Raw genomic sequence first — 53,491 nt, 5'->3', positions numbered from 1 at the left:
AACTGTCGACTAGCAAACAAGCTAGCTCGGCTAGCTTTCTCCTAAGAAATGTAATAAATTTAATGATTCTGCGAACACAATGTTAAGAGAGAGGAAATGGCACAGTACAGAGAAAATAAACAGAAGAAGACTAACTAAGGCTAGCATGTTATCAACTTGCTAGTGTGTTAGCCAGATACATTTTGCTTTGCCATTTTCTGGTGTAATAGGTCTTATAATAGACTTCAGTCCAGCTTGGATCCCCAATATTAATCCAAACAAAATCAATGTGACTCCAGCACATCTGTCTTGGACCTAGGGATGCACCGAATCCAGGATTCGGGTTCGGATTCAGCCGAATATTGAGCTTTTTGACGCGTTTCGATTTCTGCCGAACCTTAGAATTTTTTTCCACCGAACCGAACCCTACACTTGCACTACGTGCGCTGATTACGGGAAGGTGTTTACGTAGGTGGACCGTTCAATGCAGTAGGCTGTGACAAAGTGAAAATGGAACTTCAAGTCAAGCTACATGTTCAATTTGCAATGCAGATTTGTCTCGTGGTGGCAAGGACCCTAAACAATACACAACATCGTCGCTGTTAAAACATTTGCGTATGAAACATCCAAAAGAATACGACTTGTGCATGAAGGAATCTACAGACAGCAGCCAAAATGCAGCAACTTCAGGTACGGCAAAGGAAGGTCAGTCACAGCTAAAAACTTGTGTCAGCCAGACAGTGCCTCTCCCGGGCTGTCAGCCATTCTCTCGGAAATGAGTCTCCCTACAGTGGGAGCGGAGTGACCGAATGGCCGGCTGCTGCTCGTTAGCTAACGTTAGCTTTCTAATTTCACCCACCCAACATGCCTTCATCATACACTGGTTAGTGAAAATTTGCCAAACAAAATTGTCACTCATCTGGCGATAGTGATGTGCTTTTCTACGATGTGAAAAGAGCGTGTGAATTAACATTAAGTTGTTACATTTAACTATTTTAGAGGCTGTGGACGTTGTTTACTTACTGTGTTTACTGTGTTAATGGACTGAGGATGGGAGTAGGATTCAGTATTCGGTTTCGGATTCGGCAGGATCTTAACCCGTGGATTTGGTATTTGGCCGAACCCCAAAAGTCTGGATTCGGTGCATCCCTACTTGGAACACAAAAATATTAATATACCTGTTTGAACAGGCATTCTGTCTGTACAAAACATTAAAACAGACAGCTGTCATCCTTAAGAGAGAACGTGATATTGTGTAGGAAGATCACAGCGCTTCAAACATCACTCCAACACAGTGCATTGAAGTCATTTTCCGTGGACTTCCTCTGATCTTTGCATCCCTTCATGACCTACTGTGCCACAGAGAAGACGTGTAAAAGATGTGAGGCGAGGAGAAATCTTTATTAAATGGAATGCATGTATTGATCTGAAAATCTCATGGGACGGTACCAGAAAAATCAAGGCTTGAGAGTGGATGTGAAGTTGAACTTTAAATTTGATGTTATCATCTGACGGCCGTTTTATATGCCACCTCTTAGTTTGGTTTTGTTATTTCCTTTATTTTGGTTTCTTTATTTTATTTGAAAAAATAAAATAAAAATAAAGTATGAAAACAAATAAAAAACCAACCTACCCTTGGTCCTACCCTTTTTCAAATGTCCTACCCTTATCAAAGTGTTTTCAATAAGTTGCAACATACAAAATGAAAAACAATATAGTGTTATTAACAATATGTGCAATATATCCGAAAAGGAGCGTGACGAAGCAGAAGCTTGTTATTTTTCCCACCCTTTATTCAACTCTTAATAGTTCCTGCATATATTTATAATTATATATTTATTTTGTAGGGAGTTGGGTTGGGAACTGGAGGGTTGCTGGCTCAAGTCCCCCATACGGACCGAAGTATAGTGGTGGACTGGTAGCTGGAGAGATGCCAGTTCACCTCCTGTGCACTACCAAGGTGCTCTTGAGCAAGGCACCAAACCCCCAACTGCTTGGAGGGCCTGTCCATCGACAGCTGCATCCCCCTCACTCTGACATCTCTCCATTGGTGCATGTGTAGGTCAGGCCTGTGTGTAATGTAATGTGTATTCTAACAACAAAGTGAAAACATTGTAATTTATATTATTATTATTGATTTTATTATTATTATTATTATTATTAATCATATTATGTACTCATAGCAAGATAACAAATATACAGTCATTTTATACAGCTTCATCACAAAACAACATCATGATGGGATTGCATGCTCAGGGATAGAAGCAATAAATACAATATGCATAATACAGTATATATTAAGAGATGTATGCATTAGTCACACATGCAATATGAGACTCCTATTTGACTGAAAGAAAATGATCAAAATAAAACAATAGTTTAAAATTGAATAGTTTAAAGTCGAAAAAGTCATTTCTGTGTACACTGTTTTCAGTGCTGCTGACCAATAAAGTATTATTCTCCTTAAAGACTTTCCTTGGTCAAAAACATACTCCTGAAAACAACAACACGTTTGCAAACTGAAAACAAATGGTGGATGGTAATGCTTGTCCTCTTGTGTCTAACTCAGTGTTGCAACAGTAGCCAAGCATACATACGAATAAATTATCCCTCTATCCATGTTGTGAAAGGCTGCTATGAATTGATTTACTGGTTTTGTCACATCCATGATGCATCACATGCAAGGTCCTGTTTAGAGTGTCTATGAAATCTGAGGAAATGTGTACTTAATTTATGACTCAATTACAAGGGACCTCTATTCATATTGGCTATTTTGATATATTGCTTGCAGATGATTGCATTGGCTACAATGGGATTACACCGTGCCAAATAAAGCATGAACACACACTGTCATGATGACAAAAAGCAGAATGCCAGTGACAAAATTAGTTTTTCTTCCCTTATGGTAAGCCCAATTAGACCAAAGTTAGACAAGTAATTGATAAATAAGAGCTCATTTCCAAGTTGCCATGAAAACTACTACCCCCTTGTCATCTCTTTGGGAATTAATGAAGAACAGTGTTTTTTTATGCAAAAAAAGAAAAGAAATAAGCACAGAAAATGAAATTTACGTCTGCAAAAATTAGGAAAAGCAAAGAAAATAATTGATTTGGAGAGGAACAATGTGATTGGAGCAGAAATTGGAGCACTAAGAAAGGGAACAAAAAGGACAGGAGAATGAGGAAATGAGCTGGCTGGGTATCTCACTCTCCAGCTGCATGCTCAGGAAACTCTTTGGAACACCAAGGTAGGGTTGTGGATGGTGCATAGCCTGAGGAAGTGTTACACCCAAATGCATCCCAGTTGCCAAATTAATTATTCCAGCCCCACTGTTTGCGCAGGCTTTGGAAAACAACAAAAAGACTTAAAGCAGGTTTGAAAGATGAGTGGATGAGTACTTGGATATAGGGTGTAGGGAAAATGAACTACACAACAAGTCCAGGCGGTTGCAAACACAAAGAACAGCCCTCAGTCATTGAAATGAAGGGCAGAGGAAAAGGGAGAAACCTGCTATCCCAATATCCCAAGTTATTTATTTTTTCATTGGCTTATGACTGATGCAACACAGAGAATAGAAAAACACCAAACGTGCAGATGAGGTAAATAATTCTAAAGGGACTGCAAACTTGTGACAGTGGAGACAAAAAGGAATAGCATCCATATGGTACAAACTACAGACTTTAGTGTGTTACATAATAGCTTTGGGTCATAAAGCTTCTTCAGGCAAACACAAGACCTGACAACCATTTGGGTATTGTACTTTTATGGGTTATCGGGAGTACAAACATGGAAGCTAAGGGATGCAATGTATGAGACAAAGAACCAGGGAACACATTTTCAGGTAACAACCACTGAAATAAAAGATGCAATTTATAATCTTCCTATTCAATATCTTCCACGTTTGCAGTCCATACATGCTGAACTGACCGTGCGTTCATGGACATCGGAAAATCGTTTTTCCGAGTGAAAACGTCACCATTCACGTAACGTCCTGTGGGAATCAGAGGTGGGAAACTCGGGCTGGATTTTGATAACCGAGTTCCCCAGTTGGTGACGCGTTGTTGACAACTGACGTTTGATGGAGGCGACTTTGGTTCACTGAACATATTTTAATGACAATAAACTGTTTATTTTCGACAAATGCCTCTGCCAAGAAACATACACAGACATAATATGTTTCAAATTATTCATAAATAGGCCTATGTATAAAAAAATAACACATTATCCGTGTCTTTTCCCGTTCGTTGTCCTGCAGATAACACAAACAAACACCAGAGGCCTGTACTACAAAGCAAGAACAACATCTCCTGGATTTCTTTCAGTAATCCGGCTTCACCAAACCTAACAACCGCGGTCCCGCATAACCTGTACTACGACACTGGTTATCAACTAGTTCAGTCAACCCAGGGTTTCCCAATCCAGCGGCGCGCGCGTTCACATAAAAGAGGCGGTGTTTGCACACCACGACCAATCGCAAACATCTACCAGAGCAGCATATTTTAAACAAGAAGAACAAACTATAATTCTACATAAATATGAAGAACACAGACACGGTTTTACAGGCATAACGCGATACAGTCGCTGCTTCCTAAAACAGGAAGGAAAGCTGGCAAAAAAAAATAAAAAATAGCCGACGCTGTAGATGTTTAAATCACAACGCTTATTAATATCACTTCCTCTTCAGTCAGGACCAAGATCTGACCATAATTACACTTGTGCTTTCCATAAACTGTCGTTGCTTTAGCCTTTTATTTCAGTTGCAACCCTGGCAGTGGGAAGCGACCGTGAGAGCAAATAAAAAACATAAAAACATAATTCAAACCGATGTGCGCATTGGCGACACATGGCTCAAGAAGCCGATATGTAATTCCCTCCCATTAAAATATATATATTTCATACAAATACCAATCAGGGAATGTTAACAGAGTTGTCGATCTCTAAATGTTTTAACTTTTATGAGCGCACCTCTCTCTCTCTCTCTCTCTCTGCACCGAGCTCTGCCTGATCTTCTTTAAGAATGGTGACGCCGTTATCAATCGAGTATTGATTGGTCAGTAGGCGGTGCTTTTACACCGGTTGATCTCTGATCTCCAACTTAACCTGCTCCCGACCAGGTTAGGTGTTCAGCATGAGTTACCATGGCGATTGAACCCGATAACAACTGATCCACCTTCGTAGTACAGAAAATCCTGGGTTGAGCCTTAAGTTAGCTCGTTAACGCCAAATCCTTCTTCGTAGTACAGGCCTCTGGTTAGGTGTTCAGCATGAGTTACCACGGCGATTGAACCCGATAACAACTAATCCACCTTCGTAGTACAGAAAATCCTGGGTTGAGCCTGAAGTTAGCTTGTTAACGCCAAATCCTGCTTCGTAGTACAGGCCTCTGGCGATGTGCTGTTTGGATGCTCGTATAAGAAAACAGCAGCAAATCTGTTGTTATTGTGGCCTCCATGTTTTCACACACCTGATGCTGGCCGTTGGTGGCAGTCGTGCAAAAAGTTGTTATGCCAAACGCCAATATAACAGAAGAAGAAGAACACGCATCCCGACCATGTGAACGCTGCCAGTTGGAAAAACAACGTAACCAGGGGGTTGGTGCCTGTTATTCCGAGGTGGCATGAACGCAGCATGAGTTTCCTGTGTCTGTGATACACAGGTGCATTGCATTGAGACCATTAATCACCAACAGGGCGACCGATTTTTTTTAATTTAGAGTTAGAGATTTGGAGTGACATATTAAAATGATTTCAGATTTGAAATGGTCATATAGTCAGCACCATCTTCAACAGGATTACAATAAATATTTCAGCAACCCTCCTGAAGGTAAACGTTTATTTATTTAACTCGTGAATTTAAAAGTAAGGACATTTTCACCATTCAAAATGTGTCACAATATCATTTGAGCTGAATTTCCCTGTACAGTAATGTACAGTTATACTACTTCAAATCATATGTGGTCACATGAAACATTTTGAGCAGAAATCCTTAGACGCACAGTAAAATCCAAGCAGCAACTGGCTTGACCGCTGTGTTTTACGCTGCTGCTGTGCTGCTCTGTCTTGTTTGTCAGTGTGCTGTCAGTGTCCTCCATTTTTGGATCCTATAATCAGGAATAAAGGCTGCAATCATAACATTTTGGAATACCAAGTACTGAACTTACCTTTTGTATTACTGTAACAAATAAAAACTCTGCATGAATGTCTTTCATCTGTAGGTTACTGTATGTAGTAAGAGATCATTTCACGTGGTGAGAACTGAATGAGATGTCAGGACTACGCTTTGTTGAGCAATTCAGTCAAAGTCCGGCAAAAGACCATCTGATACAACTTCATCCAAGTTTGACAAGTCAGGGCATTCCCCTCAAACAACACGAGAGATTTTAACTACAGTCACACACGTCCATCAGAAAGAACTCCAACTGCTAACAAGCAATCATCTGTGCTTATGACTATGCCTAATTGCACTTTTAATTTACTTGATCAGCAGGCTCAGAGAGAAATGCGTTTATAATTGTTAGATTCTCAGTCAAATTATCTTTCCTCTTCGTGCCATCTTTTGATGTTTTAAAGCATCTAACCAAAATTGCACTACTTGTGTGAGTCATATCCCAGGGAGGCTATTATTTAACACCATTAAGAGCTTCTTCTTTTTTTTAGTCAGCTATTAACACAAAAGACTGTGAAGATGCAAGCCCTAAAAACCTGTCAGGTCAGAGGATTTATTAGTTTTCCACTGAGACATATTTTTTAAAAGTGCTGTATCGAGAGATCAATCAACCCTTACCTGCATCGTTGGTTCAAAAGATTTTACAATGATCAAACGCCTATGACTCAAACTTTCTTTCAAGTGAGCTCATCAACTAAACATTAAAGCCATCGTGTAAATAAATCACAGAAAGTAAAAAAACAGGAGAAACGTGATGCTGCAAATGATCTATGCTATCTGTTCAAAAAGGCTCCAGGAGCCAAGAGACATGATGACATTAGCCCTATTTGATCTTCTTTGTACTGGCTGGCTGTAAACTCAGGAATCAAGTAGAGGGTTGTATTGGCCTTTCATTTCCCTATGAGCCAGACTGTTCTCTCCTTACAAAATGTACAAGACAGTGTCAAACTGGAAGAATGCTTGGAAAGCTACCACTGTTTCTTTTCAACATATCATAATAAAATTCTAGGTTGCTGGTAAAAAAATAAATAAAAAAAAATAAATCCTCTCTCAACCTCAGTTCTTTTGCAGGTACATAGGACTGTGCCTCATGTTAACTCCCCTTGATGTGTCTTCTCAGGCAGAGCAGATACTCCAAGGCTATGTATCACCCTTAACAACCGCCACCAAACATCACAGCTTCTTCTTATTTATTTATTTCACATGTCGTGTGCTGCTGTAGCAGGTCGCGTGCTGCACTCTCAAACATCACCAGTGGCATTTTAAACGCCGAAAAAGCTTTGGATCGTATAAAGTGACACAACGTACGAGGGTTAAATGATCGATAAGGCACAGTCAGGCACTGCAAAGGGAGAATACTAACATCAGCATGCTAACATGCTCACAATGACAACATTCTGATGTTAACAGGTATAATGTTTAAAATGTTCACCGTCTTAGTTTAGTGTGTTAGCATTTGCTAATGAATTAGCTAATGATTGAGGCTGATAGGAATGTCCTTTGCAGTTATTTGCTCATAAATTAAGTTATTGGATACATTGAAATTTGGACCTGTTAAGGTTGCAATGATTACAAATCATCGTGAGGGCGATATGAACATCTGTACCAAATATCTTAGCCAGTGTAGAATAGTCATAGACTATCTACTGTATGAACTTATTTATCTTATGTATGTTGTCATTTCTATGTTGTTGTCTTTTCTCTATTGTGTTTTGTTTGTTTTAATGCCATACTGTACAAGCACTTTGAGCTGCAAATAATGTATGACAGGTGCTATACAAATAAAGTTATTTATATTAAAGTGCTCATATTATGCTTTTTAGCTTTTTCCCTTTCATTTATCGTGTAATATATCTTTTTTTTGTTCATGTGATAGGTTTACAAAGTGAAAAAGCCCAAAGTCCACCCCAAAGGGACTTACCATCTCCAACAGAAAACACCAAAAAACAAACTGCTCCAAACAGCTCTATTGTAGTCCAGCCTTTACTTCTGTGACGAACGAGCGTTACTTTGTAACACACGTTATAATGCTCGCCTAGCTGCTAGCGTGGCACTCCCTCATACTTGTCCTTACCTAGCTACTGCAAATGTGCGACTCCAAACAAAGATTGAACAGAAGTGAGATGCCTCACTCTGTAGCTTAAACGGAGAGCTCAACACAGTGCAGTACAACAAAATATGGTGTTTTTTGAAAATTAAACCATGTAAACCTATTCTGGTACAACCCCCCAAAAAACAAATATGAACCTGAAAATGAGCTTAATATGAGCACTTAAAGTTATTATTATCACTACCAGTGAAAGTCTTCTATCCAATAGGTGTCATGACATTTCACCCAAACCAAAAATATAAACCTTATGGGGGCAATAAAAGAAACATCAGAGGATCACCAAAGTCATTAAGATTCATCCTCTGATAATCATTAATGTAAGTACTATGTTTAATAGCAATCCATCCAATAGTTGTTGAGATATTTGAGTCTGGGCCAAAGCGGTGGACCAAAAGACTGACAGACATTGCCATCTGCCAAACTGCTAGCATGGCTAATCATAAAATCATTTAAAAATGTAAAATGTGATCATTCTTGATATATTTTTCATTATTTCCACTGCTAAGGAGTCACCTGGCTGTTTTGACAAGGTGAGAACTAGACTCGATCACTACGAAATGAGATGGCGGAGGTGCAGGGTGACAGTAGGGAGGTGAGATCTGTAACTTTCGTGTGATCGAAAAACTCAGGCCGAATGCCATGGGGGTGCAAACACCAGGTTTTTAAAATTGATATAACCAGCTCAAGGCAACCAGTGGAGGAAGTGAGAGAGCAGTTGGGAAGATTTTAAGTTCCATGAATTTTGAGAGGCTTAAAGGTATTTTGGGAGCCCATCTAAGTGGAGGGAAGTGCAGATGGGAAATGACAAGAAGTTAGACGAAGTGCCCAAGGATGTCCCTGATCCCTCAGGGGATGTCCTGCAACACAGGCCATGTTCAAAATGTGGTTGTTTACGATTAAATAGTCTTGATGTCTGGGTATGAGTCACAGCAGAGTTGTCACTGTTAACACAAGCAGTCTTTAAGTAAGAGAGAAACTAAGAGCACAGTCACAGGGATATCTTGTGAATTAAATATTGATTTTCATACTGAAGACAGGTCTAGAAGCAAGGCTGAGGAGAAACGAGCAGTGCTAATTCTAGTATGGAATGATGGGTATCCTCAAAGCACACTCGCTTTGATTGATTTGAGATTATTTGGTGGTGTACCGGTAAATATAAAAGAGATGACAGAATTTACTGTGTAAAAAGTTCAGTTGAACTGCGGCAGCTGAAATGTCAGGCAGCGTTTTGCGTTTCTTGGGAAGCAGAGATTTCAAACACTAGCAAGCAATAAAGCAATTAGGTTATTACAAAGTTGTGTGTCTGTCTAAGGTTTTCTCTTCAAGATCACAAACCTGTCAAAAAAGATCAAGGAAGCAATCAAACGACATGATAGACTACACCACATTACTTGATCTCAGTTATGTTCAGCGTAAATCGTTATTTGGCTCATTCAAAGATCAATGCGAAATAATTGTATGATGTTTTGTCATTTGTCCTTCAGGCTGTGAAATGACTATATGGTGGTTTATTGGCACAAGTCAACACATTCTCACTCCCATCGTGTTAAATACGGATGTTTGGGCATGTGTCTTTGGCGTTGTTATTGACGCTAAAAGTCTCCTTTAGCATCATATACTATAAACATGCAACGGGACAGTTAGGTTTAGGAAAAGATGGTGCGGGCTTATAAAAGTTACGTCTCTGTGACACGCGGGACAACAGTGGGACAGTTGGGTTTAGGAAAAGAAGAACGGGACAATTGGGTTTAAGAAAAGAAGAACGAGACGGTTGGGTTTGGAAAAGATTGTGGGTGGGCTTATAAAAGCTACATTTCCGTGACAGCCGCGACAACAACGGGACAGTTGGGTTTAGGAAAAGATCGTGGGTGGGGTTATAAAATGAACGTTTCAGTGACACGCGGGACAAGAACAGGACACGAACCTGGTCTCCTGGGTGAAGGTCCTGTTCTTTGACCCATCCACCATGTAATACTACATCATTTTAAAGCGCCCCGGAGCTGCTGTTCTGCCTGGTGCGTTCCATTCACACGCTGAAGGATGCTTTTTACGTAGTGTCTGACGCTGAGAGCCACTGCCCAAGCATCCGTATTTTACAAGTTGGGAGTGAGAACGGGTTGCAACACTATATAAACAAACACCAGTTGTCACGAGATTGTTTCATAATGCAAAGTAGTGTTTTTGCAATGCTCTCTGCTTAGCGTTGGGTTTAATCCCCTGGTTTCCTGAATGCCATGCAGGAGCAGGATAAAATGACATGGCTGTCTGGCGAGAAGACAGCTTCCAGACACGTCTCATGTCAGTTTGTCACAGCTTGTTTGATGGCGCTTCAGGTGACAGGTAGGCTATGGGAGGAGTGAGAACTGCTTCTTTTAAAATGTGGTTTTGCAGCCATGGTGACAAGCTGAGCTGATCTTTCTAGCTTTAAATCTTCACACTTCTTTATCTTCTCACCTTTGGATCAAAGACTGCTGGATTTCATTGACCTCCCCGCTAATTATTTGTCCATTTAGAACTATTAAGTTTGTTCTTAGAACAACTCTAGTTTTATACATTTTGCCAACTTTGACATAAAATAACATTAACATGACATTAAATAAAATGGAACCTTTATTCATCTATTTTACTGTGAACATAAAATATAGAGATAAGATTAAATATAAAATTTAACCTTTATTTGTCTGTCTATCTATTTGCACAGAACAACTCTCATTTTTTCTCTTTTCTTTTTCAGGAACACCCTGTTGTGCAAGCTGTCCAGTACAGCAACAGCCTGATCTGTGTGCCACTGAGCGGTGGTTGGGGGTTTATTAGTCTCGCTTTGCCAGACTGTCCACACGCTGCAGGGGGGAGGAGGGTCTGGCTAGGCCACACAGCATTCTGGGATGGGAGAAAAATGTGCTGTGGTTTATTGGCATTTCTTTAAACCAATCACAATAGTCATGGACGGCGCTAAGATCCGCATGGAGCCACTGCAAAACAGCCTCGGGAAGGAACTTGTTTTGGTGGAACATGTACGTTCAAAAGTTGTTTTAGTCGTGCGAGAGAAAACTCAGATTGGACAGATAGTCTAGCTAGCTGTCTCAATTTACCCTGCAGAGATCTGAGGAGCAGTCAACAATAGTTCTTAAAAATCCGCTGGAGTTTAAAATTAAAACACAAAGAAAGGGGAAGGAAACGGACATCAGCGAAAAGAATTTCCTGCAGCACCGGAGCAATCCCGGAAGTGGAACGTCGAGGATATAGACTAGGGGTTTATGGCCTTGCTCAAAGACACCGCAGTGTTTGCTAGTGCAGCTCCTTTCCCTGTTCAGGGAATAAATCTGCCGTGCACTGGCCTACAGTCACACGCCTTCTTCTCTAACCTTCCTCTAACCCCCCGTATGTGAGAGCATACAGTCATAAAAATGTTTTCTTTTTGAACAGTGAGCAGTAAGATACTCCACAGTTAGAATTTGCATACATAGTATAACAACACCCAATTCAACAATTCAACTTCCTAAAATCACAAGGCAAATTAAGTTGTGGTTTTGTTTTACCAAAAACTATAGCAAAGAAAGGAACTACATAATTTCATCTCTTTGCAGCTCAGAAATATCATTTTTGTATGTGCATCTTAGCTAATTAAATTGGACTGTGATTGGAGTAATTTAATCTCTCTTTCAGTAGTTGGACAAGGGCAAAGGCACTGGATCCCTGATGCACATATGTGGGACAAATGATATGATTCAAAATTTTGATATACAGCCTGACTCATAAGTTTTAAGGGATACTATTCCCACATGCACACACACTGCTGTGCAGTGGCACACATGAGGTTAACAGGTAGAGTATTTTCAAGGCTAATTGCACTGAGAAATGACTGCACATAAACAAGCTTTTCTCCACTCATTTTCCAAAACATGTCATCGCACTCGTCTTTGTTGTGGGAATACGATTTCAGTGGGTAGCTACCTTGCAAATGTATTTTGTGGGGGAAAGCCTCATGAGGACCAAATAACCTTGCCATCTCTGCTTTAGCCAGCAGAGTTAAAATTTTGCTCCCCCAAAAGAAAACATGTTCAGAGGTGAAGAAGTGCTTCTTTAAGTGAGCAAATTATTTTACACATATACCAGGCCATGCATAGCACACATAGACATTTTGTTAGGCTTCTGTGAGATTATTGGATGAAAACAAGCAGATTCAGTGAGCTATCACTGATTGACATGGTAATGATTTTCAGAGGTGAGAAATCATTAAAGTTTATTCCAGAAACCGAAGCCTTGTTTGCCAAAGCTGATTATTCTTTGTCTGAAAGACAATGGTATAAACAGAGCCCCAGAGACAGCCCCCTGTTTTTTCATTACAGCGGGGTCACTAGTTCAGTCACAACACGCTCATCAGGATATTAACCATTTGGGTATGAATTTGCAAACCAGTCAGCTGGATAAACCCAAAAGTTAGCCATGAAGTGGAGCAGTTATTGCATAAATTCAGACAAATAAATAAATTAACTGAAGTTCATAGTAATGGATCTACTGTATCTGTCATTGAAAGAGCCAATGGTATACAACAATGTATTGACATAATGCTAGATAAATAGCTTTGATGAAATGAATGAACATGTGATTATTCATTGGCTGCAGTCTATGGAGCTAAATCGGGGCCAAATGTTTTGTTAATTTGATAAAAATATATATAGTTGAAAAACTAAAGCTTGAAATTGAAAATTTAAGTTTTGGTCTAAACTTGGAAAAAATAAAACCATGTATTAAAACTAAAAATAAGTGTGGAATTATTTTGAATAAATTATAAATTTTCATTTTTCACTTTTATATTTCTTTTCAGTTTCACATTTCATGTTTTCAGATTCAAAACTTATTTTTTTTACGGCTTCAAATCTTTTTTTTCGGTTTCAAATCTTTTTTTTTCGGTTTCAGATCTGTTTTTCACTTTCAGATCATTTTTTTTCGGTTTCAGACTTTTGGCCCTGATTTTGCGTAGGGGGCGTGGCTTCAACTCAGAGGGGCGTGGCATTATGAGTGACAGCCTAACAAAGAAGGCAGAAGACTCCTGTCATGTTGCCTTCAGGAAATGGTGTTACTGTGAGAACTATGACTGAATGCTTTCTATCCACTATATATATGTGCTTTTTACTTAACAAACTGATACCAGTGACAAAGTTCCATTTAAAAAATTGTTTTGGACAACACATGGTACCAATTACACTATAAGAGCAATAAACTGTGCCAGATTGTGCAGTTCAGCAGGAACAATGACTTCTCCCACTTCCATGTACGACTTATAGCACCACAGTATTCACTGGCACCAGCCCACAGGTAAGACATGTGAAAGATATTAGCATTTTTGAATAGATACTTTGCGACATTATCTCCGCAGTGGCATTTTTTTTGTGATTAACACATAAAGGGAAAATAGGTGGACAGCTGGACAAAGCTGGCATTCAAGCATCGCTAGCACTAAAGTTAGCATTAACTAACGTTAGCTTCACACTAGCTGGGGTTTTACACTAATTTCAGTGTCCAGCTGAAAGCAAGTTTTTTACTTTAAACGTGTAGTGGTCTTTGTGAACCTCTGTTTGTCAGAATGACCATAACTTCGACAGTGGCTACAGTGAAGAAGGTCTCTTTTACAGAGTAGACAAATATGACTTTACATTAATGCTCTGGCCTGATAAAGTACGTTTTACACACATAACATTACATGTAACAGCATGACAGTTATGCCTTACAAAATATGCCAAGTGGGCAAACTTTGAAGGCTTCTACCACAGCCTAACTGTATCAGAATACACTAACTTGTCTTTTTGTATTTGTAGGTCACGGTCTGTTTTCTGGACCGTGTTTGTCCGATATAAAGCTTTGATTGATTGATTAACAAAGCAGACCAGGATGCTGTTTAAACTAACCATGAAAAGGTAACACTATTAACGCTGTAGTTATCTTATAATGTTTTACATTTATAAGGCTCTGTACGGCTGCAGGCAGCCACTGTCGAGTTATGGTCATTCTGACAAACAGAGGTTAACAAAGAGCACTACACGTTAAAGTCAAAAAACTTGAGCTGGACACTGAAATTAGTGTAAAAACATCAGCTAGTGTGAAGCTAACGTTAGTTAATGCTAACTTTAGTGCTAGTGATCCTTCATTTCCAGCTGTCCACCTATTTTCCCTTTATGTGTTAATGACAAAAAAATGCCACTGCGGGGATAATGTCCCAAAGTATCTATTCAAAAAGGTTAATATCTTTCACATGTCCTACCTGTACGTAAGCAGGTTGCCTTGGCGGAGAAGACGCTATGCTGACTGCCGAGTGAATACTGTGGTGCTATAAGTCGTACATGGAAGTGGGAGAAGTCATTGTTCCTGCTGAACTGCACAATCTGGCACAGTTTATTGCTCTTATAGTGTAATTGGTACCATGTGTTGTCCAAAACAATTTTTTAAATGGAACTTTGTCACTGGTATCAGTTTGTTAAGTAAAAAGCACATGTATATAGTGGATAGAAAGCATTCAGTCATAGTTCTCACAGTAACACCATTTCCTGAAGGCAACATGACAGAGGAGTCTTCTGCCTTCTTTGTTAGGCTGTCACTCATAATGCCACGCCCCTCTGAGTTGAAGCCACACCCCCTACGCAAAATCAGGGCCAAAAGTCTGAAACCGAAAAAAAATGATCTGAAAGTGAAAAACAGATCTGAAACCGAAAAAAAAAAGATTTGAAACTGAAAAAAAAGATTTGAAGCCGTAAAAAAAATAAGTTTTGAATCTGAAAACATGAAATGTGGAACTGAAAACAAAATTTTAATTTATAATTTATTCAAAATAATTCCAGAATTGAATCTAAATTTTATTCAAACTGAAAGAAAAATTGGTACACTTATTTTTAGTTTGAATACATGGTTTTATTTTTTCCAAGTTTTGACCAAAACTTAAATTTTCAATTTCAAGCTTTAGTTTTTCAACTATATATATTTTTTTCAAATTAACAAAACATTTGGCCCTGATTTAGCTCCATAGCAGTCTGACTGTGATTGGAGGGTATACTCTGAGACTTTGAAATGACTCAAATCCAACAACAAAAAATGGTCATGGCAGCAACAAACAACCAATTGTGTTGTTTGTGTTTCAGGACACAATGAGGAATCTTGAATGTCATCATCTTCTAACTCTGCCTTTGAAGGTAATATTTGGATTTCTAGCAACACTATATGGCTTGAAAGAGACAGCAATGTCCGTTGGAACGTGTTTTTTTTTTTCTGTACTGAAATATTTGAATAAACATTGGATGTATTGTCATGCCAACATTCATTGTCCCCAGAGAATTCCGCTAATGTTGGTGATCTCTGAATTTTTTCTCTAGTGCTACTAAAAAAGGTTGACATTTTTGGATTTGAGTGAACTGTCTCAACAAGTATTGGATGGATTGCCATGACAGTAAGAATGAGTTTCTCTGTATATTGATGCATTCATATTAGTTCTTATTTCAACCAGACCCTTGGTCCAAGACCCTCCCAGCAAGCTTTGTAAAGGCCATTTTATGCTTCTGCGTCGAATTGACGGCGTACCCCTACAGATCCCTCTGCGTCTACGCCGGACCCTACGTTGTAGCCTGACGTGCACCTCTCGAAACATTTAACTACACGGTGCAGTTACACACGTCGCTCAGCCAAGGCTTGGTAGCATTGCATTTCCCCCGACTCATTTCCTGGTTCTCCTTCTCCATAAACAACATGAAATCAAGGAGAGGGTTAACTTTTCCTGCTAAAGATTTCCAACCTTGGTCAGAAAACACAGGGGAGACACTTTGCTTCTCTCACTATGACTCTAGAGTCGGTACTCGCTCCAAAGCTAATCGCCGTCACTCTCTCACTTCTCCCTCGCTCTACGCTCCCCACCCACACACACACACACACACACACACATGCCGGCTCGTATAGTATAAACATCAGGCCACTTACGTAGGCTACGGCGAAAGCTCTGCGTGGAGCCTCCGCAGAACCATAAAACGGCCTTTAGATGAAAATGAGTAGCAAATAGGGTCAGATACATGATTCTCCCCTCAGACCACTTTATCTCATTTTGCTGTCAATTATAGGTGAGGCTCATTGTTTTTCTTTTTGTTTTCACAGAAAAGTAACCACCACATTTAACCCTTGTGTTGTCTTCCTGTCGACCATGCAACTTGTAACCCTTTTTTAGATGCTGTTTTAGAGGGTTATTTTTAAGGTTTCTTTCTTAGGCTACTTATTACCACTAGTTTTACACATTTTATTCATGGTCAATAAAACTCATTTATATGAAATTATTCCTTGTTTGTGAGTTTAAAAAAAGCTGAAATTATGAATTATTTCGACAAATAGTTACGATTGAGTGGATAACCACAAACTGTCAAAGTTTAGTCAGGTTACTGTTTAGAAACCATTTCATTGTTTTTTTTCAAATGCTATAACACTTAATAAAGCACCCCAAATTCCATGAAAGTAGTTGTGACAGGATTCAGAGAATTGGCGGACCCAAATGCAGAGACAGCAGGGCAGTGGTGAACTTGATGATTTAATAAAACAAAAATCAATACAACAAAAGGAGTCCTGAAGACAGCAGGCAAAACATTTCCAAAACGTCAAGGAAGCCAAAAAGACCAGGAATAACAAAAAACAGGAACAGCGAGACAAAGGGGTAGACTCCACACACTAACACAATACAACACAATGATCTGACAGCGGTCAAAGACAACACAGAGACTAACGCTACGTTTACACGTGGCTATTTTCATAAACGGACATTTCAACCTCTCAGTTTTCAGAAAAGTGTTCGTTTATATGTACCCATGTATATATGCCGTCAAGAGCACGCCAAACTTGTAGGTGGCAGTGTAACGAGAAGCTCAAGCCCACGTTAGCCAATCAGAATCCCGACAATAGCAACAACAGCAACCAATCACGTCCTCTTTCTCTCTCTCGGCTGCCTAAACCTCCGTTTGTCTCAGTTTACATGCAAACGTGCAAACGAAGTTTTCCAAAATCTCCACTTTGGCCGGAGTTTTTAGAAATAATCGTTTTCTGTGATAAAAACTGGGTTTTCGTGTAAATGAGAGGCCAAACCGCAGGAAAATATCTGCGTCTTCCCTTCGTGTAAACGGGGCTTCAATACACAAGGTAACAAGGTGAAACAAGGGACAGGTGACACGAGGGCTCAGGAACAGGTGAAAGACATCAGGGTGAGGCAGACGATCACAAAGGCGGGAAAACACAAGGCAGGAAGTAAAACAAGACATGACAAGTCAATGACTGCAATAGTCATATGACTCCCTGAGGTTTCTTGTCAGGAAATCAAAAGCATTTAAACAAATTGACAGACGCTATAAATATTTCTGCATATGCTTAATCTACACACAGAGTCAGTGTTTTGGTTTTTTTTATCATTGGAAACATTACAAATATATTGAGTTTGAACCACTTATTGCAAATTGTCATTTCAAACTTTCAAAACTTTCAGTTTAACAAATTGTGACTTGCGGTGTTACCCCATGGATGTGTGCTGCCATTTGTTGGTGTCCATTCTGTGTGGCACTAATATCATTTATTAACACTGGTGTGTATATTGAAGTATGGGTGGCAGGTCTAGTATTTACTGCACGTCTATGAGATTACTCTCATTAAAGACAAAATGCTGACCTTGGTGAGACACAAATGGATCTTTAAGAGACAGGCTCTTCCATCACAGTGAAATGGAGTGCTCCCCATCTCACAATACTGCTATTAAGTTTCATCATGGCTCATTACATGCTGAATCTATGTCATCTCCTGTGCACTATGAAATCCCTCCCTGCAAACACAATACCACAACTGGTATATTATCAGACATATTGTTGTTGGTAGGTGCCTCTTACAAGAGAAATTCATTCTTTTGAGGTTTCTGATAGATAAATGTACATGGCAATAGCCTCTATCAGGGTGTATGACCATTGGAATTGTGCATGAATGCTGTTCAAGGTGTCATCAGAAATGCATGTATTACAAACACAATATTTCATGGTGAACAACTACATTGTTCATAACACAATGCAATAATCACAAGGCAATGTGAAGCTTTAATCTCTGATTGTTCATAATCAAATGTGAGCCAAAATGCATCAAGTTGTATCCCATTCACTGTCTGATTGATGCCAAAACTGAATTATATTCATCGGCTTTTACATCCGAGGTAAAATAACAGAGCAGCACACCAGAGACGGAATCAGAGAAACTGAAATTGAGAGAGAGGGCAATTGAGAGAGACAGGCAGGATGGTGGGCAGACATAGCAGCATGCTTATATGATCTTGACCCAGCAGTCGATAGGAAAGGGCGGTGGAAACCTGATTACAGACAGCCCACATCCCAGCTGGCTGATTTCATTTCCCTCTCTCTGCTCAGCCGGGTAAAAGACAGAGGTGTGAAGTTCTGCACCAGTACACTGCACTGGCTTGATTACATTTTAAGTTTTTTTTTTTTACTCAGGTGTGATGTTACCTGTGATGTACACATCTGTTTTACTGTTGGTTACTACATTTCCATTTCACATTAATGAAACAAAAAGGGCACCCTTTTGTTCCTTTTTTTAATCCCTTACTTTACACTTGCTTTCCCTATTAAAAGAATAGAATGTGCTGCATATTTTGCACTGAAAAGTAAATATTGCATCTTTAGTGGCTTAGTAGATACACTTAAGGATTCTTCTTACTTCGCAGCACTTGGCTTCATTCACTTGAATGGACTTGAACAAGGTCATAAAACAAGTGGAAGTCAAACAGCATGCAAAGACGGTTGTCCATCCAACTGCCTAATAAGATTTGAATTAGGTACCATCACACCTCATCAAGTGCACTCTCCACACCTGAACTGTAGTGTCACACAATTGGTCTACCTCAGACTCTTTTTTTCCCTCGACTGCACACACTAGTTAGATTCATGTAAGCAGCCTGTCACCGTCTGGGGGACTATCTGCATCTTCTTTGATTGTATCTCTCTTAGCCCCCTTCTTGCTGCAATGGGGAATATGATGAAACATTCATCTCAACCTTTTGTCAGGCAATCCATGTGTTAAATAACCAAGGGTTATTTATACGTCTATGTGCAGAAAAGTACACTGCAGTCAGTCGTGGATAATGAACTGTGATGCAGTCAAATGGAAATCAAATGTCCTTTTTCCACCCCCAAAGAGCTTTTTTTGAAGTTCTATGTTTTAATTATTCTTGCTGTGATCAACAGGACATTGCTGAAATGCACTTATGCATGAGCCACTACTTTGCTGTCGAAAAACATGATGCAACTCATACAAATTAAAAACATAAAAAATCCATTAGTGAGTATTTCTGCACAATGGAGAGCAATCCATTTCTGCAACACACATTCGGTAAAAGAGTCTAACCCAGAGATACATGTTAATGTTATGGATTGTAACAAACGTGCCCACTTGTTATGGGCCATAACATGAGTCAGTTAATACAATGATTTTGAGACCATCTAACTTCATATGCATGGCCAAAATTCTTTTCAATTCTTAGAGAAAAAAACTAATTTACTACCTTTTAGCAGACAAAATGCCCTCACATATTGCAGCACATTATCCAAGTATGATTCTCACGCTGTGGGATTCCACAATGAACAGTTTTGTTTCTTTCACTTAACAATTTCCTCCACTGGCCTTGCCTTGTTTGAGCTTTATTATTCTATTCTATATTCTAGTCTTCAAATGTATTGTTTTGCAGGGCGTTTTGTTTTGTTTTGTGACATTGGCTGAGATTTGTTTGTTCCATTACAAAATTGTTCAATGTTTTAAGGTTCATTTTTAGGTTCCAGTGTCATTGTTTGTCTCCTGTCAAAGTATTTTTGCTGGAAAGCAATCCAGGAGGGATTTAAACAACAACCTGCAACTGAGTGCGTCTGTCTCAGTGTGAACATGTTTCAGTCTTAAGTCTGTAGACTTTATTTCTCTGCAGGTTGATGAAGGTGAAGTATCTGCAGATGTAATCTGATCTTCTTTCTCTCTCTGGTTCTTTATGTAGATCGGCAGTGACGACGGTCCATTGGTGAAAGACACCCTGCAGAGGGGGGATCGAACCCTCACTCAGACGACCGGAGGTACATTACACAGGTGTGTGTGTGTGATGAATGGGTGTGTGGTTTCATTTGTCTGCTTAAAGGAAGAAAAAAAACATGTCACATCTATTTTAGTCTCGCATTGCCAGACCTTCCTCTACAGTGCTGCGGATGAGGGTCAGGCGGGTCCACACAGCATTCAAGGATAGAAGAAAAACGTGCTCTGGTTTATTGCCATTTCTTTAAACCAATTACAATCGTCTTGGGCGGTGCTAAATCGACCGGAGTTTAAAATGTCAACACAAAGAAAGCGGAAGGTAATGGATATCCGGCCTAAATGAGTGAAATCCGGTGGAATTTCCCTTCGGCAACAGAGCAATCCCGGAAGTGGAATGTCGTGGATATAGACTACATCGATTTTAACTTGAGAATTTCCCAATTTCCACCGTTGACCAAGGAGGAGGGAACAGAGAACGGGTAAGTCCATTTGAGCCCAGGTGGTCAAGCTAGCAAACTAAGAAAGCCAGCTAGCTTGATGGGCATTTTGGCTGCTTTTGCTGTCACCTTGTCTCGCTTTAAGTGGGGAGAAGGATAATGTTATTACATGCAACATTTAGCTTTATATCCATCTCTACTACGCATAGCCTACCATGTTAGTTTGATTTCTCTGCACAGTGGCCAGTTACTCTACTAGGGTATCCCAAAAGAAGACAAAGAGGGGAATGGTAACTATTTCACCAAATAGTATGGAATTACAGTATGGCTTTATGGAATATTTTAGTGTGAAAATGATTCTATTTAGAGCCGATAATTACATTTCTTTTGTAAGAGACACTTTTTTTCTGCCAAACACATTTTTCTTTATTTGCAAATGCGATAGATGTCTGTGCACAAAGTATTTAACGACACCAGGTATTTGGCTTTTATTCACGCCTAGCTACATACATATGGTTTTCTATTTATTGTCATTCCCACAGCTACTCATGAGCTTCTTATGTAAAGCCCTTTTTGTTATGTATTTATTTATTTTCACATGACTGGGGGAACTCATGTCATGTTTGACTTATCCTGCTGAAATGATTAAGGCATAGGCATAACAACGCCAATCAGGCTTTACAGTAGCTCTTTAAGGAGCCCAGTTTAAAAGAGCATTTTCTCAATGCGTGGAACAAATGTTGTAGATTATTGGTTGTTTTCCAAAACATAGAGTATGTACACTTCATTTTGTCATAGAAAACAGGAATTCAAATGTATCACATTGCAGCACGGTGGCTCAGTGGTTAGCACTTCTGCCTCACAGCAAGTTGGCACTGCAGAGTTCAATCACCGGTCTGGGCAGGGCCTTTCTGTGTGGACTTTGCATGTTCTCCCTGTGTATCCTCCCACCATAAAGACATGCATGCAAGGTAACTAGGACTAACAAAAATTTGATTAATGTGCATCGTCCTAATCAAATATATCTATATATATAATCTTACAACTCTTACAAACATACAGTAAGGAAGACAGGCTGAGTGTGTGTCACTCAGCACAACTTAGCCTGAAAATATGTGTCTGATACTCATTCGATGGAACACAGCCTTGTAATTTTGAGCCAACAGAAGGAAACAGAATTGGGGTGTGAGAAGACCCGGTGGAGAAGTCTGTCAGTCCTGACGGGCTGAAGTTTATGCAACCTGACACACAATAGCATGCAGAATAGTTAAAGGATGCATACGAGAGCAAGTTTAAAGAAATAACGACTAAATGACTCCTGCGTAAACCTTACACCTAACACTGGAATTTTACTTTGTGCAGATACATTAAGTATGCTTGATTCTTTAAGCTGTATAAAAGGCCATTAGTCAAACAAATATTTCACAGAAAAAACTCTACTTTTGAATTTGTGTTATTATTTTGGTTCTAGAGAAAAGGGGTTTCTTCAGTTAACACTTTGGATAAGCTGGGTGAATGGCAGCCACCCTAACACCTCTGTCAAACTAGGAGGCTACTAATGAGGAGAGCACCACACTTTCACCTCGAATATATTAGCATCCCATATGAGGACACTGTCAGCCTCTGTTTTCAACCGTCCACCATTGTCCTTATGCAAAAAAGAATGGGTGAGGCTATTTGCAAATAGACACTCCGAAAAAGAATTCTCCTATTCCTCTTCATCCGTTTCTTTACAAACTGATCCTGCAGATTACTGTAGGAGTGGGATGTTCCTCACCCTGCAGCATGTTTACTGCAGAGTACATGTAGCACTATGGTTACAATCATTACGAAAATACTTTGTGGGACTATAGCCTATATCTTGTTACAGGTTTTTTTTAGTCGCTATGGTACTATTATCAATAGTATGGTGCAGTGTTTCAAAACAAGACTCCCAACTGATCATACTCGTCAATCATTAAATCTTGCATTCAAAGCAACTGATTCTCCTTTCATTTGGCTCGTAAGCATCTTTCACTACGAGACCAGTGTTATAACCCCTAAATTTCTGTTGAAATACAACGAGTACATTTGTTAAGTCACCTAAACATATAGTGCAATTCTTTCAGTTAAAGGTCCAATGTGTAGGAATTTCTCCCATATAGCGTTGAGATCATATATCGCAATCAACTCTCTTGCACCACGCAGTTCAAAGTACGTATTACAGCTACGGTAGCCTTCACGCTTCAAAAAGCCGGTCTCTTGCTCTTTTCAACATCGTTTTTCTTTTTCTGTGCAAAGAAAAAGGCTCCTGTTCCTGAAATTTTGATTTTGAATATGTGTAGTCGCTCATTGTTTCCTTCTTCAAACTTCAAACTTCAAAAGCTACAATACCCATTAGCAGCATTAGCAGCACCTGTGAGTTTATCGTGTGACAGTGAAAACGCGAAATGCGGAGCAGTTTGTCCTGTATGTCCCTTATAACACATTTCAAGATGGAGCATGAATATGGAGTGTCTACCCCAGTTCATGCTAATGCAAATGTAAAATTTCAAGCCAAAAGGAATACTTGGAATTGATGGTGGTGGTAAATATTCATGAATAAGGACAAGTTTGTGAACGGGCAACACAGATTTTGATAATGAACAACTAAACACACTGGACCTTTAAGTTATTGTAACAATCACTTAGTCCAAGTTTTCAAAATTACCCTTTGAAGTGCTGAAGATGATCGGTTTCCTTCACTGTTTTCACATTACAGTGGGCAAAAATGTAACTGTACATTATCCATCAAATTCAACAACAAACTATTTCCATCCCAATTCCTATCCCATCAGAAGTATAATCAATGAAGACATCTTCCCCAATCATCGACACAACAAACTTTGACTGTATTGCAACATTTTAGTAAGGTTTTGTCTAATCAAATACTTGCTGTAACAGAACTGAAAGAAAATTGTTTTCTATAAAACTGTAAAAGTTTTCTGTAGTACACGCTATACTAATCGGCATAAATTCGGTCCTCTGGATTTGACCATAAGTACTCGTCCACATCACAATGTATGTTTTCATATTTCATGCACCTTGGGAAACCTCAAGTTTGTTGCCATTGCGCCGGTGAGTGCAGCAGCCATAGTACCTGCTCCTTCTGTTGTTTTTTTTTACTAAATCTACTAATCTAACCTGAGCTATTTCATCTACATACGACAAAAAGACACTTTTAAATATACGGGACTCATGCCATCTCCCTGAAAGTTTCACTCCCGATCCAACCTGAGGCCTGTACTATGAAGCAGGATTTGGCGTTAACGAGCTAACTTAAGGCTCAACCCAGGATTTTCTGTACTACGAAGGTGGATCAGTTGTTATCGGGTTCAATCGCCGTGGTAAGTCATGCTGAACACCTAACCTGGTCGGGAGCAGGTTAAGTTGGAGATCAGAGATCAACCGGTGTAAAAGCACCGCCTACTGACCAATCAATAGGTCGATTGATAACGGCGTCACCGTTCTTAGAAGATCAGGCGGAGCTCAGTGCGCAGAGAGAGAGAGAGGGGGAGAGAGGGGGAGAGAGGGGTGCGCTCATAAAAGTTAAAACATTTAGAGACCAACAACCCCGTCAACATGGGTATTTTTATGAAATATAGCCTATATATTTTAATGGGAGGGAATTACATATCAGCTTCTTGAGCCGTGTGTCGCCAATGCGCACATCGGTTTGAATTATGTTTTTATATGTTTTATTTGCTCTCACGATCGCTTCCCACTGCCAGGGTAGCAACTGAAATAATCTGCTAAAGCAACGACAGTTTATGGAAAGCTCAAGTGTAAATATAGTCAGATCTTGGTCCTGAATTATGGGGAAGTGATATTGGAGTTGTGATTTAAACATCTACAGCGTCGACTATTTTTTTTTTTTGCCAGCTTTCCTTCCTGTTTTAGGAAGCAGCGACTGTATTGCGTTTTCCCTGGAAAACCGAGTCTGTGTTCTTCATATTTATGTAGAACTATAATTTGCTCTTCTTATATATAACATGCGACTCTGGTAGATGTTTGCGATTGGTCGTGGTGCGCAAATACCGCCTCTTTTATGTGAACGCGCACGTCTCTAGATTGGACAAACCTGGGTTGATTGAACTAGTTGTTAACCACCTTCGTGACACCGGTTATCCGGGGCCGCAGTTGTTAGGGTTAGTGAAGCCGGATTACTGAAAGAAATCCAGGCCATGTTGATCTTACTTCGTAGTACAGGCCTCTGGCTAAGCGAGATTGTGAGGAGAGCCGACAACAAAAACAACAACAACGGATGTGCTAGCAACAGGTCAGGGAGAAGGCCTATAACGGGCAGACATCAGAAACAGGCTGAGGAACAGGGCACACCGCACACCACTGCCCAACATCCTGCTAGCTAATGTCCATTCAATAGAAAAACAAGCTGGACGAGCTCAGAGACAGATTAAATACCAGAGGGACATGCAAGACTGCAACATCATCTGCCTCACTGAGACATGGCCAACACCCTCAATACTGGACCATGCAATTCAACCAGCGGATCACCTCTCAGTTCATCGCATGGACAGAACGAGAGAGTCCGGAAAGTCGGATGGAGGAGGCTCTCATTAACCACCAGGCTGAACATCGGGATGCAGCCGTTATCGTAGCCGGGGATTTTAACAGTGCTAACCTGAAGAGAGTCAGACCTGACCTTCGGCAGCACATCATATGCCCCACCAGAGGAGAGAGAACCCTGGATCACAGTTACTCACCCTTCAAGAAGGAGCTTCTTCCCTCAGGCTGTCGGTCTGCTCAGTGAGAACTGTGGCTAGCACCCCACCCACCACCTCATTTTCTCGTGTTGTATATATTACTATTTTTATGGATTTTATTGTTATTGTTTTTATTGAGACGGAACAGGTACACAATGAATTTCACTGCACATTGCGCTGTGTATGATTGTGTATGTGACACATAAATTGGATTTGATTTGAAAAATCTTCTCGAATGCTGAATCCAAGCCTGACATCAGCAGTAGTGTCATCACAAGTCTCATCCACAATACTGTATTGCACACTGTGGTCCTTTGTGGCCCTGATGATTTGAGAGCTACTGTAAGTTACTAACACTAAGGTTGTGGGTTCAAATCCCACCAAGGTCACATCAAAATCTCACACCTTAGGGTGGCGATTGTAAAGTTTTGCATTGGACTATATCAGGCAAAAACAACCATACATACAGTATAATAGGCAAATGTTTCATTGACTATAATTTATGAACAATGCGCATAGTGTTAGTCTTTCTAGATGTTTTTTTTTGTACACAGTCAATGTCAGATGTACTTAGAGTTGTGAAAAGATATACTTTTTGATGATCTGGTATTGAGATATTACCACTTACTTGTGAAAATAGTCCCATTTATCAGAAAAAAACTGTAACATAGCAAGTGTAAGTACAGAAGTGCACGATTTGAGACACAGCACGTTTCAGCCCTAACTCTCCCTGTCATTGCAGATCCAGCCACTCCCTCCTATCCTTGCAGTAACCCCTCTCCAGCCTTTCCCATCTCCGCCCACTTACTCATCTGCTCCCCATTTCACTGATTAGTCCAGCACTATACTGTATATATACCAGCCATCTCCACAATGTCTAGTTTGCTTTTGCCTAGCTTCCCAGCCTTCATTATTCTGCCTGTTCTTGGTTCTCAGTTGTTAGGGTTCTCAGCCTTCACACAATGCTTAGGCTTCGATTGTATTGGAGTGATCATAATTAACATCATTTCACAAAATGATCCTTGTTTGAAATGTGAAATGTGTAATCTGTAACTCTTGAGATGCTATACACTTCAGATGTCTTGGAGATTGGACTATAATTAGCATGCTGATGGTCAGAACTAAAATCATTTCAACAGCTTAGCTACATTAGGATAATGAGGGAAATGAATATTGAACCAGATTGTCAGAACAATACGTTAGGTCTATCTAGTGTTAGCTGTATTTTCTATCAGTTTTTTTCTTCTCTCACCAGACAAATATTATTATCAGTCACTAATAAAAGACATGACTACTTCAAAGACATCCAATGCCAGAAAATATCCCATCATCCCTGCAGTACCGAGGCCCCTTGAGTCTGATCATTCTCAGGACTGATGTTTGGCTCAATTAGCTAACTGATTACTTTTTGGGTTTAGCTTTACAGAATATTTGGTAAGAAGTTGTGGGTAGGGATTGCCTAGAGAATAGAGAAAATGTATTTATTATTTTATGTTGTTATAATGGCATTTTTTCACTTGCACCAGCTGGTTGAAACAAGAAATAAAGATTAACAAAGGGATTGTATTCTCCTTACTTCTCTTTTATTTTATCCTGCCCAGTATGTCTTCCATTCTCGGGTTTTACACAGGAATAAAGAAGTACAATGGAAGAATAAACCTTCTGCTTCTGTGCAAAGCACTGTTTGTATCCAACATACAGTACTGTGTTAACCTGTGTCTTTATCCACTGATAACTATACCAACTTTTCTGAAACTTAGATAAAACCCTGCAATCAAAATGCCCATTCTTGAATTTCATTTGAATTTGATCAGACTGTAAGTGAGGAAAAGTTACTGCCTACTTTTCATTCGATGCTGAACACTGACTAGAAGTGTCAATTAACTTGGATTCTCAGTATGAAAAATGTATTTTGTGTTACCAATATCCATCATTGATTCCCTTTTGACTCATGCCCATGAATGGTCAGGCATATGCTTTTTTTCTAAAGTCTGTGATACTGCATTCCTTTACATTTACAAAACACAACACAACATAGACGTTCAATTCAAATCGCATTTTTGCTTGCAGATGTTACCATGCAAAACATTGTCAACACACAACATGTCGCATATTGATTTGCTTTGCAGTTTGCCTCAAACCATACATTTTCTACCTTATTGATTATATGTATGTGTGATAAACATGAAACATAGAAATCTTGACTATAGCCATTAACAATGTGAATAATTTGACAGTATTTTTTTCTGAAATAAGAGACATACTGAGAGTCACAATACTTTTTTCGTTCAGTGATGAAAAAATGATGAACAATATATTCTCCTTTATATGGGCTGTATATGGGCTGTAAAATGCAGCACTAATCCATGACATTTATTGAATAAAAAACACCTTCAATCTTGCCATATAGGAACCTTATCAATACAGTTTTGACTGTAAATCTTAATTTATCAGGTATTCTACACACCATGAAATTGCTAGGGAACAAAGGGGATGTGTCTGGGCCTTTGAGAGTCTGCACATTCACCAAAAGTTGATGCAGTGACCAATTATTGTTTAAAAAAATCTGTGCTGCGTGGGCTCAGACAAAGCCCAGGGTCACTGCTTTCACTTTTCCCTGCACCTGAAGCACACAGTAGCTCTTTAACAGAGATTTCACTGACATTTTTACTAAAGAATGAAATTCTCTACAATTTATGAGACCAACATGAAACTCTGTTTAAGACAAAGTTTGTCACAAAGAAGCATTTTCACATTCCTCTACTGAAGAAGGAGATATCTTTGCCCCTAAAATCTGAGACTCAAACGTGACCAGGGCAAGCTAGATATGGTATGTGGAAATTTTGTAGATGGGTGTATATCTAAACAGATATTAATTAATACATTCACATCCATGTTATCTGCTGGATTAATGTTACGAAATATCAAAAACAACAAGGTGAAACACAATTTCACAAGCTTTTCTTTGTATTTCACTGGTTGGTAATATAAATGTTACCTTGCTACATTAGCTGCTGAGCTCCTGGTTTATAATTCCAATGCAATTGAAGGCTATATTCCTGAATGAGAAAAGCTACAAATGAATAAGGTGTTTAACTGTCAGTTCTTTGCTCCCTAACTCACCAGGGTGGTAAACTGAAAATTCTCTTTCCAAAGGTGACAGGAGAAGCCGTCCATAGACCAAGGTGACCTTATTTCTTTTCTGGAAGAACACCCTCCTAGAAGCAACATTTCAGAATTATAGACACATTATAGGTTCAGCCTCTCTGCAGGCTCAACCCTTTTTCAAAATCACACATGTGGCAACCCCGCCAAAACTAGATGGAGCCATCTAAGCGTGACTGATGGGAGCGCAACCGGCCATAAGGGGCACACTCTGGCAATAAACAAGTTCCTCTCTTCCACTATTATCCCATAAGAAAGACAGTATTGCAGGTAGGAAAATGTTAGTCTTGACACACTCCAGTTGTCTATGGAGAGGGAATGAGTGCAGTTTGAGGTGCTGAAACTCAGTGGAGCTGTCTCTGACATGGGGCTCCACATTGTGTGTACATATTGTGTCCAGAATCTGATGTGTATGCAGTGTGTGGTAATGAGAACACACAGGGACGTCAGGTTTGAGGGAGCACAAAGTAAATAATAAACTACAGAGAGTGGAACAGTGGGGAAAGCGGCAGATCAGAGCAAATCTATTTTAGCAGTGTAGGGCACCATTTCTTCTCAATGTTCTGATTTCCTCTTTCATGGTCAGCTGCCTTGCTTTTTTTGAGAGGCACTCTGAGTACCTCAAGACAAGTTGACTAAAACATGAAATACAGAAAGCAGACAATATGAAGTATGTTATGGGTACATGTATGGCCTCTCCTTCTGTCTGTACCTGTCCTAGTCACCAACTGAATACAAATATCCAGACCTCCTTACACCTGCAGGCTTCCTGTTTCCATGAGGGTGTAGCAATTTGAAAAACACACCCCCAATACAAAAAAGAGCCCAAAAAAGAACAACAAAAATGACTACAACAATAAAAAATAATATCTGCAGGGTAACAGGCAGGCGAACGTAGATTTCCTTCCACTTCAGAAAGCAATCTGACCACAATTTAATGGGTGTGAAGCTCCTCCACTGAGGGTTTACTGTCAGTTTAGCATTAACAGCATTGTCAATGTAAGCTATTTAAATTAATGGGATATTTTACTATTCACATCAGATAATCAAACAATATACTATCACATAAATAAAGCAATTGTGGCTAGAATCGTGGGTCTATCTAAGGCAGCAACTTTATCGCTTAAATAAATACAATATGTGGTTAAAAGAATACTTGAGTTACAGGGTGAACATCATGGCATTAATTATACCTGATCTCATAGTGCACTTAAAAACCTTGAAGCTCTGTGCCCTTGCAGATGTGATGTGATAACTTCAGACATGTCACAGTACGTAAAGTCTCGCATTGCCCGACCTTCCTCCACAGCGCTGCGGAGGAGGGTCTGGCTAGTCCACACAGCATTCTGAGATGGGAGAAAAACATGCTCTGGTTTATTGGCATTCCTTTAAACCAATCACAATCATCATGGACGCACAGAGCCACGGTGCCGGTGCAAAATAGCATCTGGAAGGAACTTGTATTGGTGGAACGTGTACATTCAAAAGTTGTTTTAGTCGTGCAACAGAAATTGTCTTATACCCTTTCTGAGCTGTGACTAAAGTGAGTAAAACATCAGAAGTGATACACAAATAACAGGTTTAAACTGCAGGTGCTAGATTATCGTCTGCAAATGCAAATCAGTCTAGTGTTAAGGTCCGATTACAACAGAAAAGTGACACAGAAGTTCATTCATGCATCTTTGCTAAAAAGGTGGTACCATTGACGACATAGTGAACTATTGTAGCCGGCAAGCTAACCGCTAACTAGCTAGCAACCCAGGAACATTTAAATAATAATAAATACATTGTTCTGATTTCACACATTTGATGCATTGTATTGCTTGAAAAACAACGTCATTAAAACGAGCCAGACCCCAGGTTTACTGGGAAGAATGCTAAAACATGAAATGCTGCATGCTTATATTTGAGGGAAGTGGAGTTTGGCCATTGCAGCTGACCATGCCAACGTTGGCCCAATGTTGTATTTCTGTCAGATAGGTTGGGCCAACGTAACCAACCAATATTGACGTTGGCCCAACGTCTGTTTGCTACCTGGGTAGCTAGCTGGCGTTGGTCTGTCCTAATAGCTCTCTTAAGTAGCTGGTTAGCTTGGTTGCTAATGGGACAATAAGCTCACACAGTTTATTTGAAACCATGCCTTTTTTGTGGAGCAGTTTATACTTTAGAGGAGCTTATTTAAAAGTTGATTGTGCAAAACAGCTAATAAGCTACAGTTTTTGTTTTGGCCCCTCCAGCTCTCCGTTCCCACAAAGGTCAGCACTGTCAAAAATGGATTAATAGCCTACAGGTCACCAGCTTGAATTTGCATATCAAAATTCATGAAAGTTGAACTTGATATGTAAGATTTGCACAGATTTACTTTATCCCCATGAGTGAATCTACTGAACTGTGCAATTCTATTGAAATGAATAATAAATATCACCCTTTTAAATGCTGGTGTGACTGTGCCTCTGGTGTAATGAGCTTCACCATACTAAATCTTGTGTAGCAGAACATATTTTTTTGTTTTTGTTTCTTAATGACCAGGGGCCCGTTTCAGGAAGGAGGTTTAACAAACTCTGAGTCTAACCCTGATGTCTGAGTTGATTTACCCTGAGATGGGAAACTCTGAGTTTTCGGTTCCAGAACAGCTGATTTGAGTTTGTTCAATTAACTCAGAGTAGGTTCACTCAGAGTTAAGCGCGTGCACCACCACTATAAAAAGACAGCATGAATGGAGCCATGATACTACGATTCACCATGGTAACAACCACAAACAAACTGGTTGGCGGAAATAATCATGCGAACATACAGTGAGTTTGAACATGTATTTCGTTAAAAAAGCAACACAGCAGCTGCTACAAAAGAGAGAGAATTTGCGTGGAAGAAAATTGCTGCTAGAGTAAATGCGTAAGTTCCAATATAGTGTATTACTATCATATTTAATCATAAGTATAATATCACTGGCGAAATGGTAAAGCATCTACAATCTATTTCATTTAGGTGCAATCCTGCGGGCGAAAAAGTCCTAGGCCTACAAATCTCATTCTGAGGCTGCAGAATTATAATTCATAATCTTGTTATTTCAAAAGGTTTACATCATTCACCTGCAATACTGGTAAAATACTTACTGGTTTGTGTCCAGGGAACACTACAAAAACGCTTAAAACACGTTTCAGAGCGATCGAGTCGCACTCTTCGGCGCTTTGCTTAGCTAGTGGCTTTACTAATATGCTCCGCATCACCAATGTTGTAAATAAAAAAATGTAAATGTGACACAAAGAATCTGCTGGGATGTAGAGCATGTCCACGATGGGTGACGTTAGTGATATGAGGACGGATATGGTTATGTAGGTTGCGTAACTGATAGACTGGGAAGAAAAACGATACCGCTCAAATAGGTAGGCTAGTATCTGAGAATGCATCTATAGTCGGGGCCTCAATATCATCTCCAGACGTATGTTTAACTCCCTGCAAAGTAATACAGCTTCTTCATCAACGTGATCATCGACAAAAGGAAATGCCATGTTTTGAGAAAAAAAACACATTTTATAGTCTGCCTAACATGGTTAATAAACCAACACTGTTTGTTTTTTTTCATGCAGATAACAAACTGCACTAAAATGCGCCTGAAACAGACTGAATGAATGAATGAATGAGGAAATGAAAGAGCGTTGTGTCAGAGGGAGGAGACTGAGAGAAGAAAACCTGCTCCCGACCAGGTTAGGTTCACAAACTCAGTTACCATAGTAACTGATCTGAGGTTAAGTTACCTCTCTTTCTGAAACGGGCTGGAATTACCCCTCTCTCTCAGGTTTGATTAACCTCCCTTTCTGAAACAGAAAACCCAGAGGTTCCCTCATCTCAGGGTTAACAAACTCAGAGTTTTCACTAAACCTGTTTTTTCTGAAACGGACCCCAGGGGCACAAACTCAATGGGCTACAAATTGGGAAAAAAAGGTTCAGAGTTCAGTTCAACATCCGCCTAGAGAAAACTGTTCTCGTCCATGAAATGCAGTCTCTAGGCACAAATACACACCAACAAAAAATATGAATATGTAGCACCAAAAATATACCCAAGTGTAAATAAGTGTACAAATGTTTATTCCCTTTCATTCATACACTTTTGCAATATTGGATTCCCTGATACTGTAGTTTGAACTTATTCCATAAAGAGCTGAAAGGTGAAAACCATTGTGAAAGGAAAGCAGCCATTACTACAAAGCAAAGGTTTAAATGCATCAGTATATAAACATCATTGGTCAAGGTTAATATACATGGTAATCATGTGCGTCTTCTGGGATGCGTAGCTCAAGGCTGGAACAAAAGCACTGGTGTCCTTGGGGTCGGTTTTGTATATGCTTCTGAGGCAGGAGGAAGATGGATCAGCAGGAGAGAGGTTAAGGGGCAAGGACAAAGCCGTTAAGTGTTGATTCTTCTCCCCATGTACGTCGTTGCATTATGAAGTACATCAGCTTGTTTTTGTGCCAACAAATAATAATGATGAAAGAAAGGTGGAAGCTTGCAACAGAGACAGACAGGGTGGAGCAGAAAAAGTAAAGGACAAAAGTTATGAATAAGCAATTTATTCTAATTGCCAGTTTGAAGTTGAACGTGTGTAAAATGAATCACAGATGTGCAATGAAGTGGGTGATGCAATAATCTCCTCTTTACTGGGTTTGAATTTTCATTTTGGTCAATTTCTGACAAAAAAATTGACAAACCAATGAATACAGAATTCAGCTTTAATCTCTGGGTTCATCCATAACCTAGAAAAATATATGGACATGTAACAGTTTTCTTTTGCTTTTTTATTTTTTTATTTTGATCTTGGTACAATATGTTGAAGAGACAGAGTGCATTGTCATGCTAAAGTCCTAACATGGTGAATATTGTATTTCCGTGGCCATGAAGAACATTCAATTTGATTTGGCCAGACGGTGTGTGTCCTTTTTAGATAACCACAAGGCTCCTTCATAGCAACCTCATCACCACTCTATTAATATTTCATATTTGTTTATCTGTTGACTGTTTATGGATGAATTAGCTATTGACCTGCGAGACCTGAGACCTGCAACTGATTTTAGCCTTTCGCTTTGAACGATTTCCACCACTTAATTTGTGGAATAAAATGTTGTAGTTTGACCTTCACATTTATTTAAAGTTTGCAGCTTGTCTTTTCTTGACTAGACCATAGGTCCTTGATGCCCATTATGGGCTGTGAATCGGAGTAAAGGAGAACAGAAATGCAATGTACACAAAAAGAGTGACCTGGCTTGTCCAACACAGGTCGCATTTCAGTCCGTCAGCCACATACATGACAATATAAGCCAGAGAAATACCAAAGTCCCTATGAAATGCTAATGTGCAATGTGGGAAGTACAGCATTTTAAGCAGATTGTCTTTACATTGTAACAGTTGCTCTTTTGTTACTGCTCTTTAGCACTGATAATTCATTAATTGCCATTTTGGTTGTAGCCTTGGCATTTAATTAGAAGTTCTGTGGGAATGAAAAGACTTTATCAAGTACTTCTCAGCGTGTTAAGTGGATACAAATATTAGCAGATGCTGATGCGGCAGGCTGTTTGTTTTTCTTGCTAAGATTCTGAGATTTGGCTGCATGTTGTCATTGGAGGAGAATGTAGTTTTATCTGTGGTTCTCAAAGTTTATGCAAAAGATTAGCATTTTCTACCTTTGAATAAAAGAGAAATATAATATTTGTGTCTAAAGAAATGGATTCATTTTTAATAATGGTGTTTTTATATATTTTTCTTTGTGTGCATGTCTCAATCTTAAAGGAATACACCGACTTATTAGGACTTTAGCTTATTCACTGTATCCCCCAGAGTTAGACAAGTCGATACATACCCTTCTCATCTCCGTGCGTATCATAACTCTGTCTGGCGTACCCACTGCTAGCCTAGCTTAGCACAGATCCTGGAGGTAACCGGCTCCAACTAGCCTACTGCTCCCAATAAGTGACACACAGCCATCTTCTAACCGTATACATACTGGGAACTATATTCTCAGAAGGCGAAGCACTGCAAATTCTGCTCCTTGGGCGGAGTGATTTGCTTGCAGCACACGAGAAGCCCTGTGGTGAGGAGCAGAGAGTAACAAGGGTGCTTTTCAGGTGTTGCGCTAATCACTCCGCCCAAGTAGCAGTGCTTTGCCTTCTGAGAATATAGTTCCCAGTTTGTATACGGTTAGAAGATGGCTGTGTCTCATGTGACCTTGTTATTTGTACACGCTTTGACTATACAAATCATAACATGTAAATGAAATGAAAATGTTGGCGTTATTTTGTCACTTATTGGGAGCAGTAGGCTAGTTGGAGCCGGTGACCTCCAGGATCTGTGCCAAACTAGGCTAGCGGTAGGTGCATCAGACAGAGTTATGGCACGCACGGAGATGAGAAGTATATATGGACTTATCTAACTCTGGGGGATACGGTGAATAAGACAAAGTCCCAATAAGTCGCCGTGTTCCTTTAACAATGATTTAACCTTTACACAGGCCCGGCAATTTGATAGACACCAAAGCATCCCCTACTGTTCTACCTGCTTGTGTGTATGTGTCCCGTCTGTGTGTGAATGCATGTGAGTGTGTGGTCCTAGCTATTTTAGCTGTCTACACCAAGGAACTTGCTGTCACATCTGATCAGGAAGCATATCACTCATGTTTCCAAGATTTAATTAGCAGAGCCTGGGCAAAGCTGCCCTTGGGAAGCCAGTTTTCCTTTTTCTTAATTGGTGCATTAATTAAATCAGAAAAGCACATTGTGTTTGCCCACTTGAAAGCTTGACACTATTGAAGTGTCTTATGAGTGTAGGTGTGTCTCTGCATGTAATATGAAGGATAAGAGGAAGACAATTACACCCTCAAGATGGTTGGGGAGACAGGTTAGAGGGTGAAACCAAGGTCTTATTCACAGGTTCCTTGCAAGCTACAGGTGACAAGCTGAAATGAATGAACATGCCCCACTGTGTGTCAATTTCATCATATCTATTCTGTGCCTCATCAAGCCATCACAAAGGCAAACTTGCTCTATGTTGTGGTTCTATTCCCTTTCACTTGTTCAGTATTCACAGATCTACGTGTTTGCCATATCCAATCATGCTCCGAAACCCAAACAGGATTACACTCTGTGAACCCACAGAGATAACAGCTCATGCTTTGCAGGGGCCCATTACATCCAGATGATAAAATCACACAAAAGTGCCAGGTGAAACCCATCAGACACACACACACACACACACACTTCTATTAACCTTTTTTCAAGTTAAAATCCCCATATACGTAATATCTCCAGCACAGGTTCTTGCCATTAATCTCTGTAAATCACTAATCATTATTTTTTTTATCTTCTTTAGTGCAAATAATAATGCTGTAGCTGCAGGTTTCCATGGTAAACAAAAATGTGTTTAGTAATTACTAAACTGTGACCTATGACCCCTGAAAAGGCCCCATATAGAAAGTTTAGATTAACAGCATTCCAAAGTAATGTATTCTTTCAATTCACTATTCTGTTCACAGCATTGCATTTCCCCAGTGATGGTTGTGCTTCATCACATTTTTTTCCCTCTTAATTTTGTTCTTTTTTAGGCAGACTTTGAATTTTCTTTTACAGTAATTCTGCAGCAGATTCTGTAGTCCAGGGGAGGCTCATGTCCAGGGAGTAGATCCTGCATCCACAAGTGGTAACAGAGAATCAGGCTGCTTTCATTCAAGGAAATGTCTGCCCCTGTTCTTTTTGTTCAGGAAGGGACAATCCACCACTAGAAAGTGATGATATACAGTAGCCGTGTCTGTGCGTGCTTGCATGGCCACTTTTATTGAACTGACTTTTTTTCTAATGCCTCTCCGCTCCTTCTTTACTTCCCCAGCATTAAATATGGCTAAAAATGGTGGCCTAAGACATGCTTCAGTGCTCGCACAGCCTTATCACTTATCCTGGAGTAAATTAAGCTCATTACAATCCATTAGTGAGCGTCTTAGGGTTCCCTGTAGGCTGATCTCTCATCTCAAACCTCAGTGTGAGGCTTGTAGCCTTCAAAAACATCATAAAGCCTGGTATTTGATATTGCTGTTGAGGGTGTGGAAGAATTGTCGCCAGACTGCCCAAAGCATCCTCTATTGACTGCTCGATGGATGATGAGAGTTACAAGCATATGGTTAACTCCCAAATTAACTCGTAAGAATTTGGAAACCCCACAGTGCTTCAACAGACATACATACTGCAGTCCCCTCTGATGTGTTGAAGATTTACATGTAAAACATGAGCATTTAGCTGTCCTTCACACATACCCTTATAATTGACTCAATTAGCAATTCTCACTGTCCCAATTCGCAAGCCCCGGGACTGGTGGGAAATATGTTCAAGTTATTCCATCTAAACCTTTGCCCGCCTACAAAGGCAGACTGCCTCAAAACTGCGAAGAAATTAGTCCCAGTGCTGCGATCAAACTACAGCTCAGCTGGAGAGAATAAGTGGAGATCCAACAGTCTTGTCATGTTCTTTTTCATACTCCCCTACCCTCCTCTTCTCTCATTCCATTTTAAAGTGCACCATGCCTGTAGCTGTCTAAAGCAATGCCTATTATCAAGTGCACCCCCTATCTCCATCTCCACTGTCAGTGTATTCATCACACAGCAGGCCTTATCCCCTGTTAACAGGGGTGTACAATTGGGGAAATGTGGCTCAAACTCTGTATCCCCGTTAAATAGCCTTGCATAGAGTAGCCTAGAGTTTTCGCCAAGAAGGTAGGCAAACTTGAACAATGTTGTAACAAAAGAAGACATGAGGAATAGAACAACTTTTAGATAACCAAAACAAACTAAAAAAGGAATACAATTGCTGAGAGAATTTGAAGTGTGTGATATTTGCATTAAAAAGACTAAATTACTTTAGCCTACAGGCAAGCCCAGTAAAACTGTTTTGAAAAAGAACCGGCCAAGTTATTCTGAGTAAAAAACAACGGGGGAATTTTTTCATAAATCATTCTCCAGCTGGGAAAATTCTGAGTCTGCAGTAATAAGTTACTGCTTTAATTCCCTTTCCTCAGCTACATTAGTTGCCTTTAGACCATGCATCAAAGCATTTGGCTTTTGTAAAGTAGCCATACCAAGAATGTCACATTGTCATCAACAATAGCAAATATCATCAAGTCGTGTAGAAGTGAACATGTAGTAGTAACATTACAAATGAAAAAAAATCATTGAGGTTGTAGTTGAGTTGTATGACGTAAAACAATTGTTTTTCAGCACTGCTTCGATTTAGGGCTGCAGCTATTGATTCTTTTTGTAATCGATTAATCTAGCACTTTATCGATTGATTAATCGATTAATCGGATAATGTTTTTTAAACAACCAAAACTAGGGGAAAAAAGCTACATTTTCGGAAGAAAGCAACATTTGTATTGCCTACATAGCAATGTAGGCAATACAAATGTTGCTTTCTTCATCTCTCAAAAAACTAAACATAATAAGTGCATTTAAGTGCCATATCACAGTTTTTAAAGATTTATTTTTTCAAATGATATCAGCCTCAAACTAAGGCATACATTAAAATACACAAACATTACATTAAGTTGTGCAACTTAACTTTCAGAACTACAAGTTTCAACCTGAGACTGATCTGTGTATATATAGGCCTATATGTAAATATTAGTTATACTCAACTTATTTTCATTTATATATTTGATTATGATGTCACACAGCTCTGTTACACTTATGCTATTAGATCGTTGATCAGCTGTTTCTCCGTAGAGAGAGCGCGAGAGAGAGAGCGAGAGAGAGAGCGAGAGAGAGAGAGAGAGAGAGATGCGCAACAATCAGCTGTTTTTCCGAAGGGATAGTCAACGCGTCAGCTCTTTAGATCAGATCGTGGTCACCACTACCTATTTTCTTGTCTTTGTTTTTGGTAGTTGTTGTGTTTGGTGTAGTTTCATCGTCCATACGACTGTTATTTACTTCGTGGAATGGATGATTAAGTTAGACTCCATGTTTTCTGTTGAGATGCTAAAGCACTGACGTCGTGCTATTATCGTGGTAAGTTAGTTTGATTTTGCAGTAGACATACTGTACAGAGTTTTAGTTTTAATTACGTTTGAACTGATTCCAAACTTTGGACACTTTCTGTCGTTTTCTCCAGCCTGTCTCTTCTCTTAGCCCCTCGCTATTTACCTATTTACGCTCTGGCACATAGACAGTGTCGCCAGCATTGACATATATAAAAGGTCGCCAGCAGCAGACTGAGCCGCGTCTGGTGTGCGACAGTAATAATACTCCATGCGGAAACACCGTCCATCAGCGCAGACTGATCTCATGAATTGGCGTATGTATGACACGCCAATTTATATTCCATTTTTGCGTGTTATGAAGACGCATAATCGCATTTTTGCGTGTATATCAACGCAAATCGTCCGCCATTGGCCTATATTGCGAGTCCATTTCCGCCGTAGCGAGTGGTATAAAGGAACGGGGGATTGGGTAAGGAGGTAGGTTGGGGTGGCGGACAGGTAAAACACAGGACTTTCACCTGTGATAGCCAGGTTCGCGCCTCGCGTGTGGCGATTTTTCGGCCGTTTTTTGCCGTTTTTTGTTTTTTATTTTTTGTTTTTAATAAGCCTTACCCAATGTTTCTTTCCTAAACCCAACCATTTGTTGTTGTCGTAAGCGTGTTTTAGTCGTTATTTTTCGTGTTTTTGTCACTGTTTTGTTACTAAAGCCTTTCCCTGTGTTCTTTTCCTAAACTCAACCATTTTTTTTTTTCTTGCCAGGCGTGTGACGTTGTTCTCGCGATAGTACGTGGCGAGGCCACGTGGTGGGTCTGTTTACATCAGCTGTTTCCAGCGTGTATCACACACGTGGATAGCTGAAAATGGCGTAAAATAACACGCCATTTGGCTTTATGAAAGTGGCGTATATATTTACGCAAAGTCACGATGCCATGTTGCATCAGCGATACAACGTTAGTAACATTGATTTAACGAAGCTTCGAGGCAAGTCATTTTGCATCGAGGATTTTTTGTAATCGAATTATTCGAGTTATTCGAGGAATCGTTTCAGCCCTACTTCGATTCCTTGCACACGCAAAAAAATAGAATCAGCACCATGGATAGAGACATAAATGAAGACTTGATTCAGCGGTTTCAGAACCATGGAGAGTGACAGAGAAGGTTTTTTTTAAAGGATAGTGTGGATCTTTTGAAGTAGGGTTGTATAAGGTAGCCTACTTATCCATGGTCAATATACAGTATTATAAAAGTAATTGTGTGCACATCCCACCTTCTGGCAGGTGCAGGACAAATGAAAATACTTAAAATGAAAAAAATGTAATGTCCGCAACACTGCTTAAACTCCCATATTTAATACAAATGCAACGTTTCGACCCTACTGGGTCTTCTTCAGACAAATGGTGAACACACTTGATGAAGGGATATATGTAGGGCTCACATTCAGCTGACACACCATCTGGCTTCAATTAGTCTGATTAGGTCTGAATGGCCCAAAAAAAGCCCCACCCATGACATTTTCATAGAGGGTTTCACCATATACATCTCCAAAGAGGGGGGGCCTTTTTAAAATACAATATATCCAAAAAGGTACATGATGTTACTATGCACAAAACTGAAGAAACAAAGGGAAAAGGGAAAAGAAAAAAATGGATAAAGGAAACACTTCCATATAAAGCTACCACAAACAATTTAAAGAATTAATAAACATTACCCCACACATTCATAAAATCTGCTGCATTAGTACTTACAGAAACAGACAATGTCTTACAACAATTTATATAAGAAACAAACAATATCTTACAACATTTTTTATAAGAATGGTTTTATATCAAATTCTTCATTAAGGCCATGAGGAGACATTGTGTTTAGATAATGAATCCAAAAGGTTTCCCGTTGGAGGAGCCTTTTATCCTGGTCTCCCCCTCTAGGAGGTTTGTTGACTCGCTCCACCCCTATATATCCGAGGGCGCTGACATTATGCCCTGCCTGTTTAAAATGAGCCGCTACAGGGCTGTGCTCATCCCCTGTTCTAATGGTGCTTCTGTGTTCACTGATTCTGGTCCGTATCGCTCTCGTTGTTTTACCCACATATGCTAAACCACATGGGCAGCGAATCAGATAAATAACATGTGTGGTGCTACATGTAATCGCACCGCAAATAGATATTAATTTACCTGTGTGTGGATGATTAAAACTTTTACATTTGTGCGTATACGAACACTGGGCACAACTACCACATTTATAGTTACCATCAGGCATACTAAGAAAGGAAGTTGTGGATTGCGGACATATGTCATTTTTGACTAAGCGATCTCTTAAATGAGGAGCACGCTTAAAGAGAAGCTTAGGTTTTTCTGGAAACATTTTCATTAGTCTAGGATCCGAATCGATGACGTGCCAATGTTTGTAGACAGATTTTCTGAATTCTGACACCAACGGGGAATATTTTACACAGCATAAGGGGGACTTATTAAGATCTTTAGGGCGCTTTTTTGATCGAAGACACTCCTCTTGTGTTGTCTGATCAAATCGTTTTTTGGCCGAATCAACCCAACCTTGTTTATAACCTCTATTGAGGAATCTTTTTGTCAAGTCTGCAGCCTGTGTTGAATAAGATGTATTGTCGCTACGTATTCGACACACACGGTGAAACTGACTGATCGGAAGACTTTTGACCAAAGGCCTGGGATGAAAACTATCCCCATGTAATATAGTGTTATGATCAGGAGGCTTACGAAACAAATCAGTTTTTATGGTCGTGCCATCTTTGTATATCTGAATATCCAGAAAACTGATGCAATGTTTATCATATTCCAAAGTAAATTTCAGATGTTCATTACAAGAGTTAAGATACTCATAGAAGCCCATTAATTCATCTTCTGTGCAGTCAGTAATCAGAAAAATATCATCAATAAACCGCTTGTAGAATAAGATCTTTGAGTAAAATGGATTACTCTGATGCAACACAAATCGATTTTCAAAGAGACCCATATATAAGCAGGCATAATTAGGAGCCATCTTACTTCCCATGGCAGTGCCTTTTTTTTGTATATAGAAGTCATCTTGAAAACAAAAAAAGTTGTTGGTCAAAAGTATATTAGCCAAGTCTAATATACAGTCAGTATACTGGGTTTTGGTTCAGCCTGATTTAAAGAGAGAGAATGCTGGAGTGCTTCCAGACCACCAGGGCTGGACTGGCCACCTGGCATACCGGGCATTTTCCCGGTGGGCCGACGCCGATAAATTGGCCGTTTTTTTGTTTGTTTTTTTGGCCGCACCGGCCCATAAAGAACTCACAGCGGCCCATTGGTTAATTTTCTTTATTGGCACTGGCCTGACCCAATCAAATCCAGGAACCCCCTTCCCCACTCCGGGCCGCAAATTTACGAATCCCACTATGGCCACGCCTCCCGGCCCTGAGACACAAGCTCTAATAGTTTTGCTGGAAGTTAAGCAACCACGTTAAAATGGACAAACGACCACCAAAGCGCAAGGGAGGTGCAGAGCGAGTGGGAGCGAGTGAGGAAAAGATGGAAGAGAGAGTAGATGACGATGTGGTAAGGAGTAGGCAAATTAACAGGGACTCTCAGGAAGGGAGGGTGTGTGTGTGTGTGTGTGTGTGTGTGTGTGTGTGTGTGTGTGTGTGTGTGTGTGTGTGTGTGTGTGTGTGTGTGTGTGTGTTGTTGTGTGTGTGTGTGCGTTTGTGTGCACCTCACGTCATAACAATAACAAGCACTTTGGCTGTAACGTTAAAGTTAGTGGCTATCTGGTTACCTAACTGCTAAGCTTACATTGAAAATGCTAGTGGAGCCTGTTGGGTAGCTGAAAAGTCTGTGTGATCTACAAAATCAGTGTTGATACAAGCATCAGTGTTCCTTGAATTGCTAAATTAGCTCTTTTCCAGGGCATATACTAATCTCAGCTTTATTGTAGCTTTTGGAAAGGGTTATGGTTATTGTATTTAGCAGACACTTTTGTCCAGAAAAATAGTAATAAAAACAATAATGACAATACAATATAAAATATCAATAATAAAAAAATAACAAAAATACCATAAATATACAAATCATAACTCTAAGAATGAATTCATTATTTAAGTGTAAGATCAACAGATAAGTCTTGAGACCCCTCTTGAAGGATCCAAAATGATCACATGAACGCAGAACACTAGGCAACATAGAATGCACGCATATTTTAAGAGGACTGTCTGCAGGGAACGTGTCTGACCAATCACGGTGGGTGTGGGCCACCTGGGCCAAAAATGCCAGGGCCAATTTTTTGTCCCAGTCCAGCCCTGCAGACCACCGTCATGTGGAATGTTTGTGTACAAACTCTGAACATCAAAAGTAGCTAACAGCAAGTTGTCAGAGGTAACATCAAAGATTTTCAATGAATTAATAAAATCAATAGAGTCACGTATATAAGAGGGAAGGGTGACCACTTCTGATTTAATGAAGTAGTCAACGTAGGCAGAGATATTTTCTGTTAGGCTACCAATCCCACTAACAATAGGTCTTCCCTTCAGAGGGATATCTAAACCCTTGTGTATTTTAGGGAGTGTGTAAATAACAGGGATCACTGGATGTTCAATCTTAAGAAACTCAAAGCTATTTTTGTCAAACTCATCATTGTTGAAGTGATATTCTAGTTGGGAATGTACCCGAATCTTCAACCTATTGGTAGGATCAGAGGTTAATTTCTCATAGAATGTTAAATCACTTAATTGTCTTTTTATTTCATTTTCATAATCCACTGCATTTTGCAAAACAACAGTACCCCCCTTATTAGTAGGCCTTACCACAATCCTATTATCCTTGCTCAAATCCATTACAGCTTCTCTTTCCTCTTTAGACAGATTATTGTACACTTTATATTCTTTTTTCTTTTTTAATAGACCCTTTACATCATTCTCAACTAAATGGCAATACGTATCAAGAGAGGCATTGCGGTACTTAGGAGGAATGAATGTGGACCTTTTCCTGAAACAACTATAGGCCAAGCCACTAGGGGCAGAAGTGGCAGGCCCTTGGACTTGGTCCAAAGGAGGATCACTCCTAGTTGCATTGTCTCTCATATCAGAATGAAAAAATTCCCTCAATCTTAAGTTTCGGAAAAACTTTTGGAAATCAATAATAGTCTCAAAGTCATTGGTGTGAGAAGTTGGAACAAAACTCAGTCCCTTACTTAAGGCTGACGTGCAAGCATCAGACAAAGTCTTTTCAGAAAGATTAATTACCGTACTCTCCTGCTGGTCTGGTTGCGGGACTGCCAACGTCCTTTTCCGCTGACTTCGGCATCGTTTTTGCTTGGGGGCCGGCCTCCTCTCCACCAGCGCCGTGGATTTTGGAGCCTTTTTTTGGGCCATTCAGACCTAATCAGACTAATTGAAGCCAGATGGTGTGTCAGCTGAATGTGAGCCCTACATATATCCCTTCATCAAGTGTGTTCACCACTTGCCTGAAGAAGACCCAGTAGGGTCGAAACGTTGCATTTGTATTAAATATGGGAGTTTAAGCAGTGTTGCGGACATTACATTCTTTTCATTTCAATATACAGTATTTCCTACAGTCGATGGTGGTCGGCACACCCCCGGTGGTTTGGAGAAGCAGACTGGAGTCCCGACACCCGACAATTTACTGCTGTGGACGGGGCCACGCAGCAAAACACTTATAGCCACCTTAAAAAAGGACCACTTAAATAAATCAATATCTGTTTAAGTTAAGTTATATTTAGAAGATTTTCACTGCTTCATCTTGTCTTCAAAAAACCCTTTACGATGGGGAACTTTAGCCGTAATATCGTTCTCTTGAAAGCCACCAGATTTGTTGAATTTTTTATTCTCTAACCCTTTTAAAACACCAAATTCACGCAATCATGAACAAACTAACCGATCGAGGCAGCGGTCGACCAGTAACTGTGTTCTGCGAGATAAAATTATTATTTGCGACTGGTGGTTTTGGAGAGAGCAAATAGGTACACAACAGCTTCAGTTCCCTGTTGGAGAGGGCTGTCTGACGGCAAGGAAAAGCGTTGAAAATATTTACTTAAACAGATATAGATTTTTAGGTGTCCTTTTTTTTTAAGGTGGTTAAAATGTGTTTTGCTGCGTGGCCCTGTCCGCTGTGGTACATTGCTGAGCATGTCTGCTTCTCCAAAGAGGGGCCGTGCTGACCACCATCTCCTGTAAATAATACACTGAATATGGATAAGTACCTCATAAAACCCCATTTCAAAAGATCTGAACTATCCCTTTACATTTTCAGCATCATAAGAAAAGCAGAATAAGCAGGCTGAATAGCATTCAAGAAATGAAACATACAATACATCTGCCCATTGCACATACTTTCTTTTATACTAAACAGCTATTCTGTATATATTTGTTTCTGTTTCTATTGTTTATTTCTTCATAATGTTTAATATGTTTGTTTGTGTTCGTATGCACCTATCACCAAGGCAAATTCCCTGTAGGGCAACTACTGTGGCAATAAACTCCTTTTCTGATTTCTGATTCTGAAGGAGTCTAGTATTACTAGCGGTGGAAGTGGTCACAAAGGTGATTGAAGTTGATTTTCTCTCTCAAATGTTGACCAAGAGCATAATGCAAAGCATACCTGTTGATGCCTCAGGACAAGTGAGGGTTAAAGATGCAGTAGGTAAGCCTTATAAAACTAACTTTCTGTCATATTTGCTGAAACTGACCCTATGTTCCAGTAGAACTACATGAAGCAGGTAAAAATAAAATAAAAAATGGGGGTCTAACTGCGTGTCAATCACTGCTCATGCACACGCATTCATTCTCCCTTGTGGGGGGAGGGGCTTAGGAGACAGTCTTGGGCTTTAGCGGAAAGGGGGGAGGGACTGAGAAGTTGTCGATGTGAACATTTTTTGCCCAAGTCCTGGATCTTCACAATCCTACCTACGGCACCTTGAATTCTGCTTCATGATGACAGTGCTCATCATTCCTTAAATGCCCAGAGCATCACAAATCTGATGTAATCAATGATGAATCAATGTAAATAAAGTGATTGAAAGCCTGTTCACAATTTTGTTGTTTTCAAGGCAGCTGGGAGTCAGGACTCATTGTTGTAAACAAGTAATTTGTTCATGGCTCCATAGCAGAGGCTAGGCAAGAAGCAAAGGCAACTATGCTCTTCCTTTTAACTTTTGAACAATTGGCTGTTGACTCAGTAAGTCAGTTTGTTAGTGGTGGTGTAATCTGTAGCTGCAAGCTAACTTTTACTGGTGGTTTCCCAGACAGTGTTTAAATTAGGCCAATACTAGGCCTTAATCTAGAATAGTTAATCACTGCTCAATAAATGGCTTTCTGAAACACAGACTAATTAGAGATTAAGAACACCTGGACTATGAAGTCTTGTACTAAAGTAAACAAGATTAATTTAAAACCACCTGTGCCAGTCTGAATTAGCTGGACTGAGGTTGCCTATAAAACATGGAATGGACCAAGAAACACCTAAAAAATAAGGAACTGGAGAAGGAAATTCAAGGAAAGCAATGGCAGCAGAAAAGAGACTGCGATCAAAAAACTTTAGTGAGCATGAGAAAAGTCTTTTAAAGACAATAGTATCAAGACACCCGGTCATTGAAGACAAACAGCACACATCTGCTGTGGAATCAAAGAAAAGGAATGCATGGAAATCCATCTGTAATTAATTTAATGCAAATGAACAAACATCCACAAGAACAATACAACAGCTTCAGGTAAGGATTGTCAATTTCTATTACCTTGATAGCTGTGTTTTATTACTGTTCTGTGATATCAATGGATTGACACTACAGTATTATATTCGGTACAGGTTTTGTGGAAGAATATAAAAATCAACCTAAAAAAAACTGCTGCAGAAGCCCAAAGAGAGAGGTTGAAGACTGGTGGAGGACCTGCAAATAAAGATACTGATCAGTTGGATGACTTACTGACAGGAATAATGGAGAACCAGCAACCTTTGGAGAACATACCAGATGATGACCATCTAGACAGTTCAGATGAGGGATCACACACATACTACAATGGGTATATTTTTGGCATTTTGTACTCTCCTTTCAAACTTTCCTTTCTTTGTTTCATTCTTTCATTTGATGTGGAACATTTCTCGTTTAATGTGCATTTATTTGATTATATATGAACTGTTCTTTCTTTCAAGGAGAAAGTCAAAGGGACATAACTGAAGCGCTGCAAGGTAATTTACCCTCCACATCCTCAGAAACTAGGGTGGCAGTGTCTGCCAGTACCGGTCATCAAAACAAAAGAGTCACAATCCACGAAAAGCTGGCCATTGAATTTCATGAACACAAGTTGAAGTACCTTAAGGAGGAGCATGAAATGAAAATGAAGATCCTCCAAGTAGAACTGGAAATGAAGATGAAGGAGAGAGAGATGCAACTGTCTCAAATATCTCAACAATGAATATGGAATAAAATTGTTTATTAAATCATTTTTGATGTTTTTTAAAATACAGTCATTCGCTCATTACATGTGAAAATGTATCAGATCCCAGCAGAAGTGACAAGGCAATGTCAAAAGTGACACAATGCAAAAGCATCTCTGTAGGCAAGTCCTTCTGTGTGGTCGGTTGTAAATGGTGGTATATCTAGATTGTCATCCTCCTGTATCGGGGGATCTGGGCATCCATGCTGTTTCAGGTAGTTGTGAAGAATGGTTGTTGCAATGATAACGGTGCAGCATCTTCTTGGTTGGAATCTAAGTCTTTTCCGAAGGCACTGAAAGCGACTCTTCCAAACTCCAAACATGCGCTCTACTAGTCCCCTAGTGCATATGAGCCTGGTTGTAGCGCCTTTGCTCAGTAGTTGTTGGGTGCAAGTATGGTGTAAACAGAAAATTCTTCTGAGCCAAGTCACCAAGCAATATTCCCTTGTGATCTCCTCTTTCAAACTGAGAACACAGAGATGAGTTAAGGAAGATCCGGGAATCATGAGTTGCACCTTTCCAACGCACAACAATGTTTGAAAACTAACTGGGGAGTGCATACACCTTGGACATTTATAGAAAACCAGTTCTGGCGGTTCCTGTATTCCTCAACATCTGGAGAAGAGGGACGTTTTATGGGAATATGGCTTCCATCTATGCAGCCTATGACTCCTGGGAAGTTCCCATATTCATAGAATTATACCTTGTAGTTTGCCTGGGTCGCAGCATCAGGGAAGTTTATGTAATGTGTTCTCAATTCACAAATAGCCATGCATACTCTGTGAATGACTTTACATACTGTAGGTTCACTGACACCACATAAATCCCCAGTTTCTCTGTGAAAGGTGCCACATGCCAAAAATCGTAAAGTTATGAGCACCTGCAGACAAACTGCTACAGGCCGTCCTCTTTGGGTAACAGATGAAAGCCTTGGTTCCAAAAGTGAAATGAGATCCACAACATTTACTTTATGCATTCGAAAACGATCTCGAAAACTAATGTCATCAAAGCATTGCAATGGGTCACTTCTGTTAGGAAGAACTTGCCTAGCTGGTGGTATTCGTTGTTCTTCATTGACATACTCCAAGTAATCCATGTGTCTTCTTTAACAAACAACTTGTAATCTGAAGTTAAACCTGCCTCCTGGGTGGTTTAATTTAAGCCTCAATTTAGTCCTGAAGTATCTCTGATCTTCCTTCAGGAAATCAGCTTAGTTTATCCAGTACTAGGCCAAGTCTAGGACTATTTTACAACATGACCAAGAAAGCAGATTTCTGTTAGTCTGCGTTAAAAGGCCTTTTCAGTCTAGGACTAGCCTTAATCTCTGTCTGGGAAACCGCCCCATAGAGTACACTAAAACTGTGACTTGTGAATGTTTCCAAAAGCCAAATAGGCAGTCAGCGATGAGTAATGTTGCTCTAAAGCTGACAAATTAACCCTTTGCATTCATCCACCTAAGTTCATTATTTTGTTTATTCCACAGACTTTTTACTTTTTTATATAATAATTTAGTCCGTTTGACCTCCCCTAAACAGTTGTGTATTATAATCATAAAATGTAATCACATTCAACCCAGGGCACCATGGTAAGGAATCGGGAAGATCACATCTCTATGCCATATCATGAATGGATAACACAAATACATATATACATATCAGTTATGTTGTTTGGAAAAAGGATGGGTAAAATTCAGTCATCATGTCAGGGATGCATATTTCTGTATTTGTTCACATAATGAAGACCATCCAAGTAACTTGTTCTCAACATTATCTGTCATCTTACTGCTGACAACTCTAAACTTAGAAAAACTATATGATGTATTTGCCACCTTTTGCGAACACAAGATACATAACATTAAGTTGAAAATAGAGTATGCAAAATGAACATGTACTCACATATCTACATTCAGTGCCATTGATGCTGACAGGGTCTATATTTAAAAAACAAATGGCTCTGTAAATCCTTTTTTGGTCACTTGTATTATACACAAGCATAAGAATTTACTAAAAGAAACATATGCCTCATCAAGCTGATTTATCAAGCATTTGAGTGAGACACATTTACGACAATAGTAAAAGAAAATGACTAAAACATATTTCCATAATTCTTTTTTATGATTGGCATATTAAGCCTCTTTATTATCTTTTAATGTTGCTCCTTTTGAGAAGTCAATAGTGCTTTAATGATTCATGTCTGGTCATATCAAGGAGCTGTATGGTCTGCACAGAAAGTCAATGTGCCTTGCATGGCTGGCTTTGTAGCAATGCTGCTGAATGTGAATAAGCTCAAATCAAAGGTTATAAACATGCATCACCATGGCTCCTTATCTCTCAACAGGGAATAGCTTAACCCTCAGATGAAACATTGCTATTATGTATCAGGATCTGGGAACAACATGATGTAAGCCCCATAGTCACAGTCCTTTCAGACCATATGTCACTCCTCTTGTTTCTTATTCGGCTATCTCATTAATATGCCACTGGCAATGTTTTCAAAAAGTAATATAGTCTCTTATCACACTCTTGAACCAATCTGTGAACCACTTCTATTTATTTATTTGTTACAGACAGCCGGTCAGTCCTGCATGTTTTTACTTTCACTTGCAACTAATACATAAAGTCTTACTGTTGTTTCTGTCCTAGAGTCACTGTGAGAGAGAGAAAACACACGATTCCAGCATTAAGACTATTACATACCATGACCGAATAAGTTTATAACCAGCTGTGATTAATACAGGTTCATTAGAAAATAATATGTTGACACTTTTTCATTAGATCACCCTGATGTCATCATTGTTATCTAATGTTGGGCTAAAGACTTAAAATCTTTGACAGAAAACCTGCGTTACAAACTGGAGGCAAAGAGTTTGAAAAATGAAAGCATTTAACCTGGAAGGACAGCCTAATGAAAGACACCTATTCAATTGCATTATGCGAAGTCTATCCATTGTGTTGGAGCTTGATCCATACTAGGGATTAAAAGTCAGGATATCTTGCATGCCTCTGCTGCTTTAAATGTTGAAATTTATTTTTTTAATCTGTTTCTCACAAGTCATAACTTTCTAGAAATGTGATAGTCTTTAAATATCCCCTTTTCAAGATAAACTTGGGCACCTGGTTAGCTCACCTGGTAGAGCGGGCACCCATATATAGAGGTTGACTCCTTGATGCAGCGGCCGTGGGTTCGATTCCAAGCTGTGGCCCTTTGCTGCATGTCTTAACCCCTCTCTCCTCACTTTCAAGTCTAAGCTGTCATATAAATAAAGGCTAAAAAAATAAAAAACATTTAGCAAAACTTTTATTTTGATGGATGGCATTGAGAAATAACATTCGTATTGAAATGGGTCATCAGGAAGTCACACTAGTAGGTCTTAGTTATTATATACTGTGGTTAGTTAGCTGTATGCATATGCTTTAATTTACATGTTGCAAGGAAATGAAGAACAAGGGAACGTCATTTTGCATGCTGCGGTTATCCTTCTCCTTTTTGTTTATCCACCAATGATCTGAAGCTCGTGATAATAATAGGTATAAACATCAGGAAGCAAAAACAATGGGGGCAGTTGACTGCAGGTTTTTAATTAGATTCCATTTGCCAAGTAATTGCATCAGGAATGCTCATAATGAACTCTAATTACTTGTGGAGGTCTAAATGAGAAAATCAGTGGCGGGCAGTGGTGGGTAAGGGAGAGTTCATGCATTCCGCAGGTGACTCTCCTTGGGGAAATTTGTGTGACAAATGACTCAATGTTCATGTTCACTTATCCATACTCTAACAGGAACAGGAAGCACAACCACCGTTTGAAGCCATGTAGCATTGTTCTGTTATGTCACCTGTATATATCAGCTGTCTTTTCTGCTATTTTGCATGGATGTCATTTGTTTGGAATGGTAATTCGCAGCATTATATTGTTTGCTGCCTTCATATAGTGTCAAAGATTGTATTCCTTCCTTTTGGATCTCTCTCTCTGCCTATATCCTGAGGCTAAATTACCTGCAGTGTTCCCAGGTTGGCCAGCTCCTTCCATCTCCTCAGGCTCTGTGTATTGGTGTACTTTCAGCCTTGTTATGCTGTCAAAACAGGAGATTAGTCATTCAATCAGGCTGAAGAGGAGTCATTCAGCAGATAAGGCATGTGCTGAAGGACCTCCTTCTCCACACCACTCCATATGTCGGCTGAGATTGGCTCCCTGCTTATCGGCGCAGGACATTTGCATCTTTCCCCCGTCTCTTTATCTCCTTGCACCCACTCCCTCAAACTCGCCCTATCTCTCAGTTCCTTTCTGAACTATCAGAATTACATACTTATTTTCCTTCACTCTCTAACTGCTTCTCATTCTGCTCTCATCCAGCTATCTTCAACAAATGCACTGTCAAATTCTGCTTTTATCTAGCATTAGGGGTTGGAAATATAAATGTATTTTCTCTTCTCTTTATTTGCTATCAGTACAGTCAATTATCAGCTTTATATTCAGACAGACAGTCTAAAGACATAAGAGTGAAATTGTTGAGCCTGCAGCCATTCTTGGCCCCCCAACTGTGTATCATAAGCAGCCATTTTTTCCTAAGTGACTGCACAGCATGCTTCGGTTATGCATGAGTAGACCGACAATTCAAGTGACAGAAAATACATGTGCAACTTGTGTGGAAACCGCAGAAAATAAGTTGAGGCATTTTAAAAATGGCAGCCTCCTCAATTGACAGCAGATATCCCAATAGCCCAAAACCCATTGGAGATTAACTGCAACCCCCCCACCAAGACGAAAATCAGAAAAGCCATTAAGGCCTTGAAAGGAGGGAAAGCAGAGGGACCGGACGGGATTCCAGCGGAAGCTCTTAAGGCCGACACTGAAACCTCCACCAACATGCTCCACCACCTCATGAAAACCATCTGGGAGGAAGAAAATGTCCGATCTGACTGGAGAGATGGCCACATCGTGAACATTCCCAAGAAAGGAGACCTCCTGCAGTGCAAAAACTACAGAGGAATAATGCTCCTTTCAACACCTGGGAAGGTGCTCAACCATATCCTGCTCGGGAGGCTCCAGAAGGGGGTCGAGGAGAAACTTAGGGAATCCATCGAATGGAACTCGCCTGTCTATGTGAATTTCATAGATTTCGAAAAAAGCCTTTGACAGTGTGGATAGGGAAAGGCTGTGGAAACTGATTGCTCATTATGGGATCCCAGCAAAGATCATCAACATCATTAGGAGCCTCTACCATGGGACGAGATGTCAAGTCCTCCATGAAGGATGTATATCGGAGGCATTTGAGGTCTTGACTGGTGTGCGGCAAGGGTGCCTGCTCTCACCCTTTCTTTTCCTCCTCTGCATAGACTGGGTGATGAAAGAAACAATCAACAATAGACGAACCGCCATACAGTGGAGCTTGACCGAGCAGCTTGAAGATCTCGATTTCGCAGATGATCTGGAACTACTGGCTCACACACATCAACAGATGCAGGAAAAATCTGGAAAACTGGATGAAACAGCTGCTCTGCTCGGTCTCAAAATAAACTCATCAAAAACTAAAGTATTGCGTATCAACAGCAAGAACAATACACCCATAACCATGGATCAAAATGCACTAGAGGATGTAAACAGCTTCACATACCTTGGTAGTATCATTTCAAGGGAAGGTGGCACGAAGGACGATGTCCAAGCCAGGATCGGAAAAGCAAGGACAACATTCAACATGCTAAACAATATCTGGAAGGCAAAAAACTTGTCACTCAAGACCAAACTGCAAATCTTCAACTCAAACGTAAAGACCACTCTACTCTATGGCTCAAAAACCTGGAGAATTACCACCACCATACTCAATAAGCTGCAGACCTTCACCAACCGATGCCTCAGACGCCTCCTAGGAATATACTGGCCTAACACCATCTTTAACGCCAACCTGTGGGAACTCACCAAACAAGACCCAATAGAAATGCAAATCCGGAGGAGGAAATGGAAGTGGATAGGGCACACACTCAGGAGAAAGAAATCAATCACTAAACAGGCGCTGACGTGGAACCCACAGGGCAGGAGGAAGAGAGGCAGACCGAGAACCACCTGGAGAAGAACCACAGAACAGGAGATGAAGAAAGAAGGGCTGACGTGGCAACATCTGGAGCGGAGGGCCCAAGATCGGAGAGGATGGAAGAGCTTCGTCGATGGCCTATGTTCCTATGGGAATCTAAAGGCTTAAGTAAGTAAGTATTTTAAAAATGTATTGCTTATCAAATCTAATTATAATAACATATTTATAATAATTAACCCTTGTGTGGTCCTTCGGGTCCCAGTGACCCGAAGGACCACACAAGGATTATGTACTTCCGTTTACTTTGTTGAGAATTGCTCTCTAAACCCTGTTTCTTGTAA

At 39.9% G+C, this 53,491-nt stretch overlaps 1 long non-coding RNA gene across 1 annotated transcript; it reads left to right on the top strand.

The window, feature by feature from the left end:
* The first annotated feature begins 46,270 nt into the window (after positions 1–46,270).
* Positions 46,271–47,078, top strand: LOC120545931. The gene is made up of 3 exons (XR_005636758.1): positions 46,271–46,400; positions 46,496–46,710; positions 46,841–47,078. It is a non-coding gene; the product is annotated as an uncharacterized LOC120545931 (long non-coding RNA).
* The last annotated feature ends 6,413 nt before the right edge of the window (positions 47,079–53,491 follow it).

Source organism: Perca fluviatilis, chromosome 17 (genome assembly GCF_010015445.1).
Source record: "Perca fluviatilis chromosome 17, GENO_Pfluv_1.0, whole genome shotgun sequence".
NCBI lineage: Eukaryota > Metazoa > Chordata > Actinopteri > Perciformes > Percidae > Perca > Perca fluviatilis.
This window is presented reverse-complemented; position numbering and strand designations above follow the sequence as displayed.